General features: G+C 43.9%; 1 long non-coding RNA gene and 1 pseudogene across 1 annotated transcript; both read right to left on the bottom strand.

Annotated features, from left to right (window-relative positions):
* Window positions 1–20,519: 20,519 nt before the first annotated feature.
* LOC138831653 (uncharacterized) lies at window positions 20,520–32,500 on the bottom strand. The gene is made up of 4 exons (XR_011373413.1): window positions 32,149–32,500; window positions 29,372–29,514; window positions 26,697–26,848; window positions 20,520–20,621 (listed from the first exon to the last, which is right to left on the bottom strand). It is a non-coding gene; the product is annotated as an uncharacterized lncRNA (long non-coding RNA).
* Window positions 32,501–39,598: 7,098 nt separating this feature from the next.
* Window positions 39,599–40,480, bottom strand: LOC138831841 (mitochondrial import inner membrane translocase subunit Tim17-A pseudogene; annotated as a pseudogene).
* Between the last annotated feature and the right edge of the window lie 31,609 nt (window positions 40,481–72,089).

Genomic DNA, 72,089 nt, shown 5'->3' with positions numbered 1-72,089 from the left:
CTTAGCCCAGGTACTATATATTTGTATGGCCCCTCATAGAAACAATGACACTGGCACCTGTAGAACGAAAGAGCAGCCAGCCCTTTTCTTCCTTCCTTACTACTGTGTTTATCTATTTAGTTCTCAAATCTTATATCCCTGGGCAAACAAAAAGAGGGTTGTAATGTCATATATTTAAATAGAAACGCAAAGTAACCGTTCACATCTTGACGAGATGCCAGTTGTAAGATGTGAGGATGGAAAGAAGTAGTTACTCTCTGTGTCCTTGTTCAGGGGACACAGAGTTCCTAGGTACTGTCATGCTTGATCTGAGCCACAGGGCTGCAGGGTGGGGCATTTCCCACAATCCTCAACTTTCAGATAAAGCAAGACATTATAGTACTGGGTGGGGATGGGTTCAGAAGCTGTTTTCACATCTTGAAATCTACCATGGCATTGGGTAAGGTCTTTCCCCATCCACACAGGGTGAAGTCCTAGATGTTTGCTGAAAGGGTAAAATTGCCAAAATTACAGCGCTAGTTAGATTTCTGAGTTAGTAATCAAATGTTCTCTCCACGAATCCAAGCTCCCTTTCTTTGAGTGAGCCAAGAGCTCTAAAAGACTTTCAGGAACTGCAACCACGCGAAGGAATCAATCCAAAAGCACAAAATAAAACAAATTTTAAACACAGACGAGCAGGTTCTAGAAATCCATGATGCTACTTATTCTGACTGCCTCACCCAATGCATCTTAAGTGGAACGAATGGACCATGACAGTGATCATGATGGAGCCAACCATGGGAAGATATGTTCTGTTTTCACAGAAAGATCTCTTTCCTGTGGTCCTCCAGCCCAGGTGAACATTGTCATCATGGTGGCAGCACAGCCCAAATTCTCATCCCACCCCCAATTCAGTGTGTCTTTCCTTGTGACCTCCTCCCCGTCCCTCAAATGTGACTGGGCAAGAGTGTTCTCCTTTCAGAGCAGGCCCCAAGCCAAGGGAAGTGAATTGAATCAATGCATCATGATTCAGGGTGTGGGAGCTAATGTAATCAAGGCCCAGCCCAGAGCTGCTGATGGCCTATTACATCCATCAGTCACCCACTGAGCAGCTTACTTCTGGGTGCTTCTGGGAATGGCAAGTGTCCACTGAAGGGTTTTGTTTGTTATGGTGCCATCCTGGGGTTTGAACTCAGGGTCTGGGTGCTGTCCCTGAGGTTTTTGTTTTTGTTTTTGTTTTTCCCTCAAGGCTAGCACTCTACCACTTGAGCCACAGCGACAGACTTTCCTGCCCAGACTGGCTTTGAAACACAGTCCTCAGATCTCAGCCTCCCAAATAGCTAGGATTACAGGTGTGAGGCACTGGTTCCTAGCTCTACTGAGTTAAATACTCTTTGGTTTCCCCTGAGATACAACTTGAGCTGTTGTGCGCGTGCTTGTGCATGTGTGCTGGTACTGAAACTTGAATTCAGGGCCTCTTACATGGCTTTTTTGCCCAAGGCTAGCACTCTACCATTTGAGCCACACCCAACTTCCAGCTTTTTGCTGGTTAATTATAGATAAGAGTCTCTTAGATTTGTCTGCTCAGGCTGGCTTCCAAGATTCTCACATCTCAACCTCTTGAGTAGCTGGAATTATAGGTGGAATTATAGCTACTGGTATCAGGCCTCATCTCTTCTTTTGAAGGTGATGCCCCTGCCCCAGCCTCTCTATCCAGCATCTCCTACCCCAGGTAGAGCACTGAGGAAGGAGCTATAGAGACAGTGGAGGGGCACACACCCACTCTCTCAATGAGCAAATGGCAAGGAACCCAGACAAGTCTCACACTTTCCCTGAGGCTCAGGATTCCTATCAGTAAATACCCCTCAACTAATCCCAGAGATGCTCATATGCATCCAGCATGCCTTTTGGCCTCCACCCTATCATTTAATGTTTATACCAACCCTTTGAGGGGATCCTGCTAGGCTCACTTACTCAGTCTCCTCATTGATAGAGTGCTTTGTGTTTTATTTGCTGCTTTTGGCACTGCCCTTCAACATATCATATCATCATTATATAGCCCCAAGAAGGGAGTTTTATTAGCTTCATTTAATAAATAAAGAATCTGAAATACCAAGGAACTTATGGCAAACGGCTTAGAGTCCACAGCCTATGTAAACTTCAAAGCAAAGCCTACTTCAAAATGTGGGTCTTACAATGATGCAGATGTGAAGGGTGGAGTAAAGAAAAAGAAATCTGCCTGTGACATCAAAATAGCAGAAGGAGCTAGGCACTGGTGGCTCACACCTGTAATCCGACCTACTCAGGAGGCTGATATTTGAGGATCACAGTTCAAAGCCAGCTAGGGTAGGAAAGTCTGTGAAACTGTTCTTTTTAACCAACAACAAGCTGGGAGTTAGTGAAAGTGTGGCTTAAGTGGTAGAAAAAGCCAAGTGAGAATGTGAGGCCTTGAGTTCAGGTCTTAGTACCAACATATGCACGACACACACATATACAAATAACAAAAAGAAGCTACTATTCTTAAACTCTTCAGCAAGCTCTCTGGGTGCAGAGAAGAAGTACAAGATTTCAAACAGGACAGACGAGGAGTTTCTAAGGACGAGATTTGCGTTTGATTTGGAATTTGATGAAGGAGCAGAATTTCAAGATGAGAAGTTGGAAGGGAAATTCAGCCATTGTGGACAGAGTATACTGCAAAATCAGACAGTTTAGATATCAAGCAAACCTACTTGTAACTGCATAGAATTTGTTGAGAAAGGTCAGAGTGAAGAAAATAGGTCCTTGTATCTACAGGGACTATAGGCTGGTAACTGACTAACAGAGTATTTCTATCTTCTTGAGTGAATAATCTTCCTCTTGTTGAGTAATTCAAATTTATTTGTCCAAAGCTTTGGAACCCCCAGTTACAAAACATGGTTCAGGTGGTAGAAACTAGATGCAAACCTTTGAGACCATTTGGAGCAGTCCTGTGCTGTTCAGCTCAGCCAGAACAAGGCTACGAGAGTTGCAGAGAGCACACTCTAATGCTCATAGCAGGGTGCATTAGAGGTGAATGCACGGTGAATTATGTGTCCATTAGCTAAGTGTCCCTGGGGCTTTAAGACTTGTTCTTTTCCTAAATCAAAAATAGTATTAACAACCCACCTTCTTGTCCTGCTACTGGGGAAAGTGTGTATTTCATCTGTCTTTAAACAATTATGGCTGCTTCCCCTACCTCCACCCCTGGTAAGTCCATTCTAAGCCCAAGGTACAGAAGTAAATATGAAGTCTGCTCTCCCATTCTGACCTACCTAACCAAGATGCAGCCACAATCAGCAGCTTACTCTCTTACCAAAGAAGATTGACAGCCAGGCCAGTTTGGGGAGGAAAGCTGATTACAAGTACAAAGGAGGGACCAGATGTCCCTGTCTAAATGCCAACATGGCCCCACGTGGAAGAGTCCCTGATCATTCCTCCTGGTATCAGTCTTCCCCATTCCAATGTGCTACACCCTTTCAGCCATGCCCTTCCTGAGCCTGGAGGTGTTGCCAACTGTGGGGGATTTCAGAGTGCTGACATCAAGGTGAGTGTCTTTGCAGGGTTGGAACAGGGCTTCCCTCTGGGCAGCTCACCAGATGTGGGCAGTCTCATGCAAAGCCCAAACAACTGCCCGGGGTGCTGACTCACCCCAAACAACGAGGCATCATTCCAAGCCAAGATAAAACTTTCCAAACAACAGTTTCTCCCAAAGGATGAAACACAAAATAGAAAGAAACCAATTATCCCTAGACCTTCAATGACAGACTTTGAACATCAATGAACACACAGATAACTGCCATGATGGAGAATCTACGTCACTTGTTATAACAAAACACCCCAGCATTCTTACAGTGACTCTGTACTAAATGCGTCAATGCCTTGCATAAATGCCCTCATCCAAGCCTAGAAGCTGGGAACCATGATTTTCCTGAAGACAGAAACTTGCCTCCCTGGGCTCAAGTCTCTCTTCTTATTCCTTGGCATTTGCTTAATTATTATGTTGTGTTATGTTGTTTTGTTTTGTTTTGTTCTCTGTGTGTGTGTGTGTATGTGTGTGTGCGTGCGTGTGTATATGTGTGTGCTAGTACTGAGGCTTGGGTGCTGTTCCTTAGCTTTTTGCCTAATGCTGGTGCTCTACCACTTGAGCCACAGCTCCAATTTCAGTTTAACTATTACTATTATTATTTTGGTTGTTAATTGGAGATAAGAGTCTCACAGACTTTCTTGCCTGAGTTGGCTTTGAACTGCAATTATCAAATCTCACCTCCCAGAGTAGTTAGGACTACTAGCACCTGGCTATATTATCTTTCTGTATTAGGGAAAGGCTGAAACAATCGGAACATCCATTAATACATAATTGATTGACTAAATTGTGGAGAGCCTGTACATAGATTAAAACGCAATCATGAAAAACAAACCAAGCTAGAAAGGTGCTCAGTGATGTGGGAAACACTTGCTGAATCTTGTGAAGTAAAAAATGCAAAAGCAAGTTATAGAGGAGTGACTAGGATATGATCACGCATCAGCCCCAAACAGGAAATGGACGCTGTAGTTGCTTATATGTGTTTGTGTACAGAAAGAGAAACGTGTGGAAAAATACATCCAAGTTGTTAACATTCTCTCATAGGAGTGTGATTAGCAGGAGGAGTGCTGCACAGTGGGCCTGGCTGGGGCTATAGCTCAGGTTCCTGCGGCAGCCTCTTACTGGCTTTCAGTCTACTGGCATGTCATCTCTGTGTTCCTCATTGCTCAGTCTTCATCTCCTCATGTGATAAAAATAAAAATTCTTTATCCTGCCCTTCAGTTCCTGTTGAGAGCTGGCCCCAGCCTCCCACATCTCCTACTTACCTTCATTCTTAATGTGGTTTACCAATTACAGTGACTCATCCTCTTTAGCTTGAACCTCTGCCTTATCCTGCTTTCCTTCCACGCATGCCTGCAGATCCTGTCTGTTCCTCAAGACCTGGCTAAAGGGCTGAAGCTATCATCTGTAATTCCTCTCAGAAACAGGAGCAGAGCTTTGCAAGGACAGAAGCAGAATGGATGTGGATGCCTTGGCAGGTGATTTCACCTGCTTCCTCTATAGGCTTTGCCTATAGATAGCCTTCTCCAGCCTAATTGGGTTCCTATCTTTCACAGGACTCAAAAATCTCAGAAGAAAGAATTCTAGTGGTCTTTCTTTGACTCAGCTGTCTCATATTTAGCATTCATCGTCTCCACCTCAGTCCTAAACCAAATGAGAATAAGAAAAGTACATGAAGAAAATGGAGATCAAAATAGTGCCTATACTATGGATAAAACTGGAGATTATGCTTACAGACACAGAAGCCCAGAAGTAGAAATACCTGCCACCAATGGGGCTGGGCCAGGGGTACACATGTCCACCACGGAAAAGACATCTCACCTAATAGAATGCACATACTGAGCAATGCCTGGCCATAGCTCACCTTCCAAAAACTAGCCAAAGTGATCCTCCCCTCTGGAGACAACAACCCAGAGGGACCACCTTTCTCTACATGAAGGACATATTATGACCTTGATCAGAAGATAGGGTCCTATCTCCAGAGCCTTGGTAAGGACCACCCTGTGTACCTTGCCCTTCTCCTGGGCCTGCCCTTTGATGATGATGGTCTCCTGCCATCAGCCCAGCTTAGTGAGGATGTCAGGACAAGGATGCAGAAACAGAGGCCATGGTGATGTACAGCAAAGGGCCCAAGGTTACAAAGGTGGCAGATTCACAAGACCCAGCTGCTACCTCCTCTCTGCACCACTGGGAAGATGCTGGCAGGAGAGACTCCAGAAGGAGTGGGCAACTTGCCCTGTCCACTTTCTCAGAGACCTACATGGGGCACAACGCTGCAGCTGCCCTTATGACCTGTGAGCCCAAAGACCCTCTCTCCAGTCAGTGAGCAGGAATCATGCCATAGTCAGAGGACAGCTGCCTAGGATGACAGCTGATTTTGTAGCCTGAAAGATTCATGGCTAATAGGAGAAAGACAAGCCCATGCCGAAATGGAAGCCCAGAGTAACCACTGCTAAGAGGCTTCACTGATAGGTGGCAAACAGGAGACATTTGTGACATGCATCTGAATCTATTTACTCATCGATCAGTGGTTAGTTTCAATGACCCCCTCTGCAAGATACAGCAACCCTACCACTGTTTCTACTATAAACTACACACACCTCATCATGTGGGGCAGACCCTTAGGGTCTCGTACAGTATCGAACACATACCTCTCCCTTTCCACTATTGTGTTCCTGGTTCCCTTTCTAAGTTTTCAGTTCTAAAGGCTGAGAAGTTCTGAGTATTTACAGTATATGCTACTGCTCAGAAAGGGTAGAGCAAGCATGCTTTAACCACAGAGGGCAGTGAGGACTCAGATTCCCTGTGCTCCTGGATTCCCCGTCTGAGCCTGAAGACATAGGAAATATACCCACATAGAAATGTGAGGGCAGGCAAGTGCCAGTGGCTCGTGCCTGTAATCCTAGCTACTTAGGAGGCTAGGATCTGAAGATCCAATTTTGAAGCCAGTCCAGGCAGATAAACCCAAGAGATGCTTCCACTTAACCACTCAAAAACCAGAAGTGGAACTCTGGCTCAAGTGGTAGAGTGCCAGCTTTGAGTGTAAAAACTATGGGATAACATCCATGCTCTGAGCTCAAGTCCTAATACAAGCGCACACACACACACACACACACACACACACACACACACACACACACGGGGGGGGGGAGGGGATTGCCATCAGTGATCTAATAGGGAAGAGAGGGCATAGGCTCTGGGGTCAGCAGAAGGCAGAGCCTGCTGTGGGAGCTGAGAGTCCTGTTGCTCTAGTCCCACTCCTGTAGGGCTCTAGAGTCCCTTCCACTGTGTGAGCCTCAGTTTCCTGGTATTGAAATGACTGGCTGAGAAATTATATTTGTTTGTTCTAAAGTATTGTCACAATGAGAGATGCCACACTGCTCAGACTCTCCAGAACTGGCTGGCTGTAGCATTACAGTACTGGCTCTGGTCACGATTCCATCAGCACTGATAAAATAATTCTCTTCGGAAATGTTCCTAGGATAAGTAATTGCAATGCTTGCATGAAGCACATTTGCTGCAGGAGGGACCATTTAGTGGATTTCTTCATTCTCTAACTGCGCGCTGTCCTGGGAGAGTTCATTGCCTTCATGGAGGCAAGCAATTTATTCCCATAAGTTCACCATGTGACTCTGATGCTTTGGAAAATTACCCAAAGCTCCTACCCCACCCCCAAGCACAGGGAACAGAATTCTTCAAGGTTGTTTGGCTGAATATGAGTTCCCTGCTGAGCATTTGCAAAACACCTTCTGGGTACAGAACCCTGAATGCCACACCTAGCAGCTATGGAAGACAGATGTGCCAAGTCTCCAGTGATTCACAAGTAAGCCTGAGAGACAAAACAAGCCTCCAGATCGGGGTTGGAAGACCTAGAGTAAGGTCCTGGGCCAGCCCTATTAGGCTCTCTCTCTCCAGCTGAAAGATGAGGCTACTTGGATATTTGTCTCTTAAGATCAGTCTCTTCAGTCTCCTGAAAGACTAAACAAAATACACCAAGTGATTCCAATCAGGAAGGAAAGAGCCTTTCTGGCTCTCTCAAAAATCCAGTTCTCCCAGCACCTCATTACTATCATGAGATGCAAGGGTACATCCTTCTGCATTTCTGTTCCCCCACTTATAGCTCCACTCCCTGCCCCACACTACCTTGTCTCTCTTCCTGGAACTTTCCCTGACTTTGGTGGTTATATAGTCTGGCAAGATCTCCATGTCTCCAAGTCCTCGTTAGAGCATTGTGGTTTGGGGATCTCTGTATTTGCAGCATAGAAGAGAATAGAATAAAGCTGAGCACAGTGGTTCAAGCCTATCATCCTAACTACTTGAGAGGCAGAGTTAAGAGTATCATAGACTGAGGCCAGCCCACACAAAGGACCCTAACTGAAAAATAACCAGAGTAGAAAGGGTTGGAGGTGTGGTTCCCATGGCAAAGTATTTGCTTAACAAGTACCGGCCTTGAATTTAAACCATAATATCACCCAAAAGAAAAAAGAGGGGGCTGGGAAGGTGGTTCAGTGGTAGAGTGCTTGCCTTGCATGCATGAGGCCCTGGGTTCGATTCCTCAGCACCACATACACAGAAAAAGCTGGAAGTAGGTGCTATGGCTCAAGTGGTAGAGCGCTAGCCTTGAGCTGAAGAGCTGAGGGACAGTGCCCAGGCCCAGAGTTCAAGCCCCACGGCCAACCAAAAAAAGAAAAAAGAGAGAGAGAGAAAGAAAGAAAGAAAGAAAGAAAGAAGGAAGGAAGGAAGGAAGGAAGGAAGGATGAATTCAGTTCATAGGCTTCAGAACATCAATATAGAATGAATTTGATCAATGGACTCTATCTGCATCTCACAACTGGTGCTAAAGGGAGAAGTGCTAAAGGCAAACAAAGTGAGCAAGAATTAGGGAGATTGAGCCTGAACTCAGATCTGCTCCCAACCAGGCTGTGTCCTTGTAATGCAACAAGCTCTTACCTGTAATAGTTCTATTCATGTATGCCCCCAGCAAAATGCTTCTATGTTGCTACATGCCAGGCCCTGGGCTAGCCATAGGAACAATGCTCTGGAGCCTTCATGGAGTTTGCAGCCAGAGAGGTGAGACAACATGTAAATATATCAGACCAGATGGCATCCTCCATAGTACCAGGACAGAGCTTCCCCAGAGCATCATGGAGCTCCAAGAAGGCTTTAGAAAGAAAGGGACACTTGGGTGTATACTACGTTGGACAGGAATCATGCAGAAGCCCTGGTAATGAGGAAAAGCAGGAAGGGAAGGGACTGGAGTCTACTCAGACGCCCCAGGGATGACAGTAGAATACAAGAGTGGACAGTGAAGCAAGTATTGATGGGGTCCAGGTTCTAGGCTGGCCCCAGCACAGAACCCAAAGTTCAGGCTTTTGAGGCTGTGCTTCTCAAGATGCTTCCACACTCCCAGCTTTCCCCTGGTGATTGCACCACTATCACATATATTTCATACCCTTCTCAGTGGCTCTCACAAGCTTTCACAAGCTCTCTGCAAGTTTCCCCCACCTAACCTTCAGAAGTTAGAAGCCCATTAAATAGAGAACAGAGATTCCCATGCCTTCCTGAGTCCACATTCTCATTCCCAAGAAGCAGGAAGTAGAGGAGTGGTTAGAAGGCCAGGACGGGGGCCCAGTGATAGAACCATTCACAGGTCACATGGGTCTTAGGGGAAGGCCTCACAAGACAAGATGGTATGACAAAGTACAGCCCGAGTCTAAGCTCAAGGGTAGACACAGCCTATATACGGACTTCCTGGACACTAATGTCAAGAAGTTGCAGGGGTGGCAGAGTCAAAAAGAAGGTAGCTCTGACCAAGGACCCCAAAATCCTTATCTGTCCTTCAGACTTTGACCTTGACCTGTAGACTGTCAGTCTACCCAACAAGTTGAATCTTCCACAGACACTTGGAACGACCACAACCCAACAGAGCTAATCAATTTTCCCCCAAATTCTATAGGACCACTTAAGAGAAGAGCATCTAGAAGTTACCTTGACCTTGCCCATATTCTATCCTGTCTCTTCTTCATCCCACCACCTGGACAAATCTGCTATGGTGGAGCAAACTGGTTTCACAACATACAGTTTGTTCCCCTCCTGTCTATTTTCATTTGGAGTCATATTTCCAATTTGCAAATCAAGTCACTCCTCAGGATTCAAAGAGCAAACTCCAAATGCTTGACCTTGACCAGTTTGATCTTCTGTAGTCTGTAGTCTGTAGTCTTCTGTAGTCTGACAGATACCCCTCGCCCCTGTCCTTTCTACCCTCAATGGGAATTCAAGGCCCACACTGAAAGAGTGATTCCCTAAGTCTCATCTTTGCTACTCAGCCTCCAGCTCAAGCCACTTACATCTGAGGAGTAGAATGGTCCATGCCCCAGGCAGCCCTGCAGAGAGCAGAGTGGGTCCCTAAGGAGAAAGTTTAAATGTAGCCTGGCAGAGACCCTTGCTGCTGGGTAAATGGATGAGCTTCTGAAATTGAACATAGCAGCTTGCTAGGAGGAATTCACACCAGAATCTCTGAAACTAGCTCAGCATCCCTAAAAAAAACCTCTCACCTTGGTTGGGGATGGGGATAGACTAAATAAAAACCTGTAAGTACTCTCTTTCTCAGGATACACAATGTGAGAGAAACATCAGCCCTTCTCATGGCTTCAACTAAGCCATAGGTAACATTATACTACCAATGCTTGAAAGAACCATTCTTTTCTACCCTCCATCTCTATATTCTGGCCTTTTCCCATCTGAAAAAAAGTCCGAAAGATAGGACAAGCATACCTAGCAGATTTGTATTTAAGAACCTTAACTCATGGGGAGAAAACAGCCTGAAGTATATACACAGGATTTTATGAGTGAATATGTCTTTGCCCCCAAAGCTCTGGGTTGCAAGCAACAGAAATACTCCAGAAACAAAAAAGTCTAGTTGGAATTATCAGAATTATCTAGAATGCTGGAAAACAAGCAGGAAAGGAGCAAGAAGGAGAAGAGGGGGGACAAGAGGAGAAAAGCCATATACACCAGCTAGGCAGCAGCCAGACCCACAGTAAAACCATGCTACAGCATTTTTTCAAGGAAGGCAAGGCTACCCTTCCAGTATCAGTCATCACAGCTGGCACCACCTCTGTCACTAGCATGGGACATGGCACACAGTCCACTTAATGCAACCATCTCCAGAGAAACTTCTTCTCAGGCCTCAAACCCTTAAACCACATTACAGGCGCATCTACCCAGTGATCCAACATAACTGAGGAGCATGGCCGGATACTCCAGGAATTCTCCTTCTCCATCATACTCCCTCTCTCAACCCCACATTGCATCCAAGACTGATCAGTGAGCTCTTCTTTCCTAATCCACCCATAAGCCTTTCATCTTTACCCTTCATTCAATCACCCACACCGGGAATATGCCACCAGACTTCCTCTACCCTGATCCACATGCCTTAGACAGAGGTGTGAGTTCAGCTTCTAGCTATAACAGGCTAGTTTGCACCAACCAGCCTTCCTTCCAATACTCTAAAAAAAATGGGTCACATATATTATATTTCAAAAATCCACTTGAAGTCATTGGAGAGCTACCAAGTTCAAGGATGTGAAGGGCCAAGAAACACAAGAGGTAAGTCTGGCACTTAGCAACTCTGGAGGCCTCTGTTCCATACCCAGGCAGTCTAGAACATGCACAATCTCATGGAGCCAGAGAGGAAATATATCAAAAGCACCCTAGTTTAATGGCTGACCAGAGAAGAGAGTTTCCACCATTCCATGGAAGAGTACATCCTCCTAGCCTCCCTCTAGTAATCCCTACACCACCATGACCATTGTCTGCAATGATGAGAATGTTCTAGACCCAGCACTGACCTATACAGTAGGCACTGGCTGTATGTCTTTATTAAGCAACTGGAATGTGTCTGGTACAACTAGGAACTGAATTTTGAGCTTTATGTCACTTTATCTTAAAAAGCTGTGGGGGCACCAGTGGTTCATGCCTGTAATCCTAGTTACTCGGGAAGCTGAGCTCTGAGGATCACAGTTTGAAACCAGCCTAGGCAGATGAGTCTGTGGGACTCATCTCTAATAAACTACCAAAAAAAGCTACAAGCTAATAACTACTATATTAGGCAGTGCTATTTTATACAATGTCTTCCTTTAAATAAAAAAAATCACACAGTAACAAGTCTGTAGTCTTAGCTATCCACGAGATTGAAACAGAAGAATTGGGCTTTTGTTTGTTTATTTGTTTTTGTGCTGGTTCTGGGGCTTGAACTCAGGGCCTGAGTGCTATCTCTGAGCTGTTTTACTTTTTCTTTTTCTTTTTTTTCCTCAAGGCTGTTGATTTACCGCTGAAGCCACAGCTCCACTTCTAGCTTTTTGGTGACTAATTAGAGAAATGAGTGCTATGGACTTTCCTGCTCAGGCTGGCTTTTGAACCACAATCCTCAGATCTCAACCTTCTGAGTAGCTAGTATTATAGGCATGAGCACTGGGCTCTAAAAACGTGTTTATTTCTCACATGAAAGAAGAGAGGACACAAGAGGTTAGTGTTTATCTCTTCTGAAAATTTTCAGTTCTTATTTTTAATCCTCATGGTGACTTCATAGTTCAAAAGTGTTACTGGAGCTCCAAACATAATGTCCGAAGTTGCAACTAAAAGAAGAAGAAATGTAGAGTGGCAAGACTCAAAGGTGGTGTCTGTTGGTTAACTCCTTGAAGCAGCCTTCTTAGAATTTCTACTCCACATGTTGCTTACTCAGATGGTTACCTCTTTGCTGCGTGGGAAGCTGAAGAATTTAGTCTTTTATTCTAGGACTGAGTAGGCCCAGCAGAGAAGGAAAGGGTACTAGAGGGGATGACTAAACATCTCTGTTACGTTTTCCCAATTAAGGACCTTCTACAACTGTCCATACTAGGTACATGTAGTCCTGCTTGATTTGGCTCCTACTTCTCTCTTCAGCTCTGCCTCCTGTCCCTTCTCCCTCCCTGGTGACCAATCACTATTAAGAACAAAGACTCCAGCCTTGAGGGCCCGTTCCTGCTCATTTGTTAGCCCGGAATGCCCTTTCCCTGACAAGCCTGGATCATTTTCAAAGCTTAATTCAAAGGTCATCTCTTTTGCGTTACCCTTTGCAGCTCTCTTAGTCAGAAACAAAGCCTCTCCAGGTCTCCAAGCACTCGATGTGTGCCTGCAATGTGTGGCATCCAACTTAATTATGGCTCAGGTTTCATACTATCTTCCTTTCTAAAGTACGAGCTTCTCCAAATGAGAAACACAAGTAATGCTTCATCTCATTCCCCTGAGTTTATTAAGATCTGCTCCATGACAAGTACTCTCTCGGGGGTCTATTAAATAGGTAAGTGAGAGAGTAAAGGATTAATTTAAAATTAATTTATAAGTCAATAATTTTCAAGTACTTATATTAATTTATAAGTTAATTTATAAGTCAATAAGTTGCAAGTGCTTTCATACTCTAATTCTGGACAACATGGCCTTTATACATGATGCAGCTAATTTTGCAAATTCTTGTTGTTATGTCCAAATTTTGTTGCATTGTTCATTGCAAGAAGTGAGTTGCTGAGTGGGAAAGTTGCTTGCATATGTCTTATTTGGTATATAGTATAAAATCAACTCAGAGATGCAGAATGATAGCTAACAGTCACAAGGAATTATGCCATTGAGCAAGGTAAACGAAGCATCTTCTGTGTGATCAGCACCATGACAAGTGCTATAACATCCCCACCACTTCCCTTTCCCCTCAAATACCAAGTCAAGAGTTCATGGTCAAGTTGGATGTAGTGGCTTGAGGATATAATCCTAGCTACTTGGTAGACAGAGAACAGGAGGTTTGAAGTTTAAGGCCAGCTCAGGCATAAAATTTCACAAGATTCCATCTCAACCAACGGCTGAGCTTTGTGGCCACATTTGTTATCCTAGCTATGGGGGAAGCTCCAAGGCTGGGCACAGATCTGTGTCTGTCATCTGCCACTACTTTGGGAAACACAAGTAAAAGGAGCTCAGCTCAGGGCAGCTTAAGCATAAAGCATGACCTTACCTCAAAAATAACCAAGGCAAAAAGGGGCTAGAAGTGTGGCTCAAGAGGCAGAACACCTGTTTTGCAAGCTGTTTTGCAAGGTCCTGAGTTCAATCTCTAGTATTGATCCCACCAAAACAAAACAAAACAAAAAATGAGAGAGAGAGAGAGAGCTGATGGTCACTACCTTATAGAGTGGGAATCCACGGACAAGATCAAACTGGAGCTTCAAGACAATGAAGTGACCAGTTATCATTAAGTGATGTTTGTTTACTATAAGATGGTAAGTATTGCTGTAAATATTCAGGGAAAGAAGTATTGACTTCAGCAAACCATAGTAGAAAAGACTTTTGAAGGCAAGAAGCTTTGAGCTCTTCTTTCAAGACAGCTATGAATTTGGGTTGGATGGTGATTATGAAAGCATGAAATGTGGACTATGGATGGGAGAAGAAATGACCTTAGGCATGGCATTGCCCTGCCCAGTTCTTGCTGGCTTCATCTATTTCCAGGAAGCACAGGTTCCTGTTGGCTTCTGCTTTAGGGAAGCTCAGAGTCTCCCTGGCTTTTACCGATGGTAAAAAAAAAAAAAAACAAACAGAGGACCAGATCCTTGACAGCCAACAACACTGATCTAAATGGTAGTGTTTTGTTTTCTGTTGAAAACAAAGTCATACACAATAGTTATGGAGATAACTCTGGTTTCCATCATTCAGTTTCACCTCAAAATCACCAGTTTAAGGATAAAGAGTCAATATAAAGAAAGCTAATTAGAAAAAAATACACCACAGAGGTGGTGGTGGGGAGAAAATAATAAACGGCACTAAAAGGACTGAGGTTTGGACACAAGGCTTAGGAGAAACAACTACTCTGACTGGAGAAGCCTGAAGGTTGATGCAGGGAAAGGCTGGAATGAGCAGCATAACCCATCCGGGTAACCCTTTTTCTGCTGGGGTCCTGTGCCTCTCAGCATGCCTCTTGCTGTTACCTGGGCCCCATCCCTCTCTCTCAAGCCTGCCTTCAATACACCAAATCTCTGAGGCCGGAGCTATGGCTGTGGAGGGCCAGTACTAAGGGGAGGCCTAGATGGAAGGGAGAAATGAGCCCTTTCCATACTGACACCCTGAATCAGAGCTGTCTGGGTATGTAGACTGCCCAGGCATTTTGTCATGAAGCCAACCGCTGAAGGTGTGTGTTCCATAAGGCCAAGTACCCTGAGGTAGTGCCCTGAGCCTACACAGGGCTCACCAGGAGAGGAAAGAAGGCATCTTTCATGTGTCATTCTGTCCTAGGAGATCTGGCCCTCCTATCCCTAGTGCCCAATTCATATGACTCAATTCCCCCTTTCTATCTCTCACCCTAAGGACAGGAAATCCACAACTCCCACCCCCACCCCCAATCCTTGTCTCACAGACTAGAAAAGAATAAAGGTGGGAGTAAAGGAAGGGAGAGAGTGTTCTGAATAAGCAATCAGCATGACATTTTCCATTCTGGCTGTGCCTCTGGCTGAGCTGACCCTAGGTACCAAGTGAAACATCGCATGGTGGAGGCTCCACAGCTCAGGATCCAATGCCATCAATCTAGACCTTACTGGCAGCACTGGCTTCCCTTGAAAAACATTTCACAAAGGAAAGGTCACAGCCATTTGTTTCTGCATGTGAATGAATTCACATAGCCCTAACTGTGGGCTCCATAAAAACAACTGCTCAAACCTGCCTTAGAGCAAAGAGACTTTTCAAAACAAATCTTCAGATGTAAGTTCATCCATCAGTTCTGTACCCTGAGAAGTAGTATGAGACCTGGAGTTGGATTGTTGGAGTGTGATTTCTGACCCTTTGGCGGTGTGACCTTGGGCTCTTTATAAAACATCTCTGAACGTTTCTCATATGTAAAGCAGATATAATGACAAGCAAATGGTCATTAAAAAAAGAATAAAAGTCAGCCAGTGGATGAATTAGATCATAGCACTGTGGTCTAAGGATCATAGTTCAAAATCAGCCAGGGCAGAAAAATCAGATGAGACTCATCTCCAATTAACTACCAAAAATCTGGAGATGAGAGTGTGGCTCAAGTAGTAGAGTGCCACCATTGAGCAAAAAAGCTAAGGAACAGAACTCAGATCAAGTTCAAGCCCCAGCCCTGGCACAAAAGAAAAAGAAAAGAATGAAATTTTTATCATTTGCAATGTTGCAGGTAGAATTAGAGGATATTATATATTAAGTGAAATAAGTCAGCCAAAGAATGATAAATGCCACAATTCTCTCCTGTGTGTGAAAGCTAAAGAAGTCAATCTCACAGAAGTAGAGAATACAAGAGTGGCAACCCAAAGCTTGGAAGGGGAGGGAGTGGAGGAGAGGTAAGAGTTGGTGAATGGGGAAGAAAATACAGGCAAGTAGAAGGATTAAGTTCTCCTATTCCTTATCTAGAAGAGGAGATTTTTGGATTTTCCCAATATAAAGCACTGTTTACTCCTAAAAGTTATAAATATGACTGATTTAACCATCATAAACTATACACACTATCAAAATGTCACAGTTTACCTTATAAATATACACAATTCTTTGTGTCAATTAAAACAAAATAGGGTTCTTTCTTGCTATTGTTTCTAACATATTTATGAGCTATTTCTTTGTTGCTATGTATGTCCCTCCCCCACGGTATAACCCCTGTTTTCACTGTATTTGATGTTGGTATAATTTGTTGAGGGGAAGGGAAAAAACAAATTGTTTAAATAGGGATACAGGTGGACCCATTGCAACAATGACATGTACAAGACGTTATGTCAAAAAACAAACTTTGCGGGGGAGGGAGATGAGCGGGGGAGGGGAGAAGAGATGGGAAGTGATGGGAAGGGGAAACAAAGGAGGCAACAATACTTGGTAAGAAATGCACTCATTACCTTGCCCATGTAATTGTAACCCCTCTGTACGGTATTTTCACAATTAAAAAAAGGGGGGGGGGGTTCAGGCATCGTGGTGCACCACTGTAATCCCAGCTACTTGGGAGGCAGTGGTAGGAAGATCACAGTTCAAGGCAGGCCCTTGCATTATTACTCCTCATAACTCTGAGTTGCTTCCTGGGCTCTACTAAGCAGTTCTTCTCTAGTGCCTAGTTACCATCAAAGAGCAATCAGGTCTGGGGTCAGCAAAGACATGTTTGAAAATGGCCCTTCCACTGTCTTGTAAATTTCAACTGTGAGAACTTGAACAGTTAAGGACAGCATCTTCTTCCACTCAGGCTCTTCAAGTGACTCGCTTGGGCTTCCTTACAGCATGGTGTCTCCAAGAAGATGATTTCAAGATGGCGGCTGGCATCTCCCACAGCAGTTTCCTAAGACACTAGGAAGCTCTAAGGTCTTCCATGGCCTCAGAAGTCACTCAGTTTCACTTTCCACAGGGCCAGCCTACAGGAGTGTGCACAAGCTCCCCTCCTATTTCAAGTGAAGAGTGCTTGCCCAACATTCTTAGTTCTCCTCCTTGAAGGGGCCATCCTGAACAAAGCTGCCATGACCCTCCCCTGGTTCCCCATGTGTGTGTGAGTGTGTGTGTGTGTGTGTGTGTGTGTGTGTGCACAGCGCAACCACGTGCATGTGCGCATACACGCACACACACATACACTCTCAAGTTTAGTTTAGCTTGACACCTACCAGGTTCATTGCTGGCACTGAATAAATAATGTATTATTCAGAAGTAGAGTTGTCATCTCATGCTGCTTTGCCAGGCTCCTTCTGAATGGAGGTTTTGCCAAATGTGGAGTGAGTTATTTAAAAATAAATGTTTTAAGCTACCTGATTTAAGAAATTTCAGAAATGTTGTTATTTTCTTTGGACCTCTATGCTTTTTTAAATCTGCCAGGGACCACATACATACTCATTTGGGATTTAATATGAATTACCACGTGGCTGGAAAGAAGCCAAGGGATGAGCTACTGGCAGTGGTTGTTAATGCCATAGTTGAGTATGAAGTACTTGTCACATCCATACCATCTTGTTCCCCCAACTCTAAGGAAATGCATTACCAAGATCAGAAAGCTCAAAACACACTCACAACTCCAGAGGAACCAGGAAGCCTACTGTATTTCAATGCTGAATATGGTGCTTGATCTGAAAGAGAAGATGACTGGGTGTTGATCGGAAAAGAAGATGACTGAGTGTTGGGGGACAGGCCCCTTGTTGGGACAGTGTCTGTGATCCCCCATAGTGGCTCTCAGTTTGGAGGGTAGCAGAGGGCTTTGTGGGACAGGTTTGGCCCAGGAAGCTGCTCTGGCTGTGGAAGACTTGCACTGCTCCATCCTGAGGTGAACACAGGCCCTGATTTAGGCCAGGGATAAGAACAGAAGCTAACACAAGGGTCTGCTGAGCTGCAGGATGGAGTCTGGGGCAGTGCTTTAATTCTCACCACCTATGTCCTGCTCACCACAGTTGCTATGAGATGACATTACTGTCTCCACTTGACAGGTGAGGAAACTGAGCATTCTGAACACCAGTGTCAGGTGAGATCATAGAGTTTTTGATGGGCTTTTCACAATTCCATCCTTGTCACTTGAGGACTTCCCTACCCCTAACCCTCTTCACTCCACCTTGCTTCCAAGCAAGTTACCTGAGCCTCCCTTTCCACATGCTGCTCCTCACCTGGTTCTCTCTACTTACCGCTGAAAAGGGAACAGATCGGATGCATTCTCCATGTGCATTGAGTAGTGGGATGCAGCTCCCTTCCTGAAGCTGGGCAGAGGAGAACAGTGGCATCCTATGCTCCTGCCCCAGAGGCATGGGGCTGTGTGATCTGAAGAGAGATGACTGTGAACTTCACCCCTACCTCTCCTTCCCACACCTGAGCCCTCTTCCCCTTTCACTGCCCTTAGGCCCCCAATTCATAAACCAGAGATTTACCATCACCCATCTCCATACCCCACAATACAAGATGGACGACCTGCTGGGTGAAGTTGCCAATTTTCTAGAAGATCCCAGGACCATCATCCCTCCATCTCACAGATTACACCCATAACCTTCTCCGCCCCATCCATTTCTTTCCTTACAAAGGCCCAAGACACCCTCACCCACTCTCCTTCTGTTGCTCCTCCTCTGCCTGGCCATTCTTCTGGAAATTAATCCATCACTAGACCTCATGGTGCTGGAACCTCCATGAGATCAGGAGCCACTTCCACCTGATTTACCATGTGTTCCCAGAGCCTTGCACCATACCTGCCATATAAAGGGGGCATAATAAGCATTTGCTAGGCTTGTAGATAGAAGATTGAATAAGCTAGCAGTATCATGACAGAGCATCTTAACAACTTTGCTTTTTTGCCTTGCTTCTTTAGCCCCCAGGGAACTTCTCCAGGCCTGGGGGGACTGAGGCACAGACCAGGTCTAGCCAGCTGTCCCTCAGTTGGTTTCCTATTTCATTCCCAGAAGGCCCTAAAGGTCCAGCCTTCTACCCTCTTCTTTCTCCTCCTCTGTCTTGTGGGGAGGAGCCACCCAGGGCATGCCCCTCTTCTTGCAAGCCTCTCCCTGTCTCCCCATTTCTCAGCACATGGTTGTAGCTCCTCTGGTCCTTGCTTGTCCCACACTGAGTTGTAGTCATTCCTCCCCACTCTGATCTGACCCTCTTTAAGGCAAGTATAGACTGTAATGGAAGGGATGGAAGCTTGTGGCCAGAAGCTTTAATCTATCTCTGCTCATGGGCTGCATGCCCAGAACGGCAGGTGATAAATACACATCTCATTGCTATCCTCCAACACTTTGTATAAGCTCAGTTCTCACCCAGGGTCTGATTTCAATTCATTAAAACTTTACACACACACATAGAAAGTGATAGTTATGTGGTAGAAAGACTAGAACGCTAAAATCAATATACTGTCCTCAGACCTATTCTCCAGACCTGGACATCCCATCCACTTCTGCTGTGGGACAGTTCACTTCCCTGGTCACCAGGGGTTCTGAATACTTGGTCCCTGCAAACCTGAGTCCTGGGTTAAAGCCAGGATTGTGTGTTCTATTTTCTAACAAAGATGTATGTAAATCATGGGCAACAGAGCTCGGCAATCTTTTATTTTCTTTTGGCACCACTACTGGGACTTGAACTCAGAGCCTGAGCACTGTCCCTTAGTTTTCTCACTGGTGCTCTACCACTTGAGCCGCACCTCCACTTCCTGCTTTTTGGTGGTTCATTGGAGCTAAGAGTCTCATGCATTTTCCTGCCTGGGCTGGTTTTGCACCTTGATTCTTAGATCTCAGCCTTTTGAGTAGCTAGAATTACAGGAGTGAGCCAATGGCACCCAGCAAATTCTTAGTAATAGTAAAATAATAAATAATATAAAAAGTCCAAGCATTTCCTCCAGGGTAAAGAGAAATCATAAAGACACACACTTCTCAGAGCAACCCTTAGTTTTCCTAGTGAATTGGGAGCCACCAGGACCAACATGGTCCAAAAGCATTTGCTGAGTGCTCTTGGCAAACTTGGCTTCCAAACAGTCTCTGGGGAATGATGGAGGAAGGAAGGAACACAGACAATTTAGGCTTTGCCTCCTTTTGAATTGTTCTAATTTTTGCAACAAGCATATTTTCTTTTTATAATTAGCCCTCCCTGCCCCCAAAACAATGTTCCTACAAACTCCTTTTCTTTTAGGCATAGATTCAAGGAACTATACCATCTGAGGGAGCTCTAGGGTCCCTGGAGGTGACCTACCCACCCCCTCCCCCAGAGGAAATGGCTCACAAAGAGGAAGGACTTGCCCAAGTTCACACACTAGACTGAAGGCTTGGGAGCCACTTTCCAAACATATTTATTTACAAAATTAATAGTTCAATGGCAAATCCAACTGGAACATAAGCTGCCCTAACAAGTACTGTCTAACATTCTTCCAAGAAAAAAAAAAGGAAAGGCAATTATGATTTTGCAAAACAAAACAAAATCTTACTTTGACTCTGTTGGAGGCAGGCTGTTCAAACTTTAAGTGAAAAAATGCTGAGAGACCCAAACAAGTAAAGGAGGACCCTGATTTCCAAATATTTCTATAATCTTTTACCTGTAAAGATGGGATGGAAGGGGGAAAGGTAAGTGAGTGAAAGAAACAAGACCATTTGAAGGAGGGCAGAGAGATGTAGGGAGGGCAGCTGGTAGATAGGTCAGGCAATTATTTTTTTCTGGTCAGTTGTAGGGCTTGAACTCTGGGCCTGGGTGCTGTCCCTCAGCTCTTCAGCTCAAGGCTAGCTAGTACTCTACCACTTTGAGCCAGAGCACCACTTCCAGTTTTCTGGTGGTTAATTGGAGATAAGAGCCTCACAGAGTTTCCTTCCCCGGGCTGGCTCTGAACCATGATCCTCAGATCTCAGCCTCCTGAGTAGCTAGGATTAAAGGTTTGAGCCACCAGTACCTGGCTGGTTGGGCAATTTTATGAATTCTTTTCTCAACCGTTTCCAGAGGGAAAGCTCCAAGTTTCTAGAAGATGGGAAAGCAAAAAAAAAAAAAAAAAAAAAAAGGGATGGGGTTTCTAGAGGTCTTTTGGCAACCATCCAAAGATATCTGGAGGGGCAGAGACTGGAAGTGACCCTTCCCTATAAATGGATGCTGTGATTTGAATGGTTAAAGGCTCCATGTGTTAAAGGTTTGGTCCACAGTGTGGCCATGTAGCTGCTGATGGGAAGTCTGCAGTTCATTGAGGTCACAACCTTCACAGTGATCCAGGTAGTTCTTTGAAAGCCCGTTGCTATCTGAGCAAGCTGAACACCTGAACCCCAAGCATTTCTTGTATTGAGATGTCGATTGTTCCCACAAGCTCCCCTACCTTACCATCCACCATGATGTGACCTGCCTAAGGGGTTTCTCACCAGAACCGAGCCATGCAAATGACATACACTTGCACCTACAAAACTATATAAACTTTTTTTTAATAAGTAGCCTGCCTCAGGCATCTCATAGTAATTAAAAAAAAAAAAACCTGACTGAGGCACTAAGGTAAATGAGGAAGGTGGGAAATCTTTCCATTTCTAGGGTTTCTCAGGTTACAAATGCTGCCTCCTTAAAATATCACCAAAACAACCTGTCATTAAGAAAGAAATGACACCATAACCACCACAACAAACCATCAGGGCCACAGCTAGACAAGAACAGGTGTAACCTGTAGTAACTCTGCTCACTCACCGAATCTTGAAAATGACCCTAATGGATGCAAAAGCATAGTAGAAAGTTAATGAATTTTAAATTTAAGAGTTGTATAGAGTGTGTGTGTGTGTGTGTGTGTGTGTGTGTGTGTGTGTGTGTGTGTGTGTGTGTGTATTCACTGGTGTTAGTACTCAAGATGTGGGTACTGTCCATTAGCTTTTTTGCTCTAGGCTGATGCTCTACCACTTGAGCCATAGCTCTCCTTCGGGCTTTTTTTTTTTAAGGTTTAATTAGAGATAAGAGTCTCATAACTTCCCTTCCATGAAGCCTGGGCTGGCTTCATGCATCAATTCTCATATCTCAGCCTTACCTAAGTAGCTAAGATTATGAGTTTGGGCCACCAGCACCCAGCTTAATTCAAGAATTTGTAGATAGCTACAACAGAATAAGTGATGTTAGCATTTGAAGAGAATAGTCAGAGAAGAGTCTATAGTGTTGTCTTTCTTCCCTTGTGATAAATTAGGTGAATGATTCAAAGCTCTTACCTTAGGGAGGGTCCTGAAAGACAGAAGGCCAAGCAAACCTGCCTGCCAGTTCACCTTTATGGGATGAGTTTGTCTCTCATGAGGAGGAAGTTGCTCAGAGGTAAAGCTTTTTTTTCTCATCAAAGAACTGCCATGACTCTCACATTCTGCCAAATGGCCATTGTGACAATAGTGAGAAGTTTGACCCATCAGTGCCTGATGCTCTTGTGAAGCAGGGAAGTCAGGCCAGGGTGAAGAGAAGAGCCACTGGAGCAGCTCTGGAACCACAACCCACAGGGGATTTAAAATGTGCAGTCCCTTAAGCCCAGAAATCACGAGAGTCTGGCCCATGCACCCAAGGAATAAACACATACCCAAAGGCAAACCAAGGCCACATTCCAGCCATTCCAGTCACTGCCCCCTGGCTACAGAAAGAAAAGCAACTTTAAAGGGCATCCCAGGGAGAGAAATTTCATTCATTCCACCAGACTGGGCACAGACTATGATGGAGGCAAGAAAATGGATCCTGCTCTCCAGGAGCGTCAAACCCAGTAGAGAGACAACTGGAAAATAGACCTTTGTCCAGAAGGCTCAGACTGGACCGAGGAGAGAGGCTGCCCTCAGAGCTGGACCCAGAGATTACAACTAGACCAGAGGCTACATGAGCCAAGTAGACCAAGATGTACAGAAGGGACACTTGGCACTGAGCTCATGCTTATAACCCTAGCTAATTCGAAAGCTGAAATTGGGAGGATTAAGGCTTGAAGCCAGCTTGAACATACACACAGCCATCTACTCAACCAATAGTTAGGCATGATGTCATACACAGGTCACCTCAGCTATGGGAGGCTAAGATTGGGAGGACAGCAGTTCCAGGCCAGCCCAGGTAGGAAATGACACTGTCCATGAGACAGTGTCAACAGAAAAAGCTGGGTATGGGGATGTGGGGCTGTTATCCCAGTAACAATAAGAAGATCAAAATGGGAGGATTGAAGTCCAAGGGCAGCCTGGGCAAAAAGAAAGCAAGAGCCTACCTCAAAATGACGAGTGGAAAAGAAAAGGACTGGAAGTGTGATTCAGTATTAAAGTATCTACCTAGAAAGTGCAAGGAAGATGCACTATTAGCAGTAAGGCTGCAAGTATGATTTGGAGCCAGAATTCTAAATCATGACTCTGTGTGTGTGTGTGTGTGTGTGTGTGTGTGTGTGTGTGTGTGTGTGTGTGTGTGTGTGTGTGTTTTTGTTTGTTGTTTGTTTGTTTTGTCAGTCATGAGGCTTGAACTCAGGCATTGGGCACAGTCCCTGAGCTCTTTGGCTCAAGGCTAGCACTGTACCACTTTGAGCTACAGTGTCACTACCGGTTTTTTTTTTTTTTGTCAGTCGTGGGGCTTGAACTCTGGGCCTGGGCGCTGTCCCTCAGCTCTTCAGCTCAAGGCGAGCGCTCTACCACTTGAGCTACAGCGCCACTTCCGGTTTTCTGGTGGTTTATTGGAGATAGGAGTCTCACGGTCTCTCCTGCCCGGGCTGGCTTTGAACCGCGATCCTCAGATCTCAGCCTCCTGAGTAGCTAGGATTACAGGCGTGAGCCACCAGCGCCCGGCTTCACTACCGGTTTTTGAGTGATTAATTAGAGATAAGAGTCTCACAGGGAGTTTTCTGCCTGGGCTGGCTTCAAACTGTGACCTTCAGATGTTAGCCTCCTGAGGAGCTACAATTAGCTTTAGCAAGAAAGAAAAAACACTTGTGGCCTTATCTTGGGGTTCATCTCGCTTAACATCATCTTATCTGAGCTTTTCTGCTTGTCCCAGACATATACTAGTTATTGCAAATAAGGGAAACCATGGGACCTATGTTGCTTTGCGCCTGGTCTACTTCACTTAATATAATTTTTTCCAAGTCTTTCCATATCCTAACAAATGGGGCAATGTCATTCTTTCTGATGGAGGCATAGAATTCCATTGTGTATATATACCACATTTTCTTGATCCATTCATCTACTGAGGGGCATCTGGGTTGGTTCCATATCTTAGCTATGGTAAATAATGCTGCAATAAACATAGTTGTGCTGGTAGCTTTAGTGTGGTCTTGTTTGTAATCATTTGGGTAAATGCCCAAAAGTGGGATTGCTGAGTCATAGGGGAGCTCTATGTGGAGTTTTTTGAGGAACCTCCACATTACTTTCCAAAGTTGTTGAACACGTTTACACTCCCACTAATAATGCAATAGGGTTCCCTTCTATCCATATCCCCTCGAGCATCTGTTGTTATTAGAGTTCTTGATTATAGCCATTCTAACTGGTGTGAGGTGGAATCTCAATGTTGTTTTGATTTGCATTTCTTTTATGGCTAGAGAGGTTGAGCATTTCTTCATGTGTCTATTGGCCATTCTTATTTCCTCTTCAGAGAAGTTTCTCTTTAAATCTTTAGCCCACTTAACATATTTATAAGGTACCATGTGATTTTTTTTTGTTGCTTTGTATGTCCCTCCCCCATGGTATAACCCCTGTTTTCACTGTGTTTGATGTTGGTATAATTTGGGGAGGGGAAGGGAAAAAAACAAATCCTTTAAATAAGGATACAGGTTGACCCATTGCAACAATGAGATGTACAAGACACTATGTTGAAAAACAAACTTTACAATTTAGGTGGGGGGGGGGAGTGTAGTTGAGGAGGTGGGAGGGAAGGGATGGTAGGGGAAAAACAAAGGAGGAGCCAACAATGCTGGATAAGAAATGTACCCATTACCTTGCTCATGTAACTGTAACCCCTCTGTACAGTATTTTTTACAATAAAAAACTTATTTTAAAATAATCATAGCTTTGATTAAGTCAACGCAGAAAAATCTCTAGCTCCATTTTAAATTGTTGTCTACTTGGAGTGTAAAGGTGTGTAATGGAGTTAATGACACCCAAGAACCAGCTGCTGACTTCCCCAAGCACACCTTCCTTTTAAGGCTCCCTCCAGCAAGGTCTGGCAGAATTCTTTCTTCTTGGGTCTCACTTTGGAATACTGATTTTCTGCTGAAAGTGTAGTATTGGTGGCCTTTGGGGGGGCATGGATCCTATTATTTTACTGTCACTCAAAGATCTTCTTTTGTTTCCAAGTCTAGAATCTTTATTCTGGTATTCACTGCCCTCTTATCTCCCAATTAATCACCAAAAAATCCAGAAGTGGAGCTGTGGCTCAAATGGCAGAGTGCTAGCTTTGAGTTCAAAAGCTCAGGAACAATGCCCAATCCCTGAGTTCACATTCTAGGACCAGCACACACACACACACACACATACACACACACACACACACACACACACACACACACACACACACGACAAGGACCTATCTCAGCTTGTGTTGACTACTCTATAAGCTGCTAGATTGGAATTTTTTTTTATAAGAGCAGCAAGCAGGAAAACTGGAAAGTGTAAGCACTTTGAAAGATATACTAGAGACCATCTCTATGGCCCCAGCCTACGCTGACACTCAGATCACTGACCAGCTCAGCTCCCAGAGCCCAGCTCTGAGTGGTAGAATAGTGCCCAGAGAGGGGCTGTGTCCTCCCCAAATTCCAGCATATGCCAGGACTACAAGATCTCCTGCTTCTGGGCCTGAGTGGTAGGAGTTGAAAGAATGAAGAGGTATCCATGTAGGGGAAGGAGGCCTTCAACCTGTGAGCCCAGGACTCTTCAGCAAGGATTGTGTCCAAAATGGTTCTTCTGACTCTAATTTATGGCTCAGGTGAGACTGCATCTGGAAGTATAGTTAGATGTGACATTTACTGGACAATCCTTCTATCTCCAAAGCCCTGGTGAAGGCACAGAGGCCACTTGTGTCTCCTTTAACTCTCATCTGAATCCCACTGCTGGCTGGAAATCTATTTGCCACTAAGCAGGCTCAACACTGCGGGGATGGACTTCCACAGAGCTGGTTGAGGCTTTACAGAAGCTTTCACAACAAACTTTCCTTCTGCAACTATAAGAACCAAGATTAGTGATTCTGACTACTCACTCACATCTACTTGTGAGGAATTCAGCAAAAGCCAGAACATCTTTTATCATTCATGAAGCTGGTCTGTTCCCCAAATCCCAACCTTTCTCATTTAGAAGCTCACAAAGCAAGCTGATATTTCCTCAAAAGTAGACATCAGTTCAGTGAACATCTGATGTCTTTTGCAGAGTCCTGGCAAGCAGGTAATGCAGAATAAATGGACTGGAAGAAAAGCACAAAGCCCCCAGGTCCTGTGGCAGAGAGGCACACACTTGAAGACCTAGAAAGAAAGTTTTCACTATCCCATTGTTTCCCACAGTCTGCCAAAGAGCTCCATTTTCTGTCCAGAATCCATCAATCATTTTAGACTCCTATTCTGCCAGACTACTAAACACTGGCTATCTTGGAACATTCATGCCACCCAAATATGCCCAGTGCATCACACCTATAGATGTTTATTCTATATATTGAAGTATCTTAGGCGGGATTCTCAGACCTTTAGAGATGAGTCAAGTCAAATAGCTCTTGCCAGGATTCTGCAGAAGGCATCTGAGTCCCACCACACTGGTGTCCACTTTTGAGAAGAAATTGTATTCCTTTATGAACTTCCACATGGGAAGGGCTGGGGCAAGGCCAGTTTCATAGAATCTGTAATGGAACAGAAAAGATGATCCAAGAAGATAACAGTAGATGTCTCTTTTTCAACACAGTGTCTGTTATGAATTATCACTATTATCAATAAATTGTCTGGGAGGGAAGTGATGGTAGGGGAAAAACAAAGGCTAAAAACAAATGCACTCATTACCTTACTCATGTAACTCTAACCCCTCTGTACAGCATCTTTACAATAAAAATATTAAAAATAAATATTTGTCATGTGATGAGTTACCCCCCCCTCTATTTCTGTGTTCCAGTTGTGGGGCTTGAACTCAAATCCTGAGTGCTGTGCCATTGCTTTGTCACTCAAGACCATTTCTCTGCCATTTGCGTTACAGCTCCATTTTTAGCTTTTTGGGTGGTTAATTGGAAATAAGAGTCTCATAGACCTTCCTGCCTAGGCTGGCTTTGGACCATGATCCTCAGATCTCAGCCTCCCAAGTAGATAGGATCACAAGCAAGAGCCACTGGCACCCAGCTCATGAGTTACTTTTCTGAATAGTTACAAACACATGTATCCTCTAAGGTGACAAGTGAGTCTGGATAGATGAAAGAAACCAAAGCTACTAGATCCAATCTTATCTTGATCATTTATCTACTGATTCAGAGGGAGAAAATATTTTTGGCAGAGAATTTTAATAGAGATTCACATCTACTCTTTTCTCTCCCTCGGCAATCCCTTTCATTGCTCAACAAACATCTCACACAACAATTCCCCCGCACTGATCCCTGGTCTCTAGGCATTCCTAATGAGCCCACACACAATGTGCCTTTTCCACTCACCCCTTAATGCCTTCTTCACATTACTCACAAACAGACCGTAGGTTCTATGAAGCTGGATCTGATTCATCCCTGCCCACCACAGCTTAACCCCACCGCTCCCTTGAAGACATGACCAACACAGAATGAAAGGAAGTACAGCCAAGTGCATAACATGGTTGGATGGATTTCATTTTAACTTTCCCCAGATGCCATTGTCTAAGCCACAAGGCTGGAGAAACTACCAGGATTGGTATCTCTCTTCCTAGGTAAGACCCTGGCTGACCCTTCCTTTCATAGCCCTGCAAGACCTTCCTGGGCTCATTCTCTTGGGGAAGCTTCTTCTTGGGTTTTAGACACAGAATTGGTAAGAAAGTCAGCAAGGCCGAAAGTGTAGAGCTAAAAGCTGGCTTTCCCCCAAGGCTGCTAGCCCTCCTGAGCATGCCTGCCAAGTGAACTTCCTGCGTTGGCTGGAACAAGCCACTGATGAGGAGCTAACAGCATTGTCTCTGGACAGCTGAGCCTATGGGACACTGCCTTCCATTCCCGCCTACTCTCTAACCCACTTCTACTTCCTTGGGATGTACAGAGTAGATCTGCTCTCCTCCCTACAGATGGCTGAGGACAGCTCTTTTGCTCTTTCTCCAGACTAAACATCCTCAGCTCTTACTCCATATTTCAGTTTGTTGCTACAAGGTTATTGTGTTAAAGAGCTCTTGAAAGAACATTCTCAGCAAGGTGAAAGAGAAATGAGCAGTCATGTTGGTGCTGACCCAACCCCTTGCTGCATCTCTGCAAGAATAAATATTTTCACGTGTGTCCAGTGGTGCAGAAATAATGGCAAGACTTTCATTCACACACACACATTTGCTCAAATCATGCCAGTAAAAGACGACTGTGTGGGTTTCAAGAGTGTGAGCTTTATGACTTTGGAGAAGAACAGATTTGTCCTCAGTTTATTGTTACCATTCTCCACCCCCTTAGGATGTAGATGAGTGTAGTATAAGAACATCCAAAGCCAGTAACTTAATTGGAAATTTTCTTTGAGAACTTGGAGCAAGGACCTTAGAATCAGGGTGTGAGTAGACTAGGCTGAAGGACACTAACAGGAGAAAAATTTCTAAACGGTTGCTTCCTGAAGAGGACTTGCCTAGATGAAGCCCTCTTTATTCTTATTTTCCAGAATCTTACCTTTAGATAATATTAGAAAGTGTTCAACAGTTCAAAACTCTTAAAATGAATTCTTAAAAAAATACTTGAATCTTCTTCCTTCTCTCTTCTGCCTTTCCCTTCCATCTAACTACCCTTCTCCCTTCGATTCTTTTCTTCCTCTCTTCTTTTCCTTCCTCTTCTATTCTTCCTTTCCCTACCTTCCCTCACTTCCTCCCTCCCTCCTTCCTTCCTTCCCTCCTTCTTGCCTTCCTTCCTTCTTTCCTTTTGCCCTCAGCAAACCCACCTTAGAATTTATTTCAGTAACAGATGTGCCAATGATTTTTCTTCCTGTATATTGCATTAATTCAGCCATTGCTTCACTTAGGTCAGCCAATATTTGGGAGTTCAAACTCTTTTTGTGATTAAGAATTTAGGCCAAAGCTGAACTTTCAGTGATGAGTTATAAACCATAATCAAATTAGATATTACAGGAACTGACAAATGTCATCACTACATCTCTACTGCCATTGAGTCCTGTTAATGTTTTTAGATCCTCCCTAAGAATGAATTTTATATAGAGCATGTGGAGAAATATTTCCTTACCCAATTTTTAATGAAAACAGAAAGCAATAAACATGTTCAGGTCTAAAAGTCTTCTTGCATCATCTTAAATCCAGTCAGTGGTACCTTTTGAAAGAGTGATAAATCCCGGATGAGCACATCTTCCTTTCTGTTTGCTTCTCAGCCTGGAGACATGTAGGAAATGAGAGCACAGGATCACATCATACTGTCTAGAAGACTTTCCAGTTTTATCTCCCCTCCTTCCTAAACATCACAGCACTGGATCCTTTCCCAGCCTCATTCTCTACTCTGAGGTCATCTGAAGGAAGAAGTGGATTTTACTACCTACTAAAGGCTTAGGTAAAGCATGATTCATTCAAACAGCTGAATCAAAGCAGCACAGGTGGGAGGTGGAAGAAGCATTTGCCCCCATCTAATGACTATACACTGTACACGCATATTGATATGTCACACTGTACCTCATCACTATGTACAACTATTACATGCCAGTTAAATATAAGCGGGGCATGTGTGTTGTTTATACTTACACATCTAGGACTCTAGGATCTGAGGAAAAGATAGGAAATGGGGAAGAAAGTCTTCAAGGAAGACTGTATGAGGTAACCTGGCACTTTCTCGCCCATGTGCTTTCTGAGAAGCCCGGAAAGCCTTTCCTGAGCCCAGCATCCTGCTCTTGGGGAGGCTTCTTCTTATGTTTATAGAGACAGAATTGGGTAAGACAGTTAGCAAGGCCAGAAGTATGGAGCAGGAAGCTGGCGCTAACCCTCCTCAGCACACCTGCCAAATGGACTTCCTGCCAGTCTCCCTGATCTTCCTTGAAGACCCTCCCTCCTACCAAATGGGACTTAGAAACTGATCCCGAAGGGTGGGGGTGGGGTGAGGAAGCAGCAGCCTTGGCCCTGAACCATAGAGGAGTGGGAGGTAGGGGACAATCCATATTACCTCTCTTTTCTGTTAAGTCCATGTAAAATGTCTGTTGTCCCAACATGGACTGGGCAGCTTCACAGCTCAACCACTGTGGATATAGGGACCAGCCCCTGATCTAGGCAGGACTTCTGAAATCAATAGTAACTGATACTAATACTGTAGCTAATGATGGTATATGAGCTATGTACTGCCCTAGCTGCTTTTATATACATTTGACTCTCTAGTTCGTTACAATTGTGGAAGGCAAGTGTTATGGTCCCCAATTTAGAGATAAGAAAAGAAAGGTCTAGAGAAGAATATAGAAGAGTGGAATTCCAACTTCAACATCCTGGCTTTGTAGTCTCTCATTTAATTACACACCACAGAATGTTCTGTGCAAGTGTTTGAGGGCCAAGCTCAAATGCCAGCCCCTCTGTTTCCTTCCATACAGGCCACTGATATGTGTCCCTAACAACTCTGCTAAGCAGGACTTGAACAGCAGTCAACTAATGACAGCTTTGTGTGGCAGAAGAGCTCTGGGGTGAGGGACTGTGGAGCTTTGCCCCAGGCCTCACAGAAAACATCATACCCAGAACACACCCATCTCACCTGACTGCTGGAAATGAAAGATCCCTTATAAACGGCAGTAACCACCCATCCATCACCAGGCCCTCCTGTCAGTAGTAACTCCTGTTATCCAAATATTCAGATTTCTAGCATTTTACTTAAGGAAGCCAATGCCTTCCAGAAAGGTCTATCCCATACTGATGGGTAAAAGAATAGTGCCATTTAATATAATGGATATGGACAATTAGCCATGAGTAGGATGCCCCTCCCCATCCTTCTTAAAAGTCATTTAGAGTATATAAGACACATTTACACCAACTATCTCATCTCATGCTTACCAACAACCATGTGAACTGGGCTAGGGTAGGTGAAATATATATATATATATATATATATATATATATATATATATATATATATATATATATATATATTTCATTTTCCAGATGAGAAATCAGGCTCAGGAGGCAAAATAGATGGACTATAAGTCAACCAGCTGCTAAATATCAAGGGAACTAAGACCCCACTCTTTTGTCTTCAAAACCAGTATTCTATTTTCTATTCCATAGTGCTCCAGAATAAAGGGAAAGCCAGTGTTTCCATGGTTTAAAAATCATGTAATGGGGGCTGGGAAGGTGGCTCAGTGGTAGAGCGCTTGCCTTGCATGCATGAGGCCCTGGGTTTGATTCCTCAGCACCACATAAGCAAAAAGAAAAAAGCCGGAAGTGGCGCTGTGGCTCAAGTGGTAGAGCGCTAGCCTTGAGCTGAAGAGCTGAGGGACAGCGCCCAGGCCCAGAGTTCAGGCCCCATGACCGGACCAAAAAAAAATCATGTAATGAGGGGCTGGAGGCATGGTTCAGGTGGTGGAGCACCAGCCAATGAGTGAAAGCACCAGATACCAAGTTCAAGTCCCGGTCTCTGGGGGGAAAAAAATCACATAATAAATAGTATTTCCACTGGATTCAAATCGTGGAGCCACATCCACTGTGTCAATGAGCTTTGTCCTTGTCAGTGGGAAATCCATGCCAGACTGGCCAAGAGAACTGAAAATCCATGTCACAGATGTAACACAGCCCTCTAAGAATTACCACAACTGCTGGCATTTGCACATGGCCTGCAGTCCTACAGAAGCACTGAGTTGGAAGCATGTAGGCCTGTGGGTGGAGCCTGGACCATGAGCCAGCTTGACTTTACCATTGCTCTGCCATTGATGAATGCATTCTTCACAAGTCACGTGCCCTTTCAGGGATTCATCTTTCCAATTATAAATTGAGGTAAGGCCCTATGTTCAACCTAACACTGTGTGATCTGGAAATGGTCCCTACCTGCCCTGGGTGAACACTGTCACCAGACCAAAGATACAGTGAGTGGCCAGCCTTGTTTTCAGAAGCTTCCAGTGAAGAGCAGTGAGAAGAAGTGTGGTAGAACAGGCATCGGCCTGGCAGTCTGATGGCCTCATGAACCTTGCCACTTTCCTGGAACCCTGAGAAGCCTTTTCACGCCTCTTCTTCCTGCCTTCTGATTTCTACCTTCTTTTGTGGCCTCCAAAGCCTCTGACGCCACAAAACTTCAAAGTTGATTTGCTCCACCATCTCACTGATTTACGGTGCCTCTCCCCATATTAGCTCTTCATCTGCAAACCCAAATCACATTTCCTGTGGCACGTGCACTTGCAGTCCCCCCGCCCCCCCAGGCCGCCTATCTTGCTCAGCCACTCAGTTACAATGAGGTTGTCCCTGATGTCATAAGCAAAGTACAGCACTGCTGCCAGCTGATGCTAACCTTCCCAGCAGGGACCTCCCTGTGATGCCCCATACATAGCACTGGTCCCTGCCCCGCCCCCCCCCCCAGCTCCTCCTTGGAAGTCAATTTCCATAGACAGCACCTGCTAAGAATAAGGAGGAGACCAGAGTCCCTGAAAGGCCACCTCTGGCATTTCTTTGCCTATAGGAACTGTGGAACCATTGGAAGTTTCTGATTTAGTCCAGCAGTTCTCAGAGTGTTCTAGAGATCCCTCAGGTCATCAGGAGGACGATGAATCATGGGTTCCATCAAGTCAAAATTAATTTATTTCCTTCTTTCTCTTCTTTCCTTCCTTGCTTTCTTTTTCATATCTCAGCCTCCTTAGTAGCTATGATTACAGGCATGAGATGAATATTTTAAAAAGCCAATTTCTCTTCAGCTGCCCTTCATGAAACAGTCAAAGTTACTAGCTTTTAAAATCTTCATTTGTCATTGTTGTTGTTGTTGTTGGTGGTGGTGGTGGTGGTGGTGGTGGTGGTGGTCCTGGGGCTTGAACTCTGGGCCTGGGCGCTGTCCCTCAGCTCTTCAGGTCAAGGCTAGCACTTTACCACTTGAGCCACAGCACCACTCCCGGTTTTCTGAGTGGTTTATTGGAGATAAGAGTCTCATGAACTTTCCTGCCCAGGCCAGCTTTGAACTGCGATCCTCAGATCTCAGCTTCCTGAGTAACTAGGATTACAGGTTTGAGCCACCAGCACCTGGCTAAAATCTTTACTCTTGAGAAATGCATTGTTTGGACATTCAGAATGAACTGGGAAGACTTGTGATTCCTTTTGCCACATAATATGGCGATCTTCTCAAGGGAAGGCATGTGCGTGCCTGTTTAAGCAATAAGCTGAGCCATTCACTTTTTTATTCTTTCAGAAGGAAAAAAAATTCTGCTTCTAAGAAACAGCTAACAGACCTGGCTATTCATACTTGGGTTTTCACAGATGTTTTCTGGAAAATAAATCTTCTAAGAGCATCACTTCAAGGAAAACAACAGACAGTATTTGTTGCTAAGGATAAAAATCTGAATTTTCAAGTGAATATGAGAATTTTGGGAAAAATTATGTCTGCCTCTGTGAGCTTGACAGCTTCCTGGTACCTAATGGCTTTCCCAATTATGATAGTAGATAAATTAATGTATTAACATTTCAAAAATGTACAAGACCCATGATATTAGACAATCACATGTGGATGAAAGTACAAAGTAAAAGAATGGACTTTAATATTTTAAAAAACTACAAATTGTTTGTTGCTTGGGTATTGAACTCCACATTACAAGTTATCTTTAAAAAAAAAACTGTCAAGTGATGTGAAGGGTAAACAAAGGAGGAGGCTGCAGTGCTTGGTAAGAAATGTACGCATTATCCTGCCCATGCAATTGTAACCCCTCTGTACAGTATGTTCACAAATAAAATAAAATAAAATTTAAAAAAACTGTCATTTTTAAAGCTGGGTGCCAGTAGCTTATACCTGTAATCCTAACTACTCAGGAGGCTGATATCTGTGGATTGTGGTTTGAAGCTAGCCCTGACATGAAAGTTGCAAGACTCTTATTTCTAGTAAACTACTCAGAAAAAGCCAGAAGTGGTACTGTGGCTCAAGTGGTAGAGTGCTAGCATCGAGCAAAAGAAGCTCAGAGACAGAGTCCAGGCCCAGAGTACAACCCCCAGGACTGGGAAGAAAGAAAGGAAAGAAAGAAAGAAAGAAAGAAAGAAAGAAAGAAAGAAAGAAAGAAAGAAAGAAAGAAAGAAAGAAAGAAAGAAAGAAAGAAAGAAAGAAAAGAAAAGAAAAGAAAAGAAAAGAAAAGAAAAAAAGAAAGGAAGGAAGGAAGGAAAAGAATCATTTTTAGAGCCATACATGGCAGGACATACTCATAATATATATGAGATTGTATCTCAAAAGACTAAGAGTTCTTGCCTATCCTTCATAAAACCCTGTGTTTAATCCCTAGTACTGCAAGAGAAAGTAGGCGGTAGGAGGGAGAAAAGGAGGGAGGGAGGGAAGAGGGAGGGAACTAAGGAAGGAGGGAGGGAGGGAAGAAAGGAGGGGAAGGAAGAAAGGTAGGAAGGAAGGAAGGAAAGAAGGAAGGAAGGAAGGAGGGAAGATGCAATCACTTCTTGAATTTTGTGTCTTATCAAAAAGAACGTCCATAGCTGGGCATGGTGTCTCAAGTTTATAATCCTAGCCACTTGAGAGGTGGAGCTTAGGGGATTGTGGGTCAAGGCCAGCCTGGGCATTAAATTTCCTAAAATTCCATTTCCACCAATGGTTGAGTATAGTAGTATGCACCTGTTATCCCAGCTAAAGAGGAAGTACAATGGCTTGGGGCATTGGCACATCCCTGTCACCCATCCCAGTGACACAGGAAAGCACAAGTTGGAGGGCAGCAAGCCTAGAACAGTCTGGGCATAAAGTGAGACTCTGCCTCGAAACTAATGCAAAAAGAGGCTGAAGGTATGGAGCTTACATGGCAGAGTGCCTGTGTTGGCCCTGAGTCAATCCCAACAATGCCCCCCAACCAGAAAAACCCTTCATAATTCTAAGAAGGATATTAAAATGTTTTTCCCCGTTTCCTGTGGAAGAGCAGATTTTCTTCATGTACTTCAATGAAAACACGATCACCCAATAGACTGAATGTAGATGCAGCCATGAGACACCAGCTTAATCTGTCAAATTAATCATTAAAGAGATTTGTGAAGGTATGAAACAATACCATTCTTCCCAGCAAGTGCTTTATTTGAAGAAAGTTACTTTTAATTAAATGTCAATGATGTTGACATACAATGCTTCTTTTCTATTTTTTAAAATATTATTAAGTTAGAATTCATTAAACCTATTTTAAATTGTGACCATAAATATTAGCAGATAATTCACATAATATACCTCTGGGGTTCATTCTTGGTAATTTATTTATTTATTTGGTATTAGGGTTGGAACTCTAGTACTGGGTGTGTATATATATATATATATATATATATAATGTTATAATATATTATATATAATATATTTTGTATATATTACTTTTTTTTAAGGAAGATGCCTGGCCCATATCTATGGAATGAGTCTCTCTAGGAACAGTTCTGGCTCATACCACAGGGGTTGTTTTTTTTCTTAGTGGAGATGCTGAGATCTCTCACAAGAATGGAAAGCATGACTTCAGAATGCGGCCACAAAGCCAAAAGCACCTTACTGCTTGGCTGTCAGTAAAGAATGTCTTTAATTAAACCCTAATGGGCTTGCAACTAGCTGGCACCATCAGCCCATGAAACATATCCGTCACTCATTTTCAGGTGATTTGAGAGCCCTTTGCTAACATCTGAAGCCTTAAATATAGTCACTTATGCTTCCCATATATCAGTGACAATGAGGGCTCTCACAAACAGCACATGGTCTGGTCACAAACCAGTCAGAGGAGGTAACTCCTGCTTAGCTGAATAGTAGATTAGAACAACTTTCTCCTAGAAACAACACATTTTCCCTGCTACCTCAGACTGAATAAAAATAAACATTTCTGAGACATGCCTAAGGATCAGACCATCCCTGGAGATCACACGCTATCAAAAGAGGAGAAAGTTTTTCACATATTTACAAGCTTCTTTAGGCAACATATGGTGGGCTAGATATCAAGACAGAGTTTTCAGACTGTAGTACTTACCTCCAAATAACCTATATTTTACTTAGTAAACTTTTTTCTTTCATAAAAGTACCAGTATTGAGACTTGGGCACTGTCCTTTTACTTTTTTGCTCAAAGCCAACACTCTAGGGGCTGGGAAGGTGGCTCAGTGGTAGAGCGCTTGCCTTCCATGCATGAGGCCCTGGGTTCGATTCCTCAGCACCACATAAGCAAAAAGAAAAAAGCCGGAAGTGGCGCTGTGGCTCAAGTGGTAGAGCGCTAGCCTTGAGCTGAAGAGCTGAGGGACAGCGCCCAGGCCCAGAGTTCAGGCCCCATGACTGGACCCCCCCCCAAAAAAAAAGCCAACACTCTTCCTCTTGAGCCTCAGCTCCACTTGTGGTTTTTTGCTGGATAATTGGAGGTAAGAGCCTCATGGACTTTCCTGCCAGGGCTAGCTTCAAATAATGATCATCAGATCTCAGCCTCCCTAGTAACTAAGATTACAGGGATGAGCCACCAGCCCCTGACACAAACCTTTTCTTTAAAGGTAATTGTTTTGTTTCCTTTGTGGAACCTGTTTCAGACAAGATTGCCTGCTTGAGTATAATAATGTATAACATGGTTGCATATATACTAACGAATGGATAGCATGAACACCTGCAAACTTCAGGCTCGCCTGGCCTACTACACTGTGAGAACTCAATCTGCATTTGCTGAATGAATTCAGCCCAATCTCACTACACTAAGCAAATCCACATTGCCTCCAAAGCAAAGCTAAGGCTAGAGTCTTATTGCAGTTTAAAAGAAAGTCTTAGGAAGAGGAGACATTGATCAAGATGCATTGTACTCATAGACTGACATGTTGAATAGTAACCCTTTTGTACAACTACTTACAGGTTAGAAAATATAAGGAAAGGGCTGGGAAGGTGGCTCAGTGGTAGAGCGCTTGCCTTGCATGCCTGAGGCCCTGAGTTGGATTCCTCAGCACCACTTAAAAAAAAGAAAAATGCCGGAAGTGGTGCTGTGGCTCAAGTGGTAGAGTGCTAGCCTTGAGCTGAAGAGCTGAAGGACAGCACCCAGGCCCAGAGTTCAGGCCCCACGACTGCACCCCTCCCCCCCCCAAAAAAAAAGAAAATATAAGGAAAAACAATCTTAGGAAATTGAAGAATTGACTTCCCACACTATTAGGTACAAGAGCTCCAGAAAGCTTATGGTAAGAAGCACTTTGTCCCCAAACTGAAGGTGGGACTCTGAAGACACTGCCAAGGAGATGGCTCAGAAGCCACTGAAACAAAAAGGGGAGGCCTGTTTGCTATGAGTAATGCAGACATCTTGTTTGGGCTTCTTGAACCAATAAGATGCTCTTGCTCCTGGACATATTCTGGAACATGGGTAAGTAATATCTCTGTGGGTAAGGCAGGCTAACCTTTAGCCAAGAGGCCCCCAAATGAGGTCTAGAGACTGACCCTAGGTAACCAAATAATCTAGAGAACACATTCAAAAGCAGGTACATAAGCCTCACCACTGAACTAGAACTCAGAAGAGTCCTGGAATCTGCATTCTGGGTGCCGGCACTGAGTCTTGAACTCAGGGCCTTGGCTCTGTCTCTTAGCTTTATCACTCAAGGCTGGTATTCTACCACTTGAGCCACAGCTCTCATTTTTGGGGTTTTTTTTGGGGGGGGGATTCATTGAGAGAAGAGTCTCAGGAACTTTTCTGCCCTGACTGGCTTCCAACAAGATTAAAGGTGTGAGCCACTAGCCCTGGCCTGTAATCTGCATTTTAAACAACTTCCCCAAGTTAGGTTGACTTGTGTCACTGTCTCCTGCCCTACAGAGCCAGGCATGGAGAGAAGGGCCATGGCTTGGTGAGTGAAGACAAAGCATTAGCCACTGGTACCCAGTTGAGTTACCCTAGCTCCTCTGGTCATAGGTTCTGTCCTGGTGTTCACCTTCTCACCGCCCGTTTTATTCCACCCTCGTGGGGCTGAGGGAAGAAGCAAAGGCAACAGAAGCATGAGCAGCCTCAACACCCTTTGCCACCTGACCACCTGATCGCTTTTAGCCCTTCTTCTGCACCGCACTCCTCATGCACACTCCAGCCCAGTGGACTGTGTGCAAAAGCCAAATTCAGGGTATCCTAACTGCATCTTCCACTCCTCTTACCAGAGATGTCCCCACATGGTGATACCTTCTCTTGAGGCACCAATGACCCTGTCACTGTCCGTGCACTGGGAACTCTCTGACAAGAGTCTCAGGAGAAGATAACTCCTATCAGAGAAAAGTATTCCAAAACAGTGACACCCCGGTCAGGTGAGAGGCTAAGGGTCTATTCACTTGTGTGTTCATACCCCATACTACTGTCCCTTCTCTAGCTCTGAGCTCTCTTAACTCAAAGCCCCAGGCCCGCTGTCTACTCCAAAGGTTCCCAGAGGGAATAGAAGGAGTTAGAAGGCCCGTTAGAGCAACTGGAAATACTAATGATTTTTAGGGAGTTTGGGCTTCTCATGGCACCACAACACAAAGAAGTGACCTGGACTAGCGCACATTGCTGATAGCTCTAAACCAGGTTTGCTCAGCGAGGCATGCCATGGAATGTGGTACCCAACCCGGTTCCTGGCATTACAAACTCCCCTCCCACCTTTCCCATCCCAATTGACGTCACTTAGCTCCCACATGTGATCTCAAAGACTAAGTCTGACTGTACAAAGCCCAAGGCCCAGTCATGCAAGCAGCAGATGACCTCTCCATAGATGCAGCCCATGTTTAACCTTTTTCTCTGCCTGAGTGGAGGAAAAGGAGAGTCTGGGGCATCTGCTCCACCTCTTGATGGATACTAGCATCCCACCAACATACGCTTCTCAGGATGTCCAACAATTTCCCTACCCATCATGGGTTGGTGGTGTCACTGTGACACTGAGAGACAGGCACATTGATAGCAGGGACTGGCCCCTCCATCTCCTTTGCCTCCAATCCTGTGTGTAAATCGAATTGTAGTCCAATACCCATTGGGAAACTGCTGTGAGAATTAATCTGATAACAGATGATAGAAGTGTGCGTAGAACCATAAAAAGCAGGTGAGGTTTTAAAATCTATTTTTTTATGCTTGAAGGTTTTTTTTAAGGGTTTTTTTAAATATTAAAAGAAGGAGTAAGTTCCAGGAGCTTTTTATTGTTTCATCAGCCAGGTAGAGAAGGCCCCAATTGATGATCATGTCTCACTGTTATTTGCCCTTTGGTCCTTCATTTTCTAAGCATTTTTCTTTCAATGATATTAGACATTCATTCTGATCACAATGCAATCCAAGTGTGTATAAATAAAGGCAGCGTCGTATATCCTCCTTCCGTGTTCCTTTAAATAGAAGATAGTGCTCAATGTCTCTTCACGGCCTCTTTGGCCACAGTGGTCCCACCTATAGTTGTAAAAACAGATTGTATGTAACTTGATCTGAAATCCTTCTTGAACTACAGCTTATTCGGGTAAAGAAATCCTGGGAGCCAGGCGCTGGTGGCTCACGCCTGTAATTCTAGCTACTCAGGAGGCTGAGATCTGAGGATCGCAGTTCAAAGCCAGCCTGGGCAGTAGAGACCGTGAGACTCCTATCTCCAATAAAACCACCAGAAAACTGGAAGTGGCGCTGTAGCTCAAGTGGTAGAGCGCTCGCCTTGAGCTGAAGAGCTGAGGGACAGCGCCCAGGCCCAGAGTTCAAGCCCCACGACAGACCAAAAAAAAAAAAAATAGAAATCCTGGGAAAGAAAATCTCTTTGTATTGTCGATAGTCTCCAAAAAGGCGAGGACAGCAATTGACTTACAGGCAACTGGGAGGGGTCTTCAGTGAACTGAGGACCATTGGGAAACTGTGCAGAGGCAAATCTTGTCAACAAGATACCAGCTCCTTCAATGAAAGTGAGGAGAATGCCTCCTATTGCTGCTGACCCAACTATGGTCACTGGTCTGTTTCTGGTGGCCAGGATGGCTCCTGTGAAGGCACCACTAGTGATGGAGTCCAGGAATCTTCTTTTCCTCTGACTTGAACCATACTACAGTCAATCATGGCAAAGCTACCTCCCAACTGGGAGCCCTGGTTTTAATAGTTGTCAAACTCCCTCATAGTCTGTGGTTCACTCCCCCAGGAGCATTTCAAAAACCTTTGATGGCTTGAAAGATGCCGCCACTTAGGTACCCATTGTAAAGGCCCTACCACACTCATCCACAATTCTCCAAGGGCACCAATCTCGGGCATACTCCTCCATCTTGTCTCCAGACATGCCTTAAGGGTGTTTTTCTTTTTGCTTAAAAAAACATATAAAAAAATCATATATGTCCCAGGCATTGGTGGCTCATGCCTGTAATCCTAGCTACTCAAGAGGCTGAAATCCAAGGGTTGGTGTTCAAAGCCAGTCTAGGCAGGAAAGTTCATGAAACAATTATCTCCAATTAACCAGAAAAAAGCTGTAAGTGGAACTGTGGTTCAAATAGTAGAATGCTAGCTTTGAGCACAAAAGCTCAGGAACAGTGCCCAGGCCCTGAGTTCAAGGCCCTGGACTGATACCCACACACCCACACACAAATCATATATGTATATACATTTATGTGTATGTATGTATGTGGGTATGTGCATAAAATTATATATGTATACATATACACATTTATGAAGGTGTATATTTGTATTTGTATATGTGTGAGTGTATATAAATATATATGCATATACAAGATAGACAAAACACAAATTTTGGGGTGAAAAAAGAAAATATAATCCATAAACCCATTGCTTGAACAACCCTGGAGATATTTAGCTTCTTTCTTTTTTTCTTTTTGTTGGTCATGGGGCTTACCTCAGGGCCTGGGTACTGTCCTTGAGTTTTTCATGCAAGGCTAGCCCTCTACCACTTTGAGCCACAGCTCCACTTACAGTTTTCCGGTAATTAATTGGAGATGAGAGTCTCATGGGCTTTGCTGCCCTGTCTGGCTTCAAACCACTATCCTCAGATGTCAGCCTACTGACTACCTAAGATTACAAGCATGAGCCACCAACACTTGGCCATTTCCTTCTTTTTTAAACTTTATTATTTTTTTACACAATTTGAGAACACTCTAACATCCTCTAATTGTGATTTTAAGTGTGATTTGAGGAGTTAGATCTTTTCCTTCCTTTCTTCCCTTTTTCCTTCCCTCCTTCTCTTTGATCAATATAGCAGAAGTATTTTCCCATGTTTATTTCTCAAAACATCTTCCTAGATATAATATATAAAGACCAAATGATGTGGGTGATGAACACTTTTTGAGCAGTTTGGCCTTTTATTTTTGTTAGTCCTGGGACTCAAGGCCTAGGTGATGTTCCTGAACTTCTTTTGTTAAGGACGCCACTTGAGCCACAGCTCCATTTTCAGCTTCTTTAGTAGTTTGTTGGAGATAAGAGTTTCACCTACTTTCCTGCTTGAGTTGGCTTTGAACCGCTATTAGATCTCAGCCCCCAGAGTAGCTAAGATTACAGACATGAGACATTGGTGCCCAGATAGTTTTGGCTTACTTTTGTAGCATAATTTCCCTGACATCAGATGCTTGCGTTGAAGGGCATGAGTATTTTCAGGTTCTCGATGCAGATAATCATGGTTATTTCCCAGAGCTGGCAGCTGAAACTATAGTCTCTGTCTGAGGTCACACAGCTAATCTGCAGCAAAGCCAGGGCCAAGGAAACATGCTCATGTGTTAACTCAGCCTAACAGTCCCAAAGAAGAACTGCCTCTTCCCTGCACAGCACCTGATTCTGCAGGGCACACATGGGACTAACAGCCCTGTGGGGTCAAGTTTGAAACAAAGATTAGTGTACTAAAAGAACATTCTAGGGTTCTCACTTGATCACCCTGAGTCTGACCTCAGCCAGCCCTACAAGATGAAGAGCCTAGACTGGATCTAATATCCTGCCCTTCTACCAGTACATCACTCCCAAGACAAACCATTTGGTCTTGGTTTTGTGTAAAAAGACTAGAGATAATTCATTTGTCCCAGTTTGATCACAATGGTTGGTTCTATTGGTCATAAAAATGGATCCAGATGGACCCCATAGCAGCAGGTTGGGGATAATGACACAGCCAGTTCCAGAAAGCAAGACCCCTCTCCCCCCACCCAGCATCAGCCAGAGAGTGGCAGAATACAGTCCTTTCAAGATGAGGTCAAATGGCTGGAAAACACCTCTGGCACGGTGTCTCAGCACCAGGCTCCGCACTGGCATGGCACACAGAGCTACCTGTGCACTCTGGCCCTGCGTCAAAAGCAACAGGCATTGCTAACTCTTCCATGTGGGCCCCAGAAGCACCTGCCCAGAGCTGCCTGACCAGCTTCTTCAGGGCAAAGCTGCTCTAGGTTCTTTTTCTTCCCAAGCAACTAGGACTTCAGGAATCCCTGTTGATAATTGTGAACTAAAACCAGGGCCCATGGAACAAAGTGTGGGGGTGCAGTTATTTGTCAGATACTTCTGAGTTGACTTGTTGCTCTGGCTTCAGAAAGCAAAGGTGACTGGCCCCATTCTGGACTTAAAGTCAAAGTCCTGGGGGCTGTGGGAAAGGCAGCATTCCTACACATCTGTGTCTCTGTTCAACTCTCAGAGCTAACTGATGGCACAATGCACACACTATCACATTTTTGAGCCCCTAAAATATGTTTTTACCCATTGGAGGAAGAGTTGCCTTATCTCTCTCAGAAAGAGGAATAGTGAATTGAGGGGAGAAACTAGAGAGACTAAATGATTTGTGGGAAAATGTACAGTGTAAGAAAGCCAGGGATCCAGTCATATGGTATCATTTGCATATCTTAAAAACACATGCACACAGACAAACATATTTGCAAAAGAATTATGGGGGTGTGCCGGTACTAGGATTTGAACTCAGGACCTGAGCACTGTCCCTTAGCTTTTTTAATCAAGGCTAGTGTTCTACCACTTGAACTACAGCTCCACTTTTCACCTTTTGCTGGTCAATTGGAGACAGGAGTGTCATGGACTTTCCTAGCTTCACATTGCAATCCTCAGATCTCAACCTTCCAAGTAGCTAGCATTATAGACATGAGTCACTAACATCTGGCGCAAAAAAAAAAAATGAATTTAAGCAAAAAAAAAAAAAAAAAAAAAAGAAAAGAAAAGAGTGCTCTTATATGATGTAACAAAATAGAATTGGTGGACAAGGTAATCACCTTTGGTACTCAAAAGAGACAGGATTTGCAGGGGCCATTTTTAAGAGTGTATCATACATGAGTGAGGAATTTCCTTAACTCAGCCTTCTGGACTTGGTCAGACTTTTTAAAAGAAAGAAGAGCCCAGCCCAGTGTAATCCAGCTACCCAAAAAGTTGAGACAGAAGGATTGTAATTTTGAGGCTAGTGGGGAAGATGAGAGTCAAACAAACCCAGAAATATCATTACTGGCTTGTGAAGGACTGTGAGTTTGTTTTTAAAAAGGAATCCACACAAGACAGGAGTGTTTGGAACTATTTTTTCCCCTCAGCCCCGAATGCGCATTTGCATTGCAGGGGAGTATGAGAAAGGCCTTGGACACCTGCTTAGTTGGCCTGGGTTTGCTTGGTTGGGGTTTGGGCAGATCCTGGTGGGTCTAAGGAGGCTCCCGGGCTTGGAAGCATCATTTTGTGGGATGCCTGGAAGATGGGAAGGCTGGTCAGGAGCTGGAAGGAGTGTTTGGGGAGGGGAAGGGTCAGTTCTGATCTGGGACTTATCGAGGGTGACTCGTGGTAGACACTGCTTTGAAGAGGGAGTAGAAAGGGAGGAAGGCAGAAGGTGACCAGTGAACATCAGGAAAAGGGAAGAAGAGAGCAGTAGGTGAAGGAATAGCCATGGCAGCAAGGAGATAGAACCAGTGTGGCCCCTGAGGTTGACACTGACATCATGAGGAAGCTGAGATTTTGAAAGTCACTTCTCCAGAGATGGGTCTCAAGCACAGCCACTCTGCCCCCATTGTTCTCTTCACTCTCCCATGATCCCTCCTGCTTTCCCTGAGAAGCACATCCAGCCACTGCTCATCCTGGGTCCTGACTATTGCATATTACAGAGGCAGGGAAAAACATCTTAGAGTTGGCAAGTGGTTTGAACACCTTGAGAAAACAATCTTTAAAAAGTTTCTTACTGTCTTCCTTTCCCTCTCTCAGGTTTTCATCCACTGAGAACTTTCTATCACCTTCTGAATTCAGGTCTTCTTTCCTTCTTAGTCCCTTAATTCTGAAATCTCATCTTTTGTGCTTTCTGTGTTGCCAACCACTCGGTGATGGTCTGAGCCATTCTCCAATTTCCTGCCACTCGATGGTCTGTTTCTGGACCATGGAGTTTAGGTCTGGCAAGAGATGCTTGAGAACATTCGGTTTCAGCCAAAATGCAAAGAGCACCCATGAGCCTGTCATATTAAATATTTTCACATTTGCCCAGTTTTGACAAACAAGCAGGTAAGCCAAAGAGAAGTGATGGAAATTTTCAAGCTATGGTCAAGCTCCTATGGAGGGCTGATTTTGCTGGGGCTCTGACTAGTTAGTTATAGCACATGGTAGGTGCTCATCAAATTCTTGCTGAACTGAAGGGAGTGGCCAAGATGAGATCCACCCCAGCCTTCTGGCTCCCAGCCTAACATTGGTTCAAACAAGGCACAGGCCCATGCAGCCTCTGCAGCCCTCTTGAATACGCCGCAGGCAAAGCCCACACTGCAGGTGCTCAGCCTGCCCTCACAGTCTTGTCCCTGATGATCAAGGTCCATACTACCAATGTCTATGAGGATGTCTCAGCAGAACTTGCCACCAGGGTGGTCATTCCAGAAGAAAATCTTAACTTGTCAGCAAGGAGGAAAATAAAAGTCATCCGATTATAATGTCCTCTCTCCTCACTCCTCCATCACAACGCCAGATACCATTCACCCATTCTCCCATTGGTTGTTCAACCTCTGAGTGCATTTCTAGTCCATTATTTACTTATTTATCATTGGCAATGTAGAGAGACAGACACAGGTCCTGTGTAGGTGTCTTGGCAAGAGCTGACCTGCAGACTCAGTGGACAGCCAGCATTCATCATGAAAGATTGAAAGGGAGTTAACTTCCATATCATAGACCATGATAGCATTATCTACAAAGTGTCACTGGAGCTTGAGGAGAGAGTGGTTAATTATGAGAGGTGGGACATCAGGGAAGGCTCGATTGAGGAGATGTGAAGCAAGATGGGGACTGAGTAGCTCTGGTCTGCTCATAGATATAATGAGAGGTTGGTCTAGATGAGCCATCACCTGACCAGAGACATGGTGGGCATCAAGCTAACTGTGGCCAACTGGAGAAGGGCAAGCTCCTGAAAGCCCTACAAGGCCCAGTAGGTTCTCAGTCACTGGATGCTGTTTATCTGCTCTTAGGACCCTGGACATGGGTGATCTCTGGATAAAGAATCCTCATCTATGAAGGAAGGACAAGAGTCAGAGAGGATGCTGAGTCAAGTGTCTAGGAAGGGACCACATGGTACTTTGTTGGCGTGGTCTGCTGTCAGTTACTTGCTAGGATAACTCTAGCTAGCTATGAGGTCTGACAAAGTCTGTTTCCTTATTTTTAAGGGGATGGTAAGCTTAGCACCACCTGCCTTATGTTTATGTTGAGACACATGAACAGCAAGTAAAATAGCATAGCTATGACTGTCACTGAGACTGGCTTCCCAGGATGCCCTGCACTATCAATTTCTGGCATTGCTCTGAGCACATCTCTCCTGCATTACTTATGGTTTTCTGTTAACCTGAATGTTTGTTTGAGTTTCTTCTGATGAATTGCATCAGGACACAACCATTTGGGGGTAGCATAAAACAAATCACTATCCTTCAGATGCTCAGAGTAAGGAATTTCCACAGAGCTCAGCAAGGATGGTTCATCTCTGCTCCTCCATATCTAAGGCCTCTTCTTGAGAGATGGGAAGACTGGGATGACTCAGCTGCTGGAGTTATCTTCGCTTGTGACCAGTGATATACTTGTGTCTGCTGGTGAATGCCAGGGAGTCATCAGTCTGTTGTCAGAACACCTATGTGTGGCATCTGCTTGAGGAACTCTCAACGCCTGTTATAGTCTGGGCTTCTTCAAAGTATTATCACTGGGTTCAAAGAGGAAGTGTCTGAAGAGAGGAAAAAGGAAAAAGGAAGTGTTTGTCATAAGCTTGGGAGTCACACGATGTCACTTCCTCCATAATCTGTTGATCCAGGCAGTCACAAAGCCCTACCCAGGTTCAAGAGGAGGGGATAAAATCTTGCTTTGGGAAGGGCTACCAAAGTTCATTTTGATGAGAAGCATGAAAGATGGACATATGATCAGACTGGGAGAGAATGGTTCAAGCAATAGGATGCCTGCCTAGCCCTGAGTTTAAGTACTCTGCCCAAAGGTGAGGAGGTGGAAGAATGGGTATATTGTTGCAGCAATCTTTAGCCTACCAGAACGTTCCTTGCCTTGACATTCTAAGCCCTTCTCTACATGCTCCAGGCAGTATCCAGCTACCTCAAAGCTAGTAAGGCTCCTGTCTGCCCCCAGGGTCCACCTTACTCATCCCAGTCCAAGTTGGACTTACTCTGTTCATACTCATTCCTTTCTTCCTGAGTATCCAAGCCCCATCTTCATGAGGATTCAGGTTTCTGGTTGTTTGAGTAGCAATTAAGATAACTAAGGAAGTCTCTTAGCAGCATGGTTCCTGGGTCTTCTTTATTACTCCGGAGTGAGGCCTGCTTCTTCTCTGGAATTGGTAAAAATTCTACCATGTTGAGAATCGCTGGCTCTGAAAAATATCCACCAAACCATAGGCTCCCTTCAACTATAATCATGAATTACATTCTTAGAAATTCAGGTTCTTTATCTCTCCCAGACAGAAATAATGACTGTAATAAATAAAAGGCAGCTTGCTTCAAACCAACAAATTGTGTGGCTGGCAATAGAAGTGTAAATATGGTTATAGTTCATGGAATTTTTTTTCAACCTTGCTTCATTTCAGCTCATTAGACCCATGACTAATAAAGGGCTAGCCAGCTTTACTCACTAATTACTCCCCAATTAAATCAAGGACTAGGTCCCTGACTCCTGTGAGATCCTGGTCCCCAGAAGTTGGGGGCATCTAAAAGTGCTCAGTAGTTGCTTGGTAGAGAAATGGAAAAATGTGAAGCAGCAAGTGTGTGCCGTCCCTCTGCCTTCTGCCTGGAGGTATAAGACAGCTCCTCCGAACATAAAAGAAGTGACTTGTGATGGCAGAGTTTATATCTTTTTTTATTTTTTTTAATGCCATTACTGGGGCTTGAACTCAGGGTCTGGGCCCTGTCTGGTAGCTGGAGCTCTACCACTTGAGCCACAGCTCCACTTCTGGCTTTCTTTGGGTGGTTAATTGGAAATTAACTAGTTGTGTGGGCTGGCTTTGAACTGTGATCCTCAGATCCCAGCTTCCTGAATCACTAGGATTACAGGTGTGCTCCACCAGCACCCGGCCAAAGTCCATATCATACAAGGAGCTATCCCACCCGTTCTGAGCCACACCTGATGAGACATGGAGGGAAGAGGCTCTTGTCCTCATTTTCCCGATAGGCAAGCTGAAGCTTAGAGAGGTTAAGGGCATTTTGCTGAACCATTGGCTCCTGTGTATGGAGTAAAGTCTTTGGACTCAGTACTTTCATTCTAGAGTCTGGCCTCTTGTCTCGGCTGCCTCCAGCTTAGCTGGCTCATTCACTCACTCAGTGATGCACCAATGAAACACCTGTTAAATCACATTCTCTACACACAGCTCAGCACAGCCACTGGGAACAGTGGTTAACAAAGTATAGCCCCTGCTTCCATTGGGTATTTAGTCCACAGGGAGAGATGGAATAAATACCTGAACAATCACATAAATACAGATAGCAAGTGACATAAACAAGATAGAGCAAAATTATGGGGAAGCAGGTCACCAGGATGAGCCAAGATGAAGGAAAAAAGAGATCCTTTTGCCAGATGCCAGGGGTTCATACCTGTAACCATAGCTACTCAGGAGGTTGAGACCCAGAGGATCATGGTTTGAGGTCATATTGAGCACAAAATCTGTGAGACTCCATGTCTACTTAACCAGCAAAAAGCTATGCTGGAGACATGGCTTAATTAACTGACAGAGCACCAGCCATGCAAGTAAATTGAGTAAGTCCAAGGCCTGTACTTTTTTGATACTCAAATATTGGGGTGATAGGGGAAGCCATCTAATTTATTTTATTAAGGTGCTGAGGATCAAACCCAGGGCCTCCCACATGTTGGACCCAGTAGTCATGCTGTACCCCTTTCTACTGCTAAGAACATCTCCAGCCCTAAGCAAAGCCCCTATGGATAGGATTGCCAAAGCAGCTGCTCTGAGAAAATGGAGCTGCAACCAGAGATTTTAATGATGACATGGAGCCAGCCCTCTATATATCTGAGGGGGAAAAATGTCCCCAGAATAGAATCCAGTGGTACCAAAGTCCTGAGGCAATATCAGGTAAATGAGAAATCCTGAGCAAGGGGAGAGTGGAGAGACCCAGAAGATAGAGGGCCCTGCAAGTCATCACAGGGAGGGTGAAGAAAAAGCCTAGATCAGCCATGGAAAGCCTGGTAGTGGTTGCTGCCTCTCTGATGGCCTGCAAGCATCTACAAGAATATGGTGAAGTTGGCTTGCTTTTCATTTGGATTTATTTCCAAGGCAATCATGAAGATGAATGTATACCCCTATACTCCAGTCTTTCAAAGCTTAAACATAGCATTTGTATGTGACATTTCATAGTCTCTCTTCTACTCTCACCATTTGTCAATGGATTGGATTTACTTTAAGGTGCTGGTATTTTTTTCTCTTAACATAAATTCAGCATTTTTTTATGAAGCATTGATTTATTGTCTAATGGTAGAATTTTTTTAACATGGCTAGGAGCTTTAGAAAAATACCAAGGTTGAAAATTTATATCTCCTATAAGGAATGGGCTTGATCTAAAAAGAAGAAAGGAAGGAAGGAAAGAAGGAAGGAAGGAGGGAAGAAAGGAAGAAAGGAAGGAAGGAAGGAAGGAAGGAAGGAAGGAAGGAAGGAAGGAAGGAGAAAGAAAGAAAGAAAGAAAGAAAGAAAGAAAGAAAGAAAGAAAGAAAGAAAGAAAGAAAGAAAGAAAGAAAGAAAGAAAGAAAGAAAGAAAGAGAAAAACGGCAAAGCCAAGTGCTGGTGGCCCATGCTTATAATCTTAGCTACTCAAGAGGCTGAGATTTAAGGATCCTGGTTCCAAGCCAGCTGGGCAGAGCAGAAAAGTCTGTGAGACTATTCATCTCCAATTAACCAGGAAAAACAAAGAAAATGGAAGTGGAAAGTTTTGTCTTGTTTTGCGGATCTTGGGGCTTGATCCTCAGGGCCTAGACACTGTCGCTGACCTTTTCTGCTCAAGGCTAGTGCTCTACCACTTGAGTCACACCTCCACTTCCAGACTTTTTTTGGTAATTTATAGAAAACAAGAATAGCTTTGAACCACTGTTTTTATATTTTAGCCTCTTGGCCAGAAGTGGAGGTTTGACTCAAATGGGAGAGCACCAACCTTGAGTGAAAAAGCCAAGCAAGAACACTAGGTCCTGAGTTAAAGCCCAGGACTGAATTCAAACCCTAGTCCTAACACACACACACACACACACACACACACACACACACACACACACACTCAGGGCAATCCTAATTCATCACTAAATGAAAAGTAGCCTCTCAGTGGATTCCTAAGCTGAAGAAGGGTCTAGCAATTTCTCTCATATACCATTTCTGCTCAAAGGTAATCTACTTCCAGGGACTGCAGTGAGAGTTAAATAATGTAATGTTCAGAGGACACCTAAAACAATGCCTAGCTCAGAGCGCATGACAAAGGTTGGTTGGGTATCAGGCCTCCACCAGGGCTGGGCCCCTGAGGGTGACCCTAATGGAGTGTTTGCTCGTTTCTAAAGGGCAATCTAGCAGCCAAGATCCTCCTAACTCCAGTGCCCTGTCAAAATGTCACATCGAATAACTTGCCACGATCTTTTTATAATAAACCTGAGAAAGTCCCTTCTCCTTGGTTGAACTCATTTTTTCCTCATAGATCAAATCTGTGCCTTCTCTAGGTTCTGTCACTTAATTTCAGTTATGCCTCAAACTGTTGCTGAATTTACTGTTTATAAGCAATTTTGCATGATGACAGATGCAGCTGTTCCAGGATGACAGAGTGGGACACAGGCCTTGCCCACCAAGGAACTGCCAGCCCCAGGCTCTGTGGCTGTCCTGTGCTGGTCCCCCGGGGGAATTGGCTGCAGTCTGCATGGAGGAACCTGAGGCTTCTCTTACCAATAGGGTTGTCTGCAGGCTGTGCCCGGTGTGGAAAGAATGAATACAGGAGACAATTGGTTCTTATGACTTAGGTTGGATTCAATCTGCAACCTGACTTAGCCTGGGGCTCCTGAAGCTGAAAGAGGAAATGCCTGGAATTCTTTGACTGCTTCACATCTGTGCTCTTACCATCTGCCTTCCACGCCAGCCTGAAGTCAGGGCTACCCTGGCAGCCTGATGTGAGGAGCTAAGCTGGCCCTTGGCTGCCTCAGTCCCTTTGTGATAACCTCTTTACCCACGCAGATGGACAGGCACACTGGAGAGGGAGTGGGGAGTGGGATCGTTTCCCTAAATTGAAAACAAATTCTTCTGAATACAGGAAGCACATGTGGGAGCCAATCCCATTAAATTCCAAACAGCAGCTTATTCTGCAAGCGATTCAATTACCAGCCATAACTGTTGCCCGGCAGCAGGCCATCTCCAAGTCAAGTCAAGGATGGATGGCTAAACCAGGGAAGGAAGACAGTCTCATGGCCACACCCTGTCCCTATTCCATGTCCAAGTCCCTCTGTTCTAACCAAGTTACCCCTTCTCACCCATACAAACAGGCACACTCGTTTCTCTTTCTTTCTTTCTTTCTTTCTTTCTTTCTTTCTTTCTTTCTTTCTTTCTTTCTTTCTTTCTTTCTTTTCTTCCTTCCTTCCTTCCTTTCTTCCTTCCTTCCTTCCTTCTTTCTTTCTTTCTTTCTTTCTCTTTCTTTCTCTCTCTTTCCTTCCTTCCTTCTTTCCTTCTTCTTTCTTCTTCCCTTCTTCCCTCCTTTCCTCCTTCCCTCCCTCCCTTCTTTCTTCCCTCCCTCCCTCCCTTCCTTTCTTCCTTCCTCCTTCCCTCTTTTCTTTAAGTAGGTCTTGTTAGGTAGTTTGCCTCAAACTTACAATTCTCTTGATTCAGCCTCCCAGGTGCTAGGATTACAGGCATGTCCCATCAGGCTCAGCTCTACATCCTCAATTTCAATCTGTTTCTTCTAGATAGCTATGGGTAAGCACAGCCCTTCCCCCAGCTCTGTCTCTGCATCAAACCAACACCATGTTTACTCACAGACCAACTTTCAGGAAAACAGACATCCTGGGTTTGCTTCCTAAACTTCCTATTATGTATAAAGAATGCATTGTCCTTTCAAAGTTAGGACTGAGACCTACTATTTGCCCATGAGTCACCACACGACATAGTTAAAAGGATACAGGCAGCCTATAGGCAGTCTTGCAAGTCCCTCAAGGTTGTGAAATCATAGCCACTCCAATTTTGCTGAACATATCCCCACTGACCTCCCAGTGACATATCCCCACTGACCCACACTGAACATGGGTCAGCCCACAAAAGCCACCTGCCTGCCTAAAAGATAGCTTTGAACCCAGGGCTCCTTTGCTAAGGAACTTCTTATGAGCAATATGAATGTCCATCCATGCAGGGGAATGGACAGGCAAAACACAGTAGATGCTTTTCATGTGGTACAATGTATCATTTAGAAGCCATTGTCTATGTGTACACTTGACAGTATGTGAGGACTGGAAAACCTTAGTGCCAAATAAAACAGCAGAATGAGATATCTAAACACCAAAATCATCTGTATTCATTTTAACCTGTTTCCTAGGCAACTGAACTCCAATATTCTTTGTATAACGTTTGAACTAAACGATAGCTGTAGTGCTAGACATAGCCATGCATGCCTGTAAGTCCAGCTACTATGGAAGTGAAAGCAGATGGACTGAGGTCTAAAGCTGGGGGGGGGGCACACAGGGGAAGGGGAGTACAAGACTTTATCTGAAGAGGGGAGGGGAACTAAAAGCAGAAGCACTAGCAGTGTGGTTCAAGTGGTAGAGTACTTAGTAAGCATGAGACTCTGAATTCAATCCCTAGTACTAGAAAAAACAGAAAGAAAAAAAAGTAAAAGAAATGGAAGCACATTAGAATTTTACTACCTATGTTTGGGGAAAAGAGAATCATATGTAAGTAAAACAAGAGCAGAAGTTGTGTGTGTGTGTGTGTGTGTGTGTGTGTGTGTGTGTGTGTGTGTACTGGTATTTTTGGTATTTTGTGTGTGGATACTGGTATTAGGACTTGAATTTGGAGCCTGGATTCTGTCCCTTAACTTTTTTGCTCAAGACTGGCACTCTACCACTTGAGCAACAGCTCCGCTTTTAGTGTTTTGGTGGTCATCTGGAGATTAGAGTCTCATGGACATTCCTGCCTGATGGATTTCAAATCATGATCCTCAGTTCTCAGCCTCCTGAGTAGCTAGGATTATTGGCATAATTGCCAGTGGCTGGCAAGAGCATAAATTTGTAGAAGCCAATGACAATAATGTCTTATAGGCAATCTGTGGTTAGCTCAATCCAAACAAAAGAACAAAATGATAAAGAAGGCCACAGAAATCCCTGACTTGGCCCAGATTCAGATTTCCAACCTCAACTTCCACTTTCAGCCTTCAAGGTCCAACACCAATGATAACTCCTCAGGAGACTTGCATCTCTGAGCAGCTAGAGACACTTCCTCTGCCCACCCCACTGGGCTGGTCAGTGTGCCTGGCAAAAGTGGTTTAAGAGGAACCTCAAGGGTAGAGCTGCCTTTTCCATGGGGTGATGAAGCAGTGGTACTTTGCACATGAGGACATCAGCCCTCCTGGAGGGACTGTCTTCCAAGGATTTACTCAAAGAGGAGTAGAGATGCAACACTTCCCAGGAAAATCACTCCCAAAGAACAGGCCCACAGGTGTTTGGCCAAACAAAATACTTGCATGAACCTTTCTATAGATGAGTTCTAGACCATTTCCCATACTTTATAGAACTCTGGGGTCCCATCTTCTCCCTTTCTGCATCTCCAAGACCCAAGAATGTCACCACTCTGATTGCAAGCCACATCCAGACTTTGTCATCTAGGCCTTCTGCAAAAGTGAGCCTGACTATGGAAGTCATTGTCCTGTCATTCCCAACAACCACTACACCTTCATGACCTGATACTTGACCACAGCCCAACTAGAGTCCTGGAGTTGGAATTTTCAGAAAGTAGTAGCAGCATAATTAGGTGTTGGTGGCTTATGTCTATAAGCCTAGCTACTCAAGATGCTGAGATCTGAGGACTAAAGTTCAAAGCCAGCTTGAGCAGGAAAGTCTATGAGACTTTTATTTACAATTAACCAGCAAAAAAATGGAAGCAGAGGTGTGGCTTAAGTGGTAGAGTGCCAACCTTGAATGGAAAAGTCAAGCAAGAGTTTGATGCCCTGAGTTCAGGCTCCAATACAAAGAGCAGGAGTGGGGGGGAGAAGAGGAGGAGGAAGAGGAGGGGGAGGAGGAGGAGGAGGGGGAGGAGGAGGAGGAGGGGGAGGAGGAGGAGGAGGGGGAGGAGGAGGAGGAGGGGGAAGAGGAGGAGGAGGAAGAGGAGGAGGTGGAAGAGGAGGAGGAGGAGGAGGAAAGAGAGAGTGAGAAAGAAAAAGAAAATAAGAAAGAAAAAAAGTAGAAGAAAGACATCAAGAAAGAAAGATAGAAAGAAAGAAAAAGAAAGAAAGACACCTGCATTCTATGGGACTGATTGATGATCTTCCCAGGGTGCCACTGCTGTCTATTCTACAAAGATGACACTGTGAACTGTGGCAAATTCCATTTCCATTCTCCTGGGGCCTGCGCAGTGTTGGCAGCTGAGGAGAGCCACTGGCTGGAGACCAGCTGCCTGGCAAGGTCCTGACAAGCTGGCACAGCAGAGCTGCTGTTTCTATTCCCAGGGCCTGGCTCCCCACCAGGATGGCATCTGCTCAGAGTTTGGAGCTCAGAGAGCTCTAATTGTCCTGTGGCCTTGTGGCATTCTCAGTCTATCTAACAATTAGGCTTTTCTTAAAAAGCTACTTTCAGGTTTATTGTTGCTCTCCCTCCCCCCGCTTCCCCCGCCCCACCAACTTTAGGTTACTAGAATTTTCCTTAAAGATAGAAAAGCTTGAAAAGTCCATCTGGATATCTCTCTTAGGTAAAGACTTCAGTGGGTGGGGCGGGAAACTCGTGAAGGAAAACCTGGCCACACCCATTACTCACCCATTACTACTTTTCAGAGTGGCGCTGATCCTTTATGAGCACTTAGACAAGGAGCCAGGGGATATGTTACTACCTTGCTATGTGACCATGGCTAAATTCCTTTCCTCTCTGGGCTGATAGTCTCTCTAAGTGTTTCTTGAACATGAATGTAAAAGGACTTTTTTCATTTTAAAAAAATCTATAAAAATGTAAGATCCTGTTGGGGTTTAATGTCCTTTGTATTCAATTTTGCTGTGAACCTATAACTGCTCTAAATAATAAAGTCTATTTAAAAAAATGAAAGCAAGCCAGGTGTGGTTGCACTTGCTTGTAATGCCAACACTTTGGAGGCTGAGGATAGAGGACCATAAGTTTGAGATCAGCCTAGATTTATAGAGAGACTCCAGAAATAGAGCTGTGGTTTTAAGTGGTAGAGCACTAGCCTTGAGCAAACAATCTCAGGGACAGTACTCAGGTCCTGAGTTCAAGCCACATGACAAAAAAAAAAAATAGAGGTAAAAGAAAAAACATATTTAAGGAGCAGGAGAAGTGCACATAGACAAAAGAAAGGGGAAGGAGAGGGAAGGAGAGAGGGGAAGAAAGGGAAGAAGGAGGAGGAAGAAGAGGAAGGGAAGAGGAGGGAGGAGGAAGAGAGAGGAGCCAGGAAGGCAAGGGAAGAGGTGGAAGAAGGAGGAAAGGGAGGGAGAGAAGAAAAGGAGAGGGGAAGGAGAGGGAAGGGAGCAGAAAGAAGGGAATGGGGAAAGAGGGGGAAAGGAAGGGAAGGGAAGCTATAGACAACATGGAAGGAACAATGGTGTCAGTGAGAGGAAGAGCAGAAACAGAGAAAGTTAAACCAGCATGAAAATCAGAAGTTAATGGAGAAATAGAAAGAAAAAAAAAAGGTGGGTCAGGAGAGAAAGAGGAGAAATAGCCGAAGAAGGAAAAGAAGGAAGATGGAGAATAAAGGAAAGAAGGAGGAGGACAGAGGAGGAGAAGAGAATGTGTGAGCGAAAAGTGAGAGAACAATAACATAGAAAAATGACAAAATCAGAAGAAGCAGGGGGAAATTTGGAGCCAAAGCAGAAACAGAAGGAAAAGGGGGGTAGGAGAAGATAAAGCAATAATGAGGGTTATTCTGAGCAAAACACAAAATATGGGCCTCTGAAATACCATGGTGAAACCCCCGTGTGCCATTAATACACATGAAAAAAAGATGAATCACAGGAAAGTAAAGCAGGCTCAGATAAGGGCATGGGCACTGGCAGATGGAGGAGAGCCAAACAAAGAGGGTGAATGAGGATGAATATGAGCAGCATAGTTTATTTGCATACATAAAAAAAGACCCTGGAAACTGCTTTAAAAAGGAGGAGTCCGATTGGAAGAGTGATGGAAAGGGTGAGCTTGATCAGGATGCATTGTTTACAAGTGTGAAAATGTCTCAATGAAACTCCCCTTGTATGACAAATAGATGCTAATTAAAAGTGGAGGGAAGGGAGAAGAAAAGACAGAAGGGGGGAAAAATAGGAGAAAGTACAGTAAAAACAAACTCAGAAGCAAGAATGAAAGAAACAGAGACAACGTGGGTGGGGCAGGGGTAGCCAGAAGCAAGAGGGAAAAAAAAAAAAAAAAGATAAACTAGCAAAAGAAGCAGAATCAGAAGAAACAGACACCAACGCAGGAACAGAAGCCCAGAAGCAGGAACAGAAGTGGAGAAAAAGAAGCATCTCAGGACAGATGCCGGGACCCAGGAGAGTCAAGAGAAGATAGGACAGGCTAACCTGGCTGTGCCCTGTCTGCTGTCCAAACCCTCATTTCCTCCTTCAGACAAAGAGGCAGGTGAGCCACTGAGATATTTTAATAATACATGCCAAAATCAATAAATAAATTAAAAAATGAGGCTGGGGGCCAAGCAGGAAAGGTTCTCAAGAAAAACAAGGAATGGATTTTGACCTTCTGTGGGCCAAGTACAAAGAACAGAGAGTCAGTTGCCGCTTTCCATGAGCTTATCATCTGTAGCAGGGCAGTGTTAGTGGCTGAGAAGAAGGGGCAAAGATTGACTGGGTCCCAGATTTTGGGAAATATGGAGACATCTGAATAGCTTTAGAAAGAGATAGGATTGTTAAAAGACAAAAGGATTGAACATAATTTGTTCATGGACATACACTAAAACAAAACAAAAAATGTAAAAGAAATGGAGTTGTGATTCAAATAGTAGAGGGGGGAAAAAAGTAGCTTTGAGGGAAAAAAAAGGTCTAAATGACAGCTTTCAGGCCCTGAGTTCAAGCCCCAGGACTGGCAAAAAAAAAAAAAAAAAAAAGGAGGAAGGTGAAAGTATACTATTTATGCATGTCATCAAAGTTAAAGTGTTAGCAGCTAAAAGTACATAGTAAACTATGTTTTATATAAGTCTCATATTAACAATAAATAATAAACACAAAAGAGAAAGACACTGAAGCATGCCATTACAGGAAATCATCAAATCTCGGAGGAACACCCAGAGTAGTCAACAACAACATAAAATCTACAAAAGAAGAGAGGGAAAGGAAGAAAACTACACAATAGTCACAAAAGCCAGGCACCAGTAGCTCTTGCCTGTAATTCTAACTATTCAAGAGCCTGAAATTGATAGGATCCAGATAGGATACCAGGTAGAATCCAGATTCCCTGATAGAATCTAGGTTCAAGGCCAGTCCATGTAGGAAAAAAGTCCAAGAAGCCACTTTTCAATAAAGAACTGGACACATGGGCTCAAGAGCCTATTATTCTGAACATCCAGGCAAGAAATTAGACTCTAGAAAAATAACCATTCAGAACTGGGGTTGGAGATGTGGCTCAGTGGTAAGAGCATCCTCTTAGGAAGAGTGAGGCCCTGAGTTCAAACCTCAGGACAGCTAAAACAGGAAAGTCAGAAAACAATGTACGCATAAGAGATATGGTAGTAGTTAAGTCCTTACCTATCAGTAAGTTCTTTAAATGTAAAAGAGCAATGTCAAATGCTCTAACCAAGACAGAGCAGTTGAATAGACATTTTTTTTTTTTTTTTTGGTCCGGTTGTGGGGCCTGAACTCTGGGCCTGAGCACTGTCCCTCAGCCCTTCAGCTCAAGGCTAGTGCTCTACCACTTGAGCCACAGCGCCACTTCCGGCTTTTTTCTTTTTGCTTATGTGGTGCTGAGGAATTGAACCCAGGGCCTCAGGCATGCAAGGCAAGCGCTCTACCACTGAGCCAACTTCCCAGCCCTGAATAGACATTTTTAAAAGACAATAATTAAGCTGGGCACTGGTGCCTCATGCCTATAATCCTAGCTATTGAGGTGACTGACATCTGAGGATCGCAGGTCAAAGCCTGCCTGTGCAGGAAAGTCTGTGAAACTCGTATCTCCAATGAACCACCAGAAAACCAGAAATGGTGCTGTGGCTCAAGTGTTAGAGCACTAGCCTTGAGCTGAAGAGCTGAGGGACAATACCTAGACTGAAAATGAAGAGATGGATTAAGATACAGAAGCAAAAAAGAAAGTATATAGATATTTTATAATCAGACAGAATAGACTTAAAATTTAAAAAAATTTAGAGATTAAAAAGATATATTGATAAAGATATCAATTCAGCTTCTGATCATATAAAATAATATTTATCAAAATGAATTCCAGGAAATGGAAATGAAGGTTTTTTTCTTTGTTGTTTTCTTTTTTTTTTTTGTCTTGTTTGTTCATTTATCTATCTTTGGGAGAGTATGGAGAGAGCACAGAAATAGAGGGACAAAAGATGAACAAATGCAGCAATGGTACTCACTAGACACTATGGTGAAAAATGAACTATACAACTTGTGGGTGGGGAGGGAAACACTGGACAAGAGTGAAAGAAGGGGTGATATTGTCAAAAAGAAATGTTCTCATTACTTGACTTCTGTAACTCCTCTGGACAACACCTTTATAATTTAACAATTAAAAGGTATTTTATTAAAAAAAAGAAGATATCAATTGATCAATAAGACATAACAATATATCTACCCAGCACCTAAATATACAAAACAAATAGTAAATGATCTAAATGGAGACAGCAATACAATAATTGTAAGGAGCTTCAATACTCCAATTATATCCAGTCCAAATGTCAATAAGGAAACATTAGACTTGAACTACCAGCAGACTGAATGGATCTAACAAGTATACACGGAACATTCTATCCAGCAACTTTAGAATACATGTATTTTCACATACTAAGGTCACATTAGGCTACCAACTGGGATAGTTCCTATGTTAGGACAGTGTAAGGTCTGCACAGGGACACCTCCCTACCTCTTAGCTAAGTTTCCGCCCAGTATCTGTTACCTAGGTAACTAGCAGACCTGGGAGCAGTCACCTTCCCCTCCTGCTAGTCACATCTTGAGCCACCTCTGGTCATATGCTTCCCATTTGACCTTAGGAGGGTCTCAGACCCTGAGGTCACAATGGATCCAGTGTGGCCACACCTTTCCCCCACCTGGCCACACCTCTTCCTGTCCCAGACCTAGACAAATCCTGGCCTAGGAGTGGGTCATACCTTCCTTTTTCAGCCATGCCTCTCCACCATGCACGAGGGGGCCTGAATAGAACCTGATGTTCTCTTCATCAGCTACCTAATGAAACCTACCTATTTAGTATACCTTACAGGCAGATCATATGCTAAACTTCAAAGCTAGTCTTACAAAATTTAAGAAAATTAAAATCATATCAAGTATCTTGTTTGACAACAGAATTTAATAACTGGAAGAAGACTGGAAATTCACAAACACATGGAAACTGGTTCTTAGGAATAAAATACAAAAGATCCAACAAAAGTATGGTGTAAAGATTAGAAAGAACTAGAAAAAGGTAAAAAACAAACAGTTGGATTTTTTAAAGATAAACTGATAAACCTTAGGTAAACTGGGGTGGGAGGGGGGAGGGATTGAATGAAATAAACCAGAAATGAAAAGAAAACAGCACAGGAACCACAGTAATATAGCTCATAAGAAACTATTGTGCTTATCTGGTGCCAGGGGTTCATGCCTATACTCAGGAGGCTGAGATCTGAGGACTGAGATTCAAAGCCAGCCAAAGTAGGAGAGTCTGTGAGACTCTTACCACCAAAAAACTAGAAGTGATACTGTGGCTCAAGTGGTAGAGAACTGAGCAAAAAGCTCAAACTGGCACACACAAAAAAAGAGGGAAAAAAAGAGGGGAGGAAGGAAGGAAGAAAGTAGATAAAGAAGAAAGGAAGGACAGAAGGAAAAGATAGAAAAAAAGGAAGGGAGGAAAAGGAAGAGAAGGAAAGGATGAAAGTACAATGGACAACTGGATAGTCTGAAAGAAATAGAATGATCCTCAGGAACATACAACCTATGACAGAAAAGAAATGAAGAAGCAAAAATCTTAGGGCAAAACTGAGTAAGGCAATAAAATCAGTGATTTAGAGTCTCCCATCTAGAAGTATGCAGGTTTCAGGTCAGCATGCTGTCTGTGTTGTGAAAATGTGTGTTTCTCGGGCAAATGTGACTGGAAGCATAGGGAGTAAACAGGAAAAGGAGAATACATATTGAAAGGAGAGAAAAGAATGCCCCAGAGGAGCTCAATAGACCTAAGAATATTCTGAAAGTCGAGAGGGTATTTTAATAAGAGATGTTCAAGAGACGCCATTGTGGTATTCCCTAGATGTTGACAAGAGGAAATGCAGTGTGGGGTGAGGGATAAAAATCATGACACAAAAATGCACATTGCAGACAAGGAAAATTAAAGGGGAACTCTGCTAGACCAGTATGTTCCCAGTGTGGACAGAGAAACAGGCTTAAGGCAAAACAGGAGGGAAAAAAAGGGCAAAACCAGGGCAAAGGCAGTAGAGTGGCCTAGCAGATCCTCAAAAACTTGAAAAGCACCACATAGGATAGACGTGTGATTAGGGTGTATGTATTCAGCTCCCATGGAATGAAAATTGTTTTCATATTTTAACTTGGCCTTATTTTCTGTTATATAAACCCTCAGAATAACTCTACTTTTCGGGGGAGGGGAAGGACTTGAATAAAATGTTTCCTTTGGTGAATGAAAGCCATACCGATGTTTTACTTGGATGGTGACAGTGTCCAGGTATTATCAAATAGCAAAATCCTGTCAAGTGTTCATCAGGTTGTAATTATTTGTTCCTACAACTTTGTAATTATAGTCAATAAAGATAAAACAAATCAAGCTGGGTGTGGTGGCACACACTTGTAATTCTAAGATTCAGGGCGTTGAGGCGGCAGGAACTTGAGTTCCAGAATAAACACAGAAAGACCGAAAAACAGTCCAAGCACAATCGTTTATACATGTAATCCCAGCTACTCAAAAGACAGGGAGGATTGGGAGGATAGCAGTTCAAGGGCAGCTCTAACATAATTAGTGAGATCTCATATCAGTCAATAATCTGGGCATGGTGGGGTACACCTGCCCATCCAAGTATAGAAGAGGCATGAAAAGGAGGTCAATAGTACAGGTCCACTAGGGAAAAAACACAAGACTCTATTCAGATAAAATAACTAAAGCAAAAAGGACTAGGTGTACTTCAAGTTGAAGAATGTCTACCTAACAAATGCAAGTTTAACCTTAGTACCAAAAACAAAAGACTTGGAAAATTAGGGCTGGGAAGGTGACTCAGTGGTAGAGTGCTTGCCTTGCATGCATGAGGCCCTGAGTTTGATTCCTAAGCACCACATAAGCAGAAAAAGCTAGAAGTGGTGCTGTGGCTCAAGTGGGAGAGCACTAGCCTTGAAATGAAGGGCTAAGGGACCACGCCCAGGCCCAGAGTTCAGGCCCCATGACCCACAAAAAAAAGAAAGAAAGAAAAAGATTTGAAAAATTATATAATGACCAAATTAAGTAAACTCGGATTTAAAAGGTTATTATGTAGCCATATTATTTTAAAAATATGACAGCAGTATATCTTATAAAGAGTATTTATTTAGAGTTTTGATTTTGTTTAATTTGGAATAAAAGGTATTTTCTGTGATAATAAAAAAAAATGTATCCAGTGCTAGTAGCTCATGTTTGTAATCCTAGCTACTTGGGAGACTGAGAATGGGAGGATCATAGTTCAAGGTAAGACCTGGCACACACTCAAGACCCCTTCTCAACCAAGAGCTGGGTACATTTGTGGCCCCCCCCCCCCAGCTGTGTGGGAAACAGATTGGGAGGCTTACAACGACTCCAGGCCAGTTAGGGCAGAAAAATTCCCAGCACTCCATATGTGGAGCAGAATGTGGTGATGCAAGCCTGCCACTCCAGCTTTAATGGGACATCTAAAATACTCAGATCCTGTCCAGACAGGAAGCAAAACCCTACTTCAAATGTACCAGGGAGCTGGAGGCAGGCCTCAGTGGTAGAGCATTTATCCAGCAAGTGTGAGGCCCTGAGTTCAAACCCCAGAACCGTGAAAACAAACAAGCAAAACAACAACAAAAATTCCAATTAAGAAAAAAAAATAGAACCTAACAATTTAAGAATTCGTTATCAACCTTCTCAAACTCTTCCCCAAAAAAGCCAACAAAACAGAAACAAATATTTCCAAGCTCATTTATATCAGCATTATTCTGATATTAAAGTCAAACCAAGACACTACTAGAAAAGAAAATTACAGGCCATAGATTTTGAAAAATAAGATCAAGGGTAAGCCTAGAAATGCTCGTCTCCAAAGGAAACAGTTGAAGATTTGGGAAACCCAGAGTGTGAGTTTGGTAAAGGCCTTTCTAATTTCTTACTTAAGCATTTAAAAAATATACCTCATTAAAAATTTTAAAAAGTGAAAAAAAAAAGAAAATTACAGGCCAATCCACAAAGGATATAGGTGCAAAAATCCCCAACAATATACTTCCAGACCAAAGGTAGCATTTCATTAAAGAGGATTACATACCATTAAGAAGCGGAATCTATTACTGGGATGTAAGGATGGTTCGTTAGAAATCAGTAAATGGGATATACCACATTAGCAGAAAAAAGGACAAAATTTGTATCATCCTCTCCACAGATGCAGGAAAAATTAAATGACAAAATTCAAACATCCTTTCATAACAGATACTCTTAACTAATAAGGTATGGAAGGAATGTGTCTAATACAATAAAGGCCATATATGACAACCCACAGCAAACATTACACTCAGTGGTGAATGACTGGAAGCTTGTTCCCTAAAAGATACTCACACTCACCAATTCTCTTCAACAAATACAACTACAAGTACTAGACAGATGAATTAGGTGAGAAAAGGAAGAAAAATCATCCAACCCTAAAAGGAAAGAAGTAAAAGTGTCTCCATTTTTTCAGATGACATGGTCTTATATAGAGAAAACTAGAAAGATAACACAAACTATTAGAACTAATTAAGAAATTAGGCAAAATAGAAACATACAAGATTAGCATACAAAAAAGCAATTGTACTACTGTATACCATGCACAAGCCATCAAAAAATTAAAGAATCATATACAATATAATTTTTAAAACCCAATAGGACAAAATGATTTCCAGGAGTGGATATCTGTATCTCGAAAATATCACACTACACACCTTCAGTATGCACCATTTTTATTTGTAACTCTCAGAAAACTTGGACATGAGAAAAGAAAGAAGCAGGACTTGAGTCAAGATAAATAGGCAGAGATGGAATTTAATACATAGAGCTCCCCTCATGGGAAAGGAGTGTTCTCAAGGCTGTCAGCCTCAGCTAGGCTGGGATCACACGGTTGCCTCCATCAGACACTGGCCTTTATGCCCATGGGTGGGCAGTGGGCATTGTCAAGTAGGATTGTGAAGTTCCTCTCTTAGACATGAGGCCTGTGATGTAAAGCCTGTCCCAAAGCAATCTTTCTGCCAGAGAAGAGATGACCACTGGTCTATGCCCACTCACTTGTTAAGTAATCCATAGTGAGGAGGGGATCCTAGCAATCTGAAGAACAGATGCCTTTAGACATCAAGAAGATGAGGCTGAGGAAAAGGGAGAAGATTGGCCAGTGACCCGATCACAGTACCAAGGGTACCATGAGGAAGTGCTCCTGGGAAATCAGCTTTGGGGTTGCCTCTAAAGTCCATGGGAATAGCCCATCATGGACATCATGGAGGATATATGAGAGAGAGACACAGAGACAGAGAGAGACAGAGAGACAGAGACAGACACAGACAGATGGACAGACAAGAAAACAGAGAGAACCAGAGAGAGACAAAGACTCTCTCTCTTGAGATGAAGATGGAGGTGAAGAGGGGGAGGAGGAGTCAGAGAGGAGAGGAGAAAAAGATTTGGGTGGAGACACTTGAGGGGTGTCAAGCTGTGAGGAGTCTGTTATTACCACCAACTGATTTTGGGAGCTGAGTTGGGGGTGTGGGAATCGGACAGTAAAGAAAGGACAGCCAGGGAATTCACCTTATCAATGCTAGACAGCTTCCTGAGTTTGGTAAATGCCAACTGGAAAATGCTTGGTGAAGTGTTTGTCTCTACAGCATAGCCAGCTAGACACAAAGAAGAGATGTTAGCTGGCCATGTGGAGTCTGGTACACAGGTTGAACCACCAGGCTGCCTCTCCCAGCCTCCATCTCACCTGTAAAATGGCTCCTCTTCTCACTCACCATTACATAAATAGCTTAGAACATGTCTAGCACATACCAAGAGCACAATAACTGCTAGTTGCTGTATTGTTATAGGAAGAGGATAGTAAATACCTAGAAATGGACTGCCTAATCAACTGAATGAGTGGTGAGCATTTATATTCTGAGAGGTCAACAGTGAAGGCATTTCAAGGAGAAAGGGGTTCTCCAACATGATGGTAATGAAAACTATGGCCATTTGCCCAACCCAGTCTTCTCTTTGGGTCCTACTTATTTGGGGTGACATCGCTATCACCTGGATTGCTTCAAAGTCTGAAATTACAATAAAACCAGATGACTTTTCAAGGCCAGCCTGATACCTTTCCTTTGTTTTAGTGTCATTGCAAAATGCTTTGATAGCTACTGATGAAAAATTATTACAGACAAGAAAGGAGGCTGTGAAACAGCTCTGAGTGACAAAGAAAGCAGCATGGCTTCTGTGCCCTAGGTGAAGACAATTCCCAAGTCCCTTGACTTGCCTTCCCAGGCCAGCCTTCCAAACCAGGCCAGGTACCCAGGCCAGCCTTTCCTTCATATGTTCAAATACTAGTAGTCAAGATGGTTGGAGAAGATACCTTCTCTTAATTCTCCTATCCCTCTCCCTCTGTACCCTACTACCCTAGCCCTGGAGCCTGTGATGGCTGTCCTCAAGCTCAAGAACCATAAGAATGTCCTCATACTCACAGTAGCCTAACAGAGCCTCTTCAAATGCAAGTCTGATTGCAGCAGATCCTTACTCAAAATGTCCACTGCCCTTAAAACAGAAACAAATATACTGTTGTGACATAGCTGCTGTCCCCTTTCTAGGGCACTCTTCCCTTTCCCCTCCTCCCAGTATCCTCCCAGTCTCTGGGCTTTGGCACAATCATTCCTTGTAGCAGAAACATTTATCCTGTGTCATTCTGCCATTTTCTCTTCCCCACCCCCATTCATCCCCAGATCTCCCCTGTTCTCTCCTATCCCCTCATCAGTAAAGTCTTCCCCAACCCCTAGCCTGGATCAGATCTCCCTTGTTCTAAGTTTACCACACTCCTATTTTCCTCCATGTCACTTCCCATAGCTGAAACTTAGGTTTTTATGTCATTTGTGTGTGTGTGTGCGTGTGTGTGTGTGCGCGCGCGCACACACCAGTGCCAACACTTCAACTCAGGGCCTGAACACTGTCCCTTAGCTGTCTTGCTCAAGGCTGGTGCTCTATACTTGGGTCACACCTCTACTTCCAGCTTTTATTTGGTTAATTAGAGATAAAATTCTCTGGGATTTGTCTGCCCGGGCTGACTTTGAACCATGATCCTCAGATCTTAGCCCCCTGAGTAGGTAGGATTAGAGGCTTGAGCTACCAGCACCAGGCTTGTGTGATTTATTCAGCATCTTTCTCCCCAACTAGGTTGTAACCTTAGTGAGATAGGAAGTGGATCTGTTTTGTACCCCGCTGCACACAGCTAACCCTACCCCCCCCCCGATCTGCTTGGCACCCTTCATCTTCCAAGAGCTTATCAGTAGATACCTTCTAAGTGAACCTATTACTTTTTCTAGATACCCAGCTGTTAAGAAACTCTATCATGGGAAGTTGGCTCAGTGGTAGAGCGCTTGCCTTGCATGCCTGAGGCCCTGGGTTCGATTCCTCAGCACCACATAAGAAAAAAAAAGCCGGAAGTGGGGCTGTGGCTCAAGTGGTAGAGCACTAGCCTTGAGCTGAAGAGCTGAGGGACAGCGCCCAGGCCCAGAGTTCAGGCCCCACGACCAGACCCAAAAAACAAAAAAAAAAAAAAAAAAAGAAACTCTATCATAGCATAAGGCAAAGAACACAGGAATGGGTAGCCAGTGATCTGTGTCTCCACCCTACACCCTTGAAACGAAACAGTACTGCTGTGACAGTAGGCAAGCCCTATCCCCTGGAGCCCAAGGACTGTATGAGCTCATCTCTCCTGCACTCAACTGTCTATAGTTTTCTGTTACTGAGTATTGATTTAGGTTCCTCTTCTGCACAGACACCAGAACTAGCCATGAATTGGCAGAACAAGAGGTGAGAAGACTTTTTCTTAAGGAAAACAAGTTTCTTGCTCTCTTTGTTCTTGGAACACTTGTACTGGAAAGCAACTTGCAGAACTGTAGCCAAGGGAAAGCTTTGTCATCTGCAGTTGAAGTCTTGCTTCCTTACTTAAAGCAGTGACTTAAAATTTCCATTTCTGCTCAAGACAGCCAGAGAACAAGCATTACCCACAACTGGGGGTTCCAAAGGCCCTATGCAGTATGTAGCTTAACAGTTCACCCTACATGAGTCTTTTCAAGCAAATCATTTGTAATTGTTGATGTTGTATTAAAGAAACAGGACATGTTGGACACACTGCCTTCTGGGTTTCCTTTCTGTCCTAGATATATTTCTTTTCCATTTGGCTTTCTGACTCTATTCCTGTTAACTCCCTTTCTTAGCTCTCTAGAATTAGACTGTCTAGCCATCTTTTGCTCAGAGTACAAGGTGATAATTATCCTGCTTTGTTTATCAGTAGCAACCCATGTCTTGTACCTACATATTTCCTTTTCAAACAGCATTTAAGTACAACACAGAGAAAGCAGAGTCATGCAAGGAAACCAGTAGAAATCTGACCCAGTCAGTCCTTGAACAAGATGCTTTCCCCTAACAAGTCAGATGTTCTGAAAATTCATATCTTCCCATACATGTGTGTGTACTGGTGCTGTTTCTTCCCTGGGAATTAGCTGTCTCTGTGTTCAGTTTTGTTAAACTAGCCTGCAGCTGGTGCTGGTAGCACATGCCTATAATCTTAGCTACCCAAGAGGTTGAGATCTGAAGATCATGGTTCAAAGCCAGCCTGGGCAAGAAAGCCTATAAGAATCTGATATCCAATTTATTGCCAAAAAACTGGAAGTGGAGCTGTGGCTCAAGTGGTAGAGTGTTGGCCTTAAGCAAAAAGCTAAGGGACAGTGCCCAAACCCTGAGTTTAAGCCCCAATACTGGTATACAACACAAACATTCTCTCTTTCTCTCTCTCTCTCTCTCTCTCTCCCTTTCTCGCTCACACACACACACACACACACACACACACACACACACACACACAAACTGTAAGAAGTCTGGTAAATTGCCAGGGACCCCAACCTTCTGATAATGACAGTCAAGGTTGGGGAATTCTTAAGAATGATCCTAAAAGTGCTGGGTGCCAGTGGCTCATGCTTGTAATTCTAGCTACTCAAGAGGCTGAGATCTGAGGATCATGGTTCGAAGCTAGCCCAGGTAGCAAAGTCCATGAGATTCTTATATCTAATTAAGTACCCCCAAAATCCAGAAATGGAGCTATGGTTCGAGTGATAAAACTCTAGACTTGAACAAAAGAGCTCAGGGACAATGCCTAGGCCCCGAGCTCAAGTTCCAGTACTGGCACACACACACACACACACACACACACACACACACACACACACACACACACACACACACACACACACACACACACACACACACACACACACACACACACACACACACACACAAATCCTGGCATTCACATGAGTCCTGCTGCTGGGCAGGTTTCTTTACAGTGAGCTCCACATGAGAGGTCCTAAAGAGGTAGGGCATGGCATGTGTGAGTAGTATGAAGACTCCACCAGCACTTCAAGGGTGTCGTCTCTAAACTTGAAAGTAACAGCATAGTCACGTCCATGGCCCCTGCCTAGACTGTGGGCTCCTCAAGGGCAAGACTCAAAAACAGCACCTGTCTGTACTCAGCTGTACTCCAGAGGACCAGCCCCTGTTTAGATGGTTCTCAATCATGTTAACATGAGTGCCAGCCATGCAAGCCTTTAAAAGCTCCCCCAGCTTAATTAATTTGCTTCAGGTAACTTGTACATATAGCCTGAATACAAAAGAACATGAAAACATGTCTCAGAGTAGTATGGTTTTCTATCTCTGGTGCACGGCTTAAAGAAAGTTTGGCATGTTGTCCTAATAGTCATGAATTTAATTAGGTGAATAATGAGCTTCTCAACATTCCCGTTATACTGAATAACACTGACAATAATTTTTCTTTCCTTAAAAAAAAAACTTGGAAATCATCCCAGGAATGGTGGTGCACATCTGTAACCTCAGCTACTAAAATGGTGGATAGAGGAGGATCATAGTGAGCCTGGACAAAAATCCCAAGTCTCTATCCAAAAACAATCTAAGTAAAAGGATGGCGGGGGGCGGGGGGAAGGGGGGGACGGGGGGGGGAGGATTGTGACTCAAACAACAGAGTCCTTGTGACTTGTGTAACAAACAGAAGGCCCTGAGTTTTCATCCCCAATTCCCCGGGGTAAAAGTTGGAAATCATGACAGCAAAATTGCTATAGACTCCGTGCAAGGAACTCAATGAACTATAAATCTATCGTATTGAAATAGCTACCGTTCAATAAATCTATGGTATTAATACCCATTTTATTCCCAACATATACCATACACTTCATGTTCTTCACTGCCCATGTCTTAAATTTTTCTGACTATACAAATTGATGAGTGGACAGTGGGATGCAGTCTTCATAATGTATTTCAGGTCACACTCTCAATTACTGCAGACCAGGACTATAATGCCTGGTGTGCTGACTCTGAGCTGATAGCTGGGGTTTCTTTATTACCAGATTGATTGATATTTGCTACCCTGGTGGTAAATTGTGATTTTTAGAAGGAGAGGAAAGACACAACAATTAAAAGAAAAAGGAAAAGCTTCAGAATCCTATTTGTGATGGTTTAATTTTTTGAATGAGTACCATTTCATTTTTAGATAGTACCATTTCATTTTTAGAGGGCATGTTTAAAGGTTGGAAAGGTTGTTTTTCGTGTTTGTGTGCTTTGTTTTATTTTTGTTGGTCATGGGGCTTGAACTCAGGCCTGGGCACTGTCACTGAGCTTTTTCGCCACAGTGCCACTTCTGGTCTTCTGGTGTTTAATTGGAGATAAGAGTCTCACAGACCATCCTGCCCAGGCTGGCTTTGAACCACAATCCTCAGATCTCAGCCCCCTGAGTAACTATGATTACAGGCATGAACCACCGATTCCCAGCTATTGTTATTTTATGTACTGGTACTGGGGCTTGAACTCAGGGACTCATGCTCTCCCTTGGCTTTTTCACTCAAGGCTGGTATACTACCACTTGAGCCACACCTCCACTTTTAGCTTTTTGCTGGTTAATTGGAGATAAGAGTCTCTCAGACTGCCTGACCAGGCTGGCTTCCAACCAAGATCCTCAGATCACAACCTCCTCTAAGATTAAAGACAGGAGCGATTGGAATTTGGTGAAGTTCTGGACCCAGTCTCTCCTTTCCTCATCCTTCTTCACCTTCCTCTTCCTCTCCCTTCCCTACCCTATTCCCAGGGAGCTGAGGGAGTTTGGGAGAAGATAAACCAGAAGCCTTTGGGTGTCATTCTCATATTTCCCTTTCAACATACTTAAGTAAAACCACTGGCTTTGTCTCTTTCTGGCTCAGAGTCACCTGCTAATGCTACCTGTTCATTAAAGGCTTTTTCCATTAGTTCCAAGTGCAGAGAGGCTGCAATAAACAATTTGTATTCCCACACAGACAGGGGTCACATGCAGTATGCTGAGTTTCTGTCTGTAATGTGGAGAGTAGAAAGGGAAGGGAAGAGAGCCATTAGTCAGTAAGCAAGCATTTTCATGCCCTACCAGTGTTCACTTCTATGCTTTCCAGCAGCCAACTTGAATAGAAAACACAGTTGCTGTGCAGGACCTCTGCTAGCCCCGGCTCATTTGCCTGCTCTGTGCTCTTGGGCAGATGGTTTCACCTTTCTGGGCATCCAGGGCCTCGCCTTTAAAAATGGGATAATAATGGCACCTACCACAAAGTGGCGGTGGGAGTAGTACCTAATACATGTAAACAAATCAGTCGGTGCATAGCGCAGTTTAATACCTAATATTTGGTACAGGTTACCACTTACATTTTCATTAACTTTGTGGGTTTAAGAGAGAGAGAATTTATACAGAATATACACAAGAGCAAAGAGGTAAGTATCCAATAAGACTTGGGCTACTTCTCATTGTTGCAACAATGAGAAGTACAAGTTGTCATGTCGAAAACAAACTTTACAACTTTGGTGCGGGGGAGGGACCGATGGAGGGGGGCGGCAGGAGGCTGGGAAGGGATGTGAAGGGTAAACAAAGGAGGAGGCTGCAATGCTTGATAAGAAATGTACTCATTATCTTGCCCATGTAATTGTAACCCCTCTGTACAGTATGTTCACAATAAAAATAAAAAATACAAAATAAAGACTTGGGCTACTGACCCTCATATTTCAGCAACTTTGAAATGATTGCAGTCTGTTCTGAAATCAAGCCTCAGGATCCCAGAGACTTCTGGGGAGAAATGGAGAAGTCAAGTATCACAACTTCTGTAGCTTTCGAAAAGACACAATCATTACCACAGAGGTCTAGGCAGTTGCTTTCTCCACCAGACTTTAGTGCTTGCATGTCTGAATTGAATTGAAAATAGTCTCACAGAAAACTGGCTTCTCTGAACTTGACAAGGAGGACCTCAGAAGCCTGAGGGAGGGAAGCACGCACGTACCTGGTGTCCAAACAGCAGCGGCTTCATGAGGAAGGAGCTCAAGCAGTTCACGTCCCAGCCCTGCCACTTCCCGTGGAAACTGGAAACCCAAAGTGAGCGTGTTCCCATATGAAAAATAGGATTGATATTGCCTGCCTAGAAAGGTTGCTGGAGCGATTAAAGATAAAATGTAATGTAAACGTGTGACACAACAGGACCAGCACATTACAGATACTTTGTAAACAATAGCCTGTGGTATCCACATTGCCATGGCGTCAGAAAGGAGCGTTTCCACATGTAAACACCAGGAGATGTTTGACCAGCATTAGTCTTCATTCCTACTGCTCCGGAAACACCTGGATCAGTTCTAACTCTGCTACTTGCTGTGTGACTTTGCCTGGGTTAGTCTCCCAGCTTGAGCCTGAGAATGTTATCTAGGGAGCTGGGAGTAGGGAGTAGGGGTAGGGAGAAATAGAATTATGCTGATTAAGATATAATATGTGATGTCTGAAATACCATGGTGACACTCCTTCATCCAATGAATGCACAATTTTTAAAAAATGATTGACAGAATGGGGCTGGGAAGGTGGCTCAGTGGTAGAGCGCTTGCCTTGTATGCCTGAGGCCCTGGGTTTGATTCCTGAGCGCCACATAAGCAAAAAGAAAAAAAGCCGGGAGTGGCGCTGTGGCTCAAGGGGTAGAGCGCTAGCCTTGAGCTGAAGAGCTGAGGGACAGCGCCCAGGCCCAGAGTTCAGGCCCCACGACTGGACCCCCCAAAAAAAATTGACAGAAAAGTAAAACAGGCTCTGCTGAGTGGGCAAGTATCAGCAGGCAGGAAGATGAATGGAGAAGGTGAGTGAGGATAATGTGGTCAAAGTACTTCCTTTGCATATATGAAATCAGAACAAAGAAACCCGTTGAGATTGTTTTAGAAGTGGGGAGAGGAGCAAAGGAGAATGATAGAGGATGTAAGCTTGATCAAGATATATTGTATGAACTATGGAAATGTTACAAAGACCCCTCCCTCTTGTACAACTAATGTATGCTAATAAAAAAGAACTCTTGGAGAATTAAGGAGGCTATTGGGCCATTAACTAGAATTAAAAAGAAGAAAACGGAAGGCTAGACCATGAGAAGGGATAAGTATGGACAGATTTCTCTGTCATCCAAGTCTTCACACACACACACACACACACACACACACACACACACACACACATACACACACACACACACACACACACACACACACACACCACCATCACCACCACCACCTCCATACTATAGTCATTTTTAATATGACCAGTCCTGGACATGGGTCTCACCAGGCTA

This window comes from Dipodomys merriami, unplaced genomic scaffold (assembly GCF_024711535.1).
Source record: "Dipodomys merriami isolate MVZ:Mamm:240054 unplaced genomic scaffold, mDipMer1.0.p SCAF_2, whole genome shotgun sequence".
Lineage (NCBI taxonomy): Eukaryota > Metazoa > Chordata > Mammalia > Rodentia > Heteromyidae > Dipodomys > Dipodomys merriami.
The sequence above is the reverse complement of the archived record's forward strand: the minus strand, read 5'-3'. Positions and strand labels throughout refer to the sequence as shown.